The sequence below is a fragment of the Phoenix dactylifera genome, chromosome 3 (genome assembly GCF_009389715.1).
Source record: "Phoenix dactylifera cultivar Barhee BC4 chromosome 3, palm_55x_up_171113_PBpolish2nd_filt_p, whole genome shotgun sequence".
Taxonomy (NCBI): Eukaryota; Viridiplantae; Streptophyta; class Magnoliopsida; order Arecales; family Arecaceae; genus Phoenix; species Phoenix dactylifera.
Window position 1 is genome coordinate 12746607 of NC_052394.1, and position 60948 is coordinate 12807554.

At 38.8% G+C, this 60948-nt stretch overlaps 2 protein-coding genes across 2 annotated transcripts; one reads left to right on the top strand and one right to left on the bottom strand.

Moving 5' to 3' along the window:
• Positions 1-3152: 3152 nt before the first annotated feature.
• LOC120110106 (serine carboxypeptidase-like 31) lies at positions 3153-4628 on the top strand. The gene is made up of 5 exons (XM_039124043.1): positions 3153-3161; positions 3250-3540; positions 4097-4227; positions 4319-4414; positions 4511-4628. The coding sequence occupies exons 1-5, from the start codon at positions 3153-3155 to the stop codon at positions 4626-4628; spliced, it is 645 nt and encodes a 214-aa protein (XP_038979971.1).
• A 3041-nt stretch (positions 4629-7669) lies between these two features.
• LOC103697015 (isoleucine--tRNA ligase, cytoplasmic-like) lies at positions 7670-48111 on the bottom strand. Its single transcript, XM_039124645.1, is given in 27 exon segments — positions 7670-8206; positions 8341-8432; positions 8531-8642; positions 9109-9174; positions 9285-9407; positions 11313-11380; positions 11456-11519; positions 12896-13037; positions 13120-13208; positions 14378-14441; positions 14530-14633; positions 14742-14879; positions 15544-15669; positions 15761-15973; positions 16116-16199; positions 16362-16521; positions 22609-22742; positions 24308-24397; positions 24716-24874; positions 27208-27286; positions 29481-29578; positions 33866-33979; positions 37541-37720; positions 39323-39541; positions 47061-47204; positions 47285-47350; positions 47431-48111. Coding segments are annotated over 27 exon segments (3564 nt in total). The 5' UTR covers positions 47965-48111; the 3' UTR covers positions 7670-8104.
• Between the last annotated feature and the right edge of the window lie 12837 nt (positions 48112-60948).

Sequence of the window (60948 nt, forward strand, 5' to 3'; positions counted from 1 at the left end):
GCTCTTTGCAATGCATGAAGGTACAAAACATTTGTGGTTGCTCCATAACATAGATCTAATAATTTTAATTCTTGGCCAGCAATCCAATAAAAATATTTTAGGACCACCACTTGCTGTTTGCATCCCATAAGTAGCAGAAGATAAGTGTGTTTTTGTCATCCTTAATTTGAATGACCAACATATCATATAATTCCTAGTTTCCTTCGTTGTTATAAAAAAAGTGGTAAGCCAACTTAATTCTTCAATGATTCTAAGAACTTCACATAGGACTTCATTTAAAACATCAATATATAAACTAGATTTGATTACTTTAAATTATGTAATTAACTAATCCAAACCGCTTTTTAACAAAATTACTAACACCATGTAATCTTATACCACCAAAATAAGCATCTACATTCATAAAAATGGATAAAAAGAATGTAAGGATATAAAATATACCAGAATATGTACTTTACCTGCATAACAGTCATTCACATTAACATAACCAAGAGCAGTAACAATTCAATACACATAAACTGTCTTTGGTTAACCAAAATAAATGCGCTAATAATTGTTAACTAATTTTGCAGAGGCCAACTTACTGTTCCTTGAGTCTCCAGTAGGTGTAGGCTTTTCCTACTCAAACACAACCAGCGACTATGAGATTCTTGGAGATTCCTTTACAGGTGAACTATGTGAACTATGCTTATTGAAATACCTACTTACGCTCTTCTTATACCACAAGCATCTAAGAATTAATACCACTATTCATGTTTGCCTGAGTTTTTTAGTTTGATTTACATATTACTTACATTTTTGTCATGCTTCTTTTATGGAATTTGAAGTATAGCACATTTAGCACCCTTTTTCACAACAAAATATCATCAAATAAAAAAAGTTACCCACTGAAAGGAAGAGTTATATAATTATAATCTGATGTTGGAGATTGTCATAGGTTGAAGGCGAGAGACAAGCATTGCAGCGAGACAACATGTTCATGCAAATTAGTTTGTGGTTCTATTTAATTTTTGTAGCACTAATGAACTTTTAAAGAAAATGAATGACCTTAACTTGTTTTACCTTTTACTTAGTAATTTCTTTGATTTTATAGTCATAAATTTTTAATTTTCTGACTTATATCCATATTTATATTCATACTTTTAGTATCGGATTTATATCAGTATCTATATAGAAAAATATTGATATAAATTTTTGCATCCGACTAACATTCATATTCGTATATGTATTCATCAAATAAAACAAATATGGATATGGATATGCCGGTATCCAATCCGTATCCGATCTGGTTTAGCCTTAGGTCTTAAGTGGAATAGAAAATTTTTCACCTCTAAAAATATAGCAGCCCATTCTTTTGCAGTGATCACCCTCTAGTAGCCATTGTTGTCTAGTACCGAAGATGCTTGGTCCTTGAAAATAACAGTCACCTCCCACCAAACCTTCCCATATACAAAGGATATGGCATCAGAAGAGCCCAACCTTCAATACTTCAAACAAGGTTACTTCTTTGCATCAACATACCTGTGCAGCGCACGCACATCTCACTGGTTTTTCTAAAAATATTCCACTCTATTTCGAGATTTAAGAAATGATTAAAACATGAGAAATATAGAGAGTAAAATATACTCTTTAATTAAAACATAATATGGGTGTGTAATTTGTCTGATCTATTCATTATAAATATATTCTTAAATAAAACATACATATTATTTTAATAATTTTAACAAATTATCATGAAAGCATTATGGAAATACGCTAACATAGTTAATTTCTTTAATGTTTACAAATTTACTAGGCATATGCAGCAATACAGGTGATCTATGATAAATTTTAATTTTTTGTTCTTTGTTAAACTGCAGAAAAATATAGCATGTTTCAAATTTCTTGGGAGTTTCCTTTCTGTGCCAAGATTTGTTGATTTAAACAAAGTTTTGTTTATTTTCTTCGTATCCAATTTTAAAAATGTGCAGTTGTAATTTGAATTCTTACCCATGACATCTTCATTTGCTCTATTATATAGACTTCATCATCCATGTGATGGATGAGGTAGAAGTCTCTATAACTAGGTAACTTTTGCATGCCTTAGAGTCACAAGTTTGGTATAACAACAATTTGGTTTGGGGAAAGATTCAGAATTTGGATGTTAATGTTGTAACTTAGCAATATCTGGAAGGAATTGGGATACTTAAAGGTTAGAAAAACAAAGTAGAAGAAGACAAGGTACATGTAATATGAACATTAAATGTTTTGCTCGTGCAAGAAAAAAAAAAGGGAGAACTAAGAGTACCAAACAGTTGCAAACAAAATCAGCACTAACAGCAACGAGTAATATCATTAAGTTGTAATCAGTAAGCTTTTAGTGAAAAATATGTACAGAAATCATGAGTAATTCGAGAACATGTCAATAATTACGAGAATATTATTAGTAGTATATGTTGGGTGAGCGTGTGCATGTGTACTCACTAGCTAGAGATGCACTTAATTTGTCAATATGACTTCACCTAGTTATAATCATTTTTAGCTTTTTGGAGTTCTTACCTTGCTTCGTTGTTATTTCTATGGAACCATTGTTGATTAGCAAATGATACATACACTTTTCTGCACAACTGGTTCGAAAAGTTCCCATCCTACAGAAACCGAACCTTTTACATGGCAGGAGAGAGCTATGCAGGTATGCTTCAGCTCTGGACTCTTTTGGTGTTTAATTTGTTGCTTCATAAGTCTAATATTCTCTGGTACTGCACTGCCAGGAAAGTATGTTCCGGAGTTGGCTGAGCTCATCTATGACATGAACAAGAATCCTTCATTGTTTATAGACCTCAAGGGTTTCTTGGTATTCCTCCCTCTTGTGTTTTATTATCTATAATCTCCAGTCTGATTTCAGCCCATAACAGCAATTAAAATTCCTTTATTTCTTCTATGGATGTTGATTAGTGGACAACACCGGTTTACTGCTTAAATAAGTTAATCATATGTTCAACAAGCATCTGTCATTAGTCCTGCAAGACTGAGCAGTGACATGTCTTGCTTACCAAATTTTTATGAAGCATACATAGCTTGACTGATAAGAGTCAATGGCGCATGTTTCTCATAGTCAAGGATACCGAAACTAACAAGGCTGTAAGGTTTTCTTGATTGTCTCCTTGTATGTTATGTCTGCGGTAATTTTCACACACAAGTAGTCTGATGGATGGATGTCTCATGATCTCATTAACTCGAGTTCACTATTCTTGTTCCTGTTTTTTGTAGTTGGGTAATCCTGAAACCTCTGATAGTCATGACTGGCAAGGTTTGGTGGATTATGCTTGGAGCCATGCCATCGTCTCGGATGCAACACATGACATCACCAGAGATAACTGCAAATTTGACAGTGATGACCCATGGAACAACACTAAATGTCGGGATGCTGTCGATGAGGTCCTTAAACAATATGGTGAAATTGATATCTACAGTCTATACACTCCAACCTGCATCCAGAACTCATCAGGTTCCAACAATGGTGGAAGAAGACTACTCATGTTCAAGTCCACCTCCAAGATGGTAAGAGACTTGTTGATTGCAGTTTTAGTTGCCACCACCAATTACCTATAAATATTGCAACAGACCACTCCGTTTTCCACAAGGATCTGACATTTTTCTGAGAGTTCACAAAAAAGACTAATGCCTGAGCAATATTGATAATTATTTTGAAGGGAAAATTTCCAAATAAGAATGATTATTTGAAATTACCTACCAAAACAAGATTATTTTTAGTCATATAAAATATATAATTCTTCTTCATTATGAAGTGCGGACACATTATGGTGATCAAATAAACAGTATCAATTTCAATAATAAATACCAAGTTATCATAATGATTTTATGGAAATATATGCAAAGTGCTTGATCATTTCAATGTTTATCGAGATTTTTAAATTTTTATGAGCTATGATACTAGGTATCCTATACAATTTTAATTCAAGAATTTCCCATATAAAATGTGAGAGAAGCAAAATTGTTTTAAATATCTCAGGAGTTTACTGCATAATAATAACCCAAAAATCGGATTTTTTTACTGCGCCTACAATGATTGACTATGATTAACATGATTGATTAGATACCGGGGATCATGGGTAGCTACGATCCATGCCTTGATGGTTACACAACATCTTTCTACAACAGACCAGATGTTCAGAAGGCCCTCCATGCTAGTGATGGCCACAACATCAGGAACTGGAGCATCTGCAAGTAACTCTCTCTCTCTCTCTCTTTCTATGTGTGAGTGTGTTTTTCTTATTTTTGGTGATTGTGCTTATAGAAATGTTTAAACTGAGCACAGCAAACAAATTTTTAACGAGTGGAAGGACTCGATGCCCTCTGTTCTCCCCATATACAAGAAGCTGATTGCAGGAGGGCTCAGGATATGGGTCTATAGGTATGATCTCGAAGCTGACATCCCATGATCCATCAGCTTACTATGTTAATATTTCCATGATCATGACATCCATGAAATCCTTGTTTGCTTGTCCAGTGGTGACACAGATGGAAGAGTCCCAGTGCTGTCAACAAGATACTGTTTGGACACCCTAGGATTGCCTACAGTTGGTCCCTGGAGGCCATGGTACCATAAGAAACAGGTGCTGCAGTGAATCATACATCACTTGATTTATGATGCACTGACATATTCATGCATACGAGTGCCGACAGGTGCACGCATGCATGAAACCACATACTTCGATTCTACGTAAACCGATGTGCTAACAAAAATCTGGTACATTTCGTCCCCAGGTGGCTGGATGGCTACAAGAGTACGAGGGGCTAACTTTTGCAACATTTAGAGGAGCTGGCCATGATGTGCCAACGTTCAAACCAAGCAGTTCCTTGGCTTTCTTCACTGCCTTTCTTGCTGGCAAAGCTCCGTCGTCTACCCGTTGAGTAAAACATTTCTCTGAAGGTCTAAAATCAATGGCTTCGTTGCAAGCTACTCAGCTCAAGAATGTAGTTTGATGGTGAATAAACTGGACACAATTTAAAAACAAAAAATAATGTAGAATTGTTGATCTAATCCAAAGTCATTATCTTAGTGAACAACTTGTTTGAACTAATTGTGATTGCGTCAAGAAATAATGTAGCATTTCTTGACTTCGTGCATTTTTATTTTCAGGCCCCAGTCAAAATGAGTTCTCATTTAGTCACACCTCTGATCTTAGATCATATGTTACAATTGATTATAATCTCAAGCCATGAACATTCTTGCATGCATCCACTTTATCTTCATTTACTTCTCCATTTTATCCTATAATATTGTATCATATTGTAATGAAAATATGAACAGTTCGTCATTTCTCAAGAGGTAATATTATTACCTCAATAACAGGGTAAGGGTATCTCTTTCGAGAGCTATTATTGCATATGCAGTTTTCAATTATAGTCAACTAAACAAAGCCCATTTCTATGGCTGCAATTCTAATTATAATTTAATTTTAGGCAATTGAATCACTGGCAATGAAATGGTGCCTTACTATAAACCCAAATTACAGGTACAGTAACCAATCCACAATAACTTTACACTTGACACAATTGGCACCTCTTAATGTTTAATAGACCAAGATTTAATGAAATAGAAAAATCTTGATAAAAAAAAAACTATTTTCAGATTTTCTAGAACAAAATTGAGTTCAATTATTCCAAATCTAATATTTCTAGTTACCATGCATGTATCATAACTGATTCTTAACAAATGCCCCAGGTCATTCATTAACAAGACCCTATCTTCAGAAATGGAAACTTATATTGAGAACGAAGTCTTGCAACATAGGCATAATGTTCTCGACAGACTCAAGCAAGCAAATTTATGTCTATCATAAAAGACACAGAGCAACAACTATAAAAAATTATTTGTATCAAAGCACCCCCTCAAATCCAACTTGCATCTTGATAGATGGAGAAATTGCTGATTGTTGATTTTCTTTTTCCCAATAAATTATGAACCAGATCAACAGTTCTCTTCCAAAGAATATTGTCTCCATTAGTTAGCTGCGACAGACTCTGATTGTAGTTTTGATTTTTCTAAGAAACCTTAATAAGAAATCGAAGGACGTATCTGAAAAGTAATGACTATAGAAAGACTAGGCATCCTTACCATCCCACCCACCACCACTCCAGAAGCGAAGCTCCTTTGCCGAAGTAGTCAAAAAGCCATCACGAAGACACTGCCACCTCCCTGGGCATGTCGCATTGAAATCTGAGAAACTGCTCAGGTATGGCCGCGGACTACTTGCTGCAACCCCAGCCATACTGACCACCATCTCATCCTACAACCTCTCGGGTCCTCCAAAACCTCACCTCCATCTATTCAAAGCAAGGGTTTGGCTTCGCTGTGGAGGAGGAGACCACTACAAGGCCTCATGCAGGATGTGGCCATGAATTGTATATTTATTGACATGAAAAGATAAACTAGGTGAACAAAGTGAAACACATCCTTGTTGGCTACAATAACAAGGAATATGAATAGATAAGTCATACAATCAAGATCCACCGTACTGGTACCGGTCGGCGGCCCGAACCGGTCCATACCGATTCCGTACCGGTTCTTCAACAATAAACTACCGGTACCGGATTCCACGCTGATCCGGTACCGGTCCCAGACCGGACCGGCCCATACCGGCCAGTACGGACCGGTACGACAGACCATGCATACAATACTAAAGTTTGGTAGTAATCTGATTTTAGTCCTGGTGAGGAGGCGTTCAATATTCAAAAGAAAATCAGTTGGACATCTCCGATGAGAAAAGAACCATCACCATTATATCCACCAACAGGGTAGAACTCCCCACAGGCCACACTTCTTCAAGAGGGAAAATAACCTTGAAGGGGAGAAATTGGCTATAACATCACTTACAAATCCCAATACTTTTCAACAAGGTAATATTTTCAAATAAAAACACATTAATTATGTAACTATAAAGATATGGGGAGAAGATTGTGACAAAGAAGTACCCAAAAAAGGAACAAGTTATTTAATCAATTGCAGGCAATCAAAAAAGCCGCAAGGGTCTACAAACCAATTTACAAGGTGAAATGCAATGTTGTGCCAGAAATACAAGGCAAGAGATAATGCTATGTAGCATTTAGGTCATCTAAATGGAGACTAGTTCAGATCTTTTTAAGCAATCACATGAACTATTGATCAGTCTGCTAATATAGAAATCCGCACTTAACCAAAAATCCCAAGTGCGTAAACCAATCTTAGATAACAGCATAGCCATAAGTGGGATCATCCCCACTACATATTTTTCATGATATGCAAATGTGCAAATAGCATATCCGATATACATTTGCTTGCATGCAACATAAAAACTAGACAACTAGAGACATCCATTAATCTCAGATTTTCTAGGATGGTCCGTTACAACACATGTTCAATGAATGGACATGCTGTGTTCATCATTCGTGCTAACAATATTCATTGGAACAGCAAGAACATACCAAATTTTTCTGCTAATACTAATAAGCTTGCCTCGTCATCCAACACTCATTGATTTTTTGAGAAAAGACAGTTCATTGATTAGTTGGTTTTCCCAAACAGACCTGTCAACGTAATCAATCCGAGCAAATATGGCATTTGACAAATCAACCTCACGTGTATTCATATGCTTGCAACAAAGAAAATGTTACATAAATTGCACTATAAAAAAACTTTGCAGGTCATTTGAGAATTGGAAATAGCAGTGCATCAGAAACCTTGGGATGAACATGTATTCACTAATATAGTCCTCATCCATACATCCAACTAAACCATTATTGAGTACAGGATCATAGAGAATTCAAAACTGATGATAATTGGCGCCTCACAAATCAAACACATGCATATAAGAACGGTGACAGAAAATGCTATACAAATTGCACTATAAAAAATTGTTGCAGAATTGCAGGAGACTTGAGCATTGGTTGCAGCAGTGCATGACACAGGCAAAACCCTCTATCATGCCTTGAAAGTAGTTGTAGAGATTATAGAGAAAATCATAACAATACGGCCTCTCCTGCGGAGTCAAAATAATTGTGCAGAATGTATAGACTAAATGAGCTCAACCTTTGAAATAAATTACTGTTTTCTTGAAATAAATTACTGTTTTCTGCTCAAGAAGTAATCCCCAACGCTCAAAAAGATATGTTTTCCCAATTCCAAATCAACTGCTGGCTGATCCTTCACACAATCTATCTTGATCTGCATGGGCCAAGTAAATAACCACCCATTTGTGACAGTTAAATTTTATGCAAACAAAACGGGGTAAACAAATCCCAACTTCATATCTGTATATGACAAAAAAAAGCAATATGATGGATAAGGGAGATGCTAACCTTTCCATTCCCGACTTGAAACTCCAACTTCAAATTGAAAAGATCCCTTGATGATAGATATATCTGTAAAGCATCAGCATGCTTTTTGTTTCCTGAGAAGGAGAGGAGAAATATATAAGAAGAGTAACAATCTTAAAGCTTTGCGTCAAGAGTGTTTGAATACAGGAATAGTAGAACTCCAATAAAGGACCTGAAAATAATGCAAGAATAGCATCAGAATCAAACACCAGAGTAGGCTTTGCAAAGCTGATGACAAACGATGCCCCAGATACCCCACGAAATTCTTCCTGGCAAAATATGACCTGCAAGTAACCATAACTTCACTGGTGATAGGTTCATTTTGAATGTAATAATAATCCTCATCCAAATTTAAGAAAACACAACAGGTACTGGAGCCAAGAAGATAATAGCGAAGTCAAGTTTTAAGCAGTTTAATTATAATATCAAAGGGCTTTGCAGGTAATAGTTGCAAATTTACAGTAAGTTAGGTTTGGCGGCCCATATTTCAAAATTCACAAGCAGTTTAATATTACACGAGCATTCTTTGGATTTCACAAGCTGGCATTAAGATTTCTGCACCGCTATTTTTGTTTGAACAAAAAGCAAACTTAAAAAGTCCCAGTATCACTCACTCATCAAAGGAAAAAAAAGCTATGAAAATTAAGGATACTAAGAAGTTGGTGAATGTTGATTCAAGATACATTAGCATAATTTTGATCATCAGAAAAGCTCTTAGCCATCAAAAAAGCTTCTGTTTCTAACACTCACAGCATCTGATGGAGTCCAAGAATGATGAAGTAAAGGAGAACCCAATGCTTCCCTAATGTATTGCTCCTGCACAAAGAGGAACAGAAAGTGAGAAACTTTTCTGGTTCACTACTAAACAATTACCAAGTTGCAACAAAGAACCTGCAGGATGTTACTCAAAATTACCAAGGTCATACCTGTGAGTTTACAACATTCTCCAGAATATTTTTGTCATTGTCTAGAGGTTTGTAGTAAACCTCCACAATATCAGTCAGTTCCAGTCCAGCTTTCTTTCGTAACTTCTGGACTCTGTTAACAACCTGGGATAAGGAAATTTACAGGCTAGTCAAGAATCAGAAATTTATTCTATCATGCACAGCATATAGTAATCATAATGGCATGAAGATCCTTTAGATGTCCAACCTCAAACAATATAAAAGTATACATTGATAACAGGACAATAAAATGAACAAATGCTAAAGTTTCTGCCAAAACATATTAATAGAAATGGAAGTTACTACAATAAACAAGTACGTAGTCATCTTGGGCATTCTTCTGAAAGCAGAATTTTGATGCAGAGCATAGCTAAACATCTCCACTGATGACTTCAATGGGTGTTTTGTTGAAACACCTTTATTCTAATTTGCAACCCAAAGGTGAAGAAGAAAAGGCTAGGTCATCCTAGCAATCAAGATAATGAACAAAGTATCCCACGGACTTGCCAAGGGAATATCATCATATGACAAGTAATCATTTAAAAATATAGTGCCTTTACATTCTCATTTTATGTCGTTAGCAAGTTAGAGGCACCATGTTGTTTGATTAGTTGAATATACCGTATGGTTGAAGGTTGGAATAAGACCTATTTTAGGATTAGGACAGTGTAAATGACATTTTAGCCTTGTCACCTCACTCGCCTGAGTACTTCCTTTTCACAATCCGTAAGTATGAGGGATCAATTTTTTGAGCTAATTATGATAAATAACTGCACCAACTAATAGTGTTAATGATACATAATATTGACAAATTAGACAATATACATTAATATTTCAATAATAAACTACCCAACAGGTTCCAAACAAGTGGCTGGAAAGCTGTAATGTGGACTTTAACAATGTAAAAATTAAAATCCAAACAGATTTCTAAACAGGAAGAGAGAGAGAGAGGGGGGGGGGCATTAACAGTTCGTTCAGACTCCACACAGATTCACAAATCCTTATGATGTCAATAAACAAATTAAAAACTCATAATCACAGACAATTAAAATGTATAAAAAATTAAAGTGATAGAGTAGCAAGGTGAGGACATGGGAGGACCTGTAATGGAAGATGAGAAGGCAGGAGATGAAAAGTGGCCTCTGATTAGTGAAAAAAACCCCAAAACAGAACTTTAAAGGTGGATGTGGAGCTAAGTTCATTCAGCTAGGAGACGGCCAAGCTGAAGCCTTTTTTAAAGCATATACCAAAGAAAAAAAAACAGCAGGTTCGCTTGCCTCAATAGAAAGCTAGTTCAGATTATGAAACAAGCCAAGCTTGAACATGTGTTATCAAGCTCGGCTAGAACACAGCTCAAGCTCGATTAACTCCAAACATATAATGACCCTAACAAAAGCAGCTTACTACCCAGCTTGGTTTGGCTTGTTTGCATCCCCAACTAGGTTCATGATCAATCTTTTAGAAGACTAGGATTGTTTAAACCAAAAATCCATAAACTCAAAGGAATTATTTTCCAATCATTCGACCAACATCTCAAGTCAGTTTGCCCTGTTCCAAGATTACAAATTTAAGCTTTGATGTTGATCTCACTATCATGAAAGATTTCATAAGTGAAACATTCATATATAAAAGACCTTTATGTACCTAAGTATGTAGATATAAGAAATTCAGATCCTTTTGGCTATTTACCATATTTTTGTGTTCTGAAAATCAGTACTCTCTCTCTCACTCACTACTAAGAATGATCCAACCAGCAATTAGACATAAGGCTTATGCCAGTGTAAGATTATAGCTTTCCCAAATTTTACATTTAATGTAGATTAGACTGGTTTTTTTATTTGCACCATGCAGACAAATTCATTTCAAATCTATCAATAAGTTGCCCATGACACTGTTGTGGACCAAAAACTGTGCTCTTCTGGAAGAACGAAATAATGAGATAATAATTTACAGGACTTATTAGACTATTTTCAAATAAAACTAACTGCACCCAAAATTGCCATATTTTACCTCGCGAGCAACCCCTGCCTCAAACAATGACTCGTCAGCTTGTAAATCCAATACAACCAAAACATCACCTAAACAGAACAGAATAAATTACTTAGCACCTTAAGTTACAGTAGGTTGTTAAAAGAAGAGGAATCATCTCGTACCATCGCCAGAAGCATCTATTTCTTTCTCCTTTACATTGGCAGGACACTTGAATTCCCTCACTATCTGAAAGTGTAATAAAATTTTCCATTAGCTTTTCATGAAGTTTCCACATTACAAATGAGACAAAATGTAATTAAGCATCTTGGAGATCCATGAATTTTCTGATCGCTGCACTATTTATTCCAACAAGGAGCACAATGTCGATGTTTTTTATGTTCCAGTGAAAATATACGATGGCCTCACTATCTAGGCAAAAGGAAACCAAACAATGACAAATGGAAACCATCAACAATAAGACATAATAAATATGTTGTGGTAAACTCAAATTTAAGCAATATCTCCATTAACCAATAATTCCATAACAATACATGCTTGGCAAACATAAATAACAGGTGTTAATATTAAAAATGAGCAGATTGAATTTCTTAGAGTGTTGGTTCATTATTACATTTATTTCCAAATCCAAGATAGAGATGAGAAATGAATAAAGTATAAACTTCTTAATACATGAAAAGATTATCAAAAAAAAGGGTCATTACCCAGAATCTGGGCAATTCAGGGTTCTAGGAGAGGCAGACTGGGGACAGATTCAACCTTTGGCTTTTTCTTCTTTTTTTTTTCTTTTTTTTTTTTTGGGGGGGGGGGGGGGGGGGGGGGGGGGGTACAAAGTAGCTGCCCCAGGACACAAATGCCTACCACTGCACATTGCACTTGTCAGAACAGGCCTTTTACCAATGCCCCAAGAAATGGCCCCTTATACGAAAAGACTATCGATCTCAAAAAAAATAAAAAACACTTTATAGTGCAGTAAGCATCGCAAACACAATTATTGATATCATAGTAGTAAAATAGGATTTCAACATTAACAAGTTTTTAGTTATATAATAATGTCAAACAACATCTTTTAAATACATAGAAGCTATAAAACTTTTACAAGGGAAAAAGCATAACACAGAGAAAGAAGCAGCATATAAAAAAGCCATTTATTGGACATGCTAAATATAAATGGTATTTGGGCAAAAAAAAAATGGTCCAATGATGACCATGAAGAATCGTAAAGTAGTATTAATTGAAATGTGTGAGGCTTGTCTACTGCTCAAAAACAATTGCAAGAAAAGATCCAAATCTTTAAGGCAAACTTTAATCGGATATAAGTGGTTTACAAAATCTTTTGAGCTTCACATTTGGGACTTGTAACTACAAAATCAACTTCCTGCAGTATCATAATGTTCCTCCAACAACATATACCATACGACCATTAACACTTACCAAATCATGTAGCTACTGGATGAAAAATACTTATAACCCAGTTCTCAAAAGACAAAAAAAGAAGGTTATCTCTCAAAAATCTCAAAGAATGTTTTCCATACAGATACAATGTCTAAATGAATGGAAATTGAAAAGTAATGTATTATGATTGCAAGTATATGAGGAAGGACCTTGATATCAGTCAACTTCAAACAGTGCCCAGAGAAGGTAACTTCTCCAGATCTTTCAAATGCTAAGATGTCGGCCTGTGACATTGCCTTAACCTCCTTGGCAACAGTTCCCATGGCTTTTCCAAGTCGTTTACCAAGTACACTAAGAGAAAACATAGAAGAAATTAAAATAATATAATAAATAATGGAAAGAGCATGGAATTACTAGAGAATCCATAACATACCTGTAATCAGGCTCCGCACGTAAAGAAGCATATTTCAAAGGATCATTGCATGGGACCACTGATTTTATATTGAGTTCTTCCATCACATACTACAAAAGAAACCAGATTTCCGATAAAATAAGAGTTCAATCTAAAAAAAAATAACATGAAAACATCATAAAGATTCAAGAATGCAGAAGTTACATAGGATATAGAAAATTTACAAAATAAGCAAATAGAGCTGCACAGAGTTGTACATACAACTACATATCTGCATATACTACCAAATATATCACCTTATCTCAGGAGCAAAGAAGCTACTTATTTAAAAATAAGTGAAAGATAAGTCTTTTCTTGTTTATTAAACTAACTAAACGGTTTTTTGATGGTCAAGAAGGAACCGTAATAGTTGTTACTCATAATAGGGGGTACATCTTACAATGCCTGATAATGAAGAAATTGCATATTCTAAGAAATTGCATATTCTAAGAAATTGCATAATAGGGGGTACATCTTACAATGATAATGAAGACACTGGAGGATAGGAATTTCCAACATGAAAACCAACTTCCAATATAAACAACCTGTTTTCACTTTTTGCTTTATTAAATTCCTATATTTCTACTAGTAATAAGCAGTATAGCACAGAGTCACAATAACAAAATTACTACATCAATGAAAGTTAGGAAATGCAAAGGTACATAAGCACTAGATGAATGGAACAATGAATAGGGTGTTCAGGTGGATTTAAAAATATAAAGAAGATTGAAATGAGCAAATCAGAGCATGACTGTGATGGGTTTGGTGTTTCCTACACCAACATAACAGAAGAGAGGACCAAAGAGGACTTGGAAGGACAAGGAGATAAGAGATCACAAGAGAAACAATTTTAGAGGATGTTACTAGAGTTAAAAACAATCTACTTAGTTTCTTAGAGCAAGGGTATATGACACATGCTATATATTTTTATTATTACTGCCTACTTTCTCAATGAAATTCATTTTAACAATTGATATGTATTAAGGGAATTGGGGGCAAATGGCCAGCAGGTGCAGTGCATACAAATGTGAAGCTTCATCAAAGCCAAAAATGTTGGTTAATATGAAATCTAGACCTTTGAAAGAAAACAGACTATTATGCATGACTGTTAAAGAGAAAATTTACATACACCATCTCTAGAGAATAATAACAGCCTTATGTCCAAAAGTCAAAACAAAAGAGCAATTTAAAAGAAAACACTATTTAATTTATAAAAAAATGGGTTACTATTTCTACAAACCGCTCTTAGTTTCCCTGCGATGTCTTCAAGAAAGTCACTGTCAGGATGAACAACCACCATCTCTCTGAATTTGAGTAAATATATAAAGGTTAGTCTTAAAACAAACAAGAGATGGTTGGTATTAGAGTAAATATGAGCACAAGCAATCGTACTTGAGTGGTGTTTTAAGAGGCTTGTTATGACGCTCCCGAATGTTACGGGCAAGATCGATGACAGTCATCATCCTTGTAACACTTTGTTCAATGCGTTCCTCTCTCTGACAATGTCGCAGTATAATTGTTCAAATGCATAATAAGATAAAGGGCAAAAAATCGACAGTGATAGATGAATAATCGACAGGAAGACTATGGAAGAGCATTATCACCTTCCCTCTTGTTGAAGGGAAACTACAGTAATGAATGCTTTCCTCGGATCCGACAGAAACCTTGCGCAAATTTTGATAAAGAACCTCAGTGAAGAATGGTGTAAATGGAGCCATTGCTTTACAAGTAGTTAAAAGCACCTGTTGCACACAATCATAAGCTAAGATCACTAAAGCTGGTTGCCTTGTAAATTGTAATATAACATGTTACACGAGAAGTGATCTTAAGGGTAAAGATGGAATGTCTTTGTGGCATACATAACAAGCATATAAAACAACAGAATCTACTAGAAAGAATAAACAAGAATGAAATGAACCAAGTTGGGTATTGGCATAGCACTTCCCATTGCTATTTGGTATGAGACGTCATAAATCTAATTCATTACTAAGAAGCATTACATAACAGTGAGATTCATAAAGTTGAGGCTCGAGATCATATAATTGGATTGGATTGGACACAGCAACTGACAAGAGAACATGTCAAAAGATCATATGCCTACAGATTGGCAACATTATTTTGGAAAATCACATTATACCATGAATGCTGTTGGCAAAAAATCATCCTACCCACGTGTCAATGCAGTAAATCTTACAATTTAACAGATAATCTATTATAACACAGACTTAGGCAAATTTTTAAATTTGCAAACTCTAAAAAAAAACAAAACAAAACACCTAATAAGGTGCAGAATTCAAAAGGAACAACTAGCAGTACATTATACCATACATAAGTTTCTAAATGATTGCAAGCCATGAGTATGCACGTCCAAACAATACAGAGAAGAAAAAGGGAGAATTTTCTTACATGATGAAGAGTGGAAAGTGAAATCCTGCCATCCTCCTCTCCAGTACGCCCTTTTAGCCTCTTACGGTTAAAACGCACATATATATTTGTAAGATTATCGATAAATTTTAGAAGATATGGTACAACCTGCACAATGCACAAAATCAAAAGCATTAGCTAAAAAATAAAAGAGACTATGTGTTACAGTCAATAATTTAACTAAGGCATGCATACAAACCGTGTACAACCGATATGCATCCATCTCTTGGCGGACAAAGTGAACAAGACTTTCAGTAGCAGAGTTGATCCACTGGTCAAGCACATTTGAAGATTTTTGAAGAGTATTATAATCAATAGGAATAAATGGTTCAAAACCCTCAACTTCCAGTCTTTTTGCATTTTGAACAAGAAATCTATATGCATTATACCACGGAAGGAAGACATCTTTCACCTGCTTGAACCAAAGAATGGAGAAAAACAGAGCAAATATCTGAAAGTTTTAATAACAGATGAAGAAAAACATAGTAACTTAAAGGCATGACAGTTTCATGAAAAGAATTGTAATGAAATGAAGAATATATGGCAACACTTACAACACCATATACGCCATCTTTTTTGAACCTCAAAGGTTCTGCACGCACAACTGGTGAATTTATGAGGTATAATCGCAGAGCATCCTGTATGAAACAAATGTAAAACTACAAGAAATATAATTGCAGAAAAAAGATATTACCCCTAAGTTTTTCTACATCTAAAACAAGCAACATGCAAGATGAAACAAAAGAAATATAACTACAAACAAATCTTTTGGAAGTACTATGTTGCTGACATAGGCGTACCGCTCCATAATCACCTATGACTTCCATAGGCGAGGGATAATTCTTCAACCTTTTGCTCATTTTCTTCCCGTCCTCAGCAAGGACAAGACCATTGCATATTAGATTCCTAAATGCAGGTTTTCCAAACAATGCAGTAGACAATACCATGAGAGTATAGAACCTGCAAGATCATGCATAAATAAGTATCAAGAGGTAACACATCGTGCGTCAATGCTTGAAGGACACCATTAATCTTGCACGGACTAAAATTTATCAACCCAGACCTTCTAGAAATAACTGAAAACATCAATTTCAAAATATTGCATGTATGATTGGATAATAATGGCCATGATATTGTGTATGTATAATGAACAACAATAACAATAATAATAGGAGAAGACCAATGAGCAAGAGATCAAGCATGGAAACTTCAACCTTGCATGCCCACTGTACCAGTTAGTGGAGATGATCAGCAACCAAGTCCATGTACACTACAATCTCAGGTATGTACATTCATATAATCATTGTGGCAAATGGAAATCATACAGGGGGAAGAAGATGGATCACTTGCAAGGGATTTGGATCTCGTAGTGATGATTTCAAGTGTAGTTAACCTCCATTAAAACATTGTTTCTCTTTATTCTTCTCAAAATAGAGCACATAATTATTTAAATAGAGGCGATTGACTCACTAAAATATGCAAACTAGACATTTGATACTCTACAGAATCCCATCCAACCATATCTTAAGGAAATGGGATCAGATCACGCCATATATTCTTATGGAATAACCAGGCCAAAAAACATGATTATTGAAAAATAAATTACATCAAAAAGGGAAAGGATAGATAATGTGACATCCCCATGCCCTTAAACAACATTCTCCCTCAAGCATTGTCAAAAACATCCATTGCCGACATACATTACTAGCTTCATCCAGATTGCTCCGATTAATACCAAAGTTCCAAGCATTGGTGTCCAAAGCTAAACTTTCCATCATAGTTAAACGATAGCCCTTTCTCCTTTGGTGCACATTGGCAAAAGTCAAATTCTCTACTGGAAGGGCACAATCTTTACACATATTCCTCTTGAAGACAATCCAAGAAAAATGCTAGTTGGAGAGTTATTGCTTGAAGGACCTTCATTCCAACCTTGATTTCATCTTGGAGACTTCCCACAAAAAAATTCAGGTACCCAATTGGCAACTCTCCCTCAAATTGTGTTTGGCATTCCGAAAGAATTCCAAATTGGTGCAGCTTTGAGTGCTCCTCGAACTTGCATAATCAAGATGGCCAAATTAGTCATAAAAAGCGCAGTGAACTGTGGCAAAAATAGTCCTGTCACAATTCTCTACAGGATGGCATCCCCAAGGAATGCAAGCCCAAGATACCATGTGATCCTTTGGAACATTGTTGACTTCCTTGAATTGTTCTGCTTAGAAAACCCATCTTAAAAGATCCTGACTATCAAATTTAGGAAATCTGAGTCCAAGGTATACTGAACCGGCCCATACCGGCCGGTTCAGCTCGTACCAAACCGGTCCGGTCTCTGACCGGTCCAGTTCAGCCTTAAAAAATGATTCTGAGCCCTATTGGGCCAAAACCAAGTGGTACCAAGACAAAACCGGCCCGAATCGACTGGTACTAGATGCGTACCCGACGAAACCGGACAGTTCCATCCGGTTCACCGGTTCGCACCGGTTCGCCACAGCGTGCGTTGTGTTATGACCAGTTTGATCGGTTCGCACCGGTTCGCCACAGCGCGCATTGTGTTATGACCAGTCCCAAACCGGTCCAAACCAGTTCCAAACCGGTCCAGTAGGCGACCGGTATGCCTACCGATATCAGTTCAGCATACCATGCCTGAGTCTCACCATACAAGTTTCAAGAACCATTAAACCATCTCTTATTCCACGCTGGCCCTAGAAACTTGATAGATCTATAGATGGTGATTAGCTTGCAACATTTTGGGATTGATGAAGGCTCACCATGCACCGAGCATCTAAAAAATCTAGTTTGAACCCTGGTCCACCAAGAAACCAAGGTTGATAAAAGGACTCCGTAAGAGTCTTAAAACCCTATCAAACTGAAAATAAAGCAAACTAAACTAAAACTAAAAATGGAAACTTTAAAATTTATTCTCTTCCATCAGGTGCTATGCTTTCAGTAACAAAGCTTGATCTTCTAACTTTGCTACATCAGAGATCCGACGATGTCTCTATGCGGAAGGATGTGGAATTTTCACAGGCATCCATCCCAGGCACCTACAGGCCAAGCACAAAACTAGGGGGATGAGCAAAAAGGGAGGCATGGTGTGAACCACAATCAGTTGTGGAGATAGAGAGAGATAGAGAGAGAGGGAGGGGGGGAGGGAGGGAGGGAGGGAGGGATTGTTATGGTCAGAATTCAGTGGGGAAGGGAATCGAAGCGTTACATTCAGGTCAATATGCTATTATCACTGCCTCCAACATGAGTATCAAGATGCATAGGACAATCAAGAAACTGATGGCATGCACATACATAATCATAGTGCTGTACAGTAACGTACCTGATGGCATTAACAGAGTAACATGAATTGCTTACGAGTTCTGAAGAAGTATATAACATTAACTCTATATATGCATCCATGTTATGCATTTTGGAATTTATGAAGTCATATAAACCTGATTCTCCGTATATTGGACAACAGTAATTGATAAAAACAACTAACATTTAAAATCATGATTTATGATGGCATGATGTTTAAGCATTTTCGAAATATTTCCAATCTTTCATTCATTTTGTTCAAGAATTATCAGTAATATTATAAATTCTTTAAAAATTACATTGGTTTCTTTTTAAAAAAGCATGTTCCTTGGTTTTGGCTAGTTATAATTGAAGCTAAACAACAGTTTTCAGTTTTAAGCCTAGTTAAAGCATTATAAGGAAGCAAATTTTTGTTATTTGGAGTTGCTAAAGTTACTGTAAACTTTGTTGCTAACAGGCTCCAAAGTTCTTGCCGATAGGGGTAGCACAATCCATACCTGACCTGTCAACCCAACCTGCAACTGATAAGATAAATAGGTTTGGGTTTGGTTTAAACAGGTTTGTGTCCTGAATAGGTAAACCCGTTTTACTTGTTTTTTTAAAAAGGTCAAGTTCACATTAAGGGTTCTGACACGTCTAACCCAGCTAGACTCGTTTAATATCTAAGTTGATTCAACCCTAGCCCATTAGTTCAACATCTGGCCCATTCAGTGTTCAAGACAAGATGGTCTAAGGCAGCCCATCCCTCACAATTTTGCCTCCCATGGTCCCACATCTCTAGTCTCATTTTTCTCACATCCCTCTCCCAAAACCCTCCCATCTCAACTCGCCTCTCAAACCCTTGCCTCACCACCCATCCCTCACAAAACTGCAAACCCAAAACCTCTCCAACCCCTCCAAAGCCCCTTAAATTCCACCCAAATGCTTGCCTCTCAAATCCCATCCTCCCAAACCCTCACCTTCTAGACCCGCCCAATCTCTCCAAACACTCACCTCCCAATCCCCTCCCCTGAGTATACTCATTGGATCTCCTACTTCCTCATCGCTCCCTTCCTCTCCTACTTCGCCGGATCTCCAAGACCCCGCCTATGAGAAGATTTGCAAGAGGGCCACCCACAATGACCTCATTGCCTTTGCTAATGGCTTTTTTACATATTTCATTTCAAGGTCCATAGCACCGAAACTGGAACCCATGCCGGTAGGCCAGTGGTATGGTACAGTACTGTGACATGCCGTTCTAACATGTACCGACTAAGAGAAACCAAAGGGGGAGAGAGGAAAAGAGAGAAAAAGATAGAGGGAGGGATGGAGAGAGAAAGGAAGGGAGGGAGAGGGAGGGATGGAGAGAGAAAGGGAGGGAGAGGGAGGCTCTAGCGCTGCGTAATAGGATGCCTGCCCCTATTTTCTTAGAAAAGAGGAAAAGAGTGAGAGGGAGGGAGGGAGGGGGAGAGGGAGAGGGAGGGAGCTTTCGAGCCCCCTCTCCTCCAGCAATGAGAGGGAGGGGCTTTGTTCCCATTATATTCCTTTTCAAAAAATTTTAAGCAAAGTTAGCAGCTGTTGCTAACTTCACCTCTTATTTTTTGAAATTTTTCATGTGATTCACCCCTATTACCCACCACCAGAGGAGAGGGGGCTTGAAAGCCCTCTCCCTCTCACTCTCTCAGCCTCTCTCTCTCCTCCTAAGTCTCCCTCCCTCTCCCTCCCTTCCTCCTCTCCCTCCCTCTCTTTTCCACCCAAATGCTTGCCTCTCAAATCCCATCCTCCCAAACCCTCACCTTCTAGACCCACCCAATCTCTCCAAACCCTCACCTCCCAACCCCCTCCTCTGAGTATCCTCACTGGATCTCCTACTTCCTCATCGCTCCCTTCCTCTCCTACTTCGTCGGATCTCCAAGACCCCACCTATGAGAAGATTTGCAAGAGGGCCACCCACAATGACCTCATTGCCTTTGCTAATGGCTTCTTTACATGGTTCATTTCAAGATCCATAGTACCGAAACTAGAACCTGGTAGGCCAACGATATGGTACAATACTGTGACGTGTCGTTCCGACATGTACCGACCAAGAGAAACCAAAGGGGGGAGACAGGAAAAGAGAGAGAGAGATAGGGGGAGGGATGGAGAGGCAAAGGAAGGGAGGGAGAGGGAGGGGGGAGAGAGAGGCTGAGAGAGGGAGGCTCTTGCGCTACGTAATAGGATGTCTGCCCCTGTTTCGTTTGGAGAGAGGAAAAGAGAGAGAGGGAGGGAGAGGGAGGGAGAGAGGGAGGGAGAGGGAGAGGGCTTTTGAGCCCCCTCTCCTCCAGTAATTTGTAATAGGGGCTTCGTCCCCATTATATTCCTTCTCAAAAAAATTTAAGCGAAGTTAGCAGCTGTTGCTACTGACTTCACTTTTTATTTTTCGAAATTTTTCAAATGATCCACCCGTGTTACCCACCACTAGAGGAGAGGGAGCTTGAAAGCCCCCTCCCTCTCACTCTCTCAGCCTCTCTCTCTCCCTCGGTCTCTCCCTTCCTCCTCTCCCTCCCTTCCTCCCTCTCTCTTTTTTACTCTCTCTCCTTCCTCTCCATCTCCCTTGGTGGTCTCAAAATGTTGAGTGGAACCGTGTCAGTCCACCTCCGGTCCGGTACACCACGACCCGAGCTGGGCGATTCGGGGTGGCACGGTGAACCTTGGTTCATTCACTTTGGTTTCCCACCACCCTCCCCACTGGCTGCACCACGTGGCCCTACCGAGTCTGGCACCTAGAGCAAGGATTAGATCTTTCCCAAGATGGAATCAACTCAAGGTATGCTACCACTCAAATCCCATAAATTCTAGAATTAGGGTTTGGGAGGATGAAATTTAGAGTTAGAGAGATGAAGGGGGAGGTGAGAAACTAGATCGGGGAACAGATTAGGACAGTCGAACCCCACCCAATCTATTTTTTTAAAAGGTCATGAATGTTGGGATGGATTACTTTCCTAATAAATATATCAGGTTCAGATTGTAATGCTAAACGGCTCAAGTAAGGGTTTATATTTTTTTCATCCCGACCTGTATCTAAACCAACCTGTATCTGAATCCACTTGTATCTGAGCCGACCTATATCTGGCCTAATTGCGACCTTTACTACTTGATATACATGGATTGAATATTGATACTTGGGCTTTGTTCAACATATAACAAATTGCAACACAAGGAAATTTTGAACCATAGTTTGCCAATAAGGCTCCAGACCAACCAACTTGCCACATCACAGTATGAAGGCTAGATAGTTGGCCATAATCAACAATCTGGCAAATATATATGCAGCAAATTAGAAAGTGTTAATAATTAATTTATTTATTTGACAATTTTTTATAATTTCACTACAAGAAAAATTGCTAGCGAAAATAGCGCTTATATGTGATCATGTATAAAAGCCACAACACTAGGAATCATCTTAGTAACAATTTCTGATACAACTCAAAACTAAAGAAAAAGGCCATATGGAGGGGAACCATCAAAAACATAGATAAGGCATGCTATAATGAACTAAGGAACAAGCCAAATTTTCAAATTCATTAATTTAGGACTAAGAAACCAGAATCTTAGAAACATGTTAGAATAATAAATACAACCTACGGAAACTGCTGCAGTAATAGATGAAATAGAAGACTTGCAACAACATAGATGACAAGGGGAACCATGACAGACACATTTAAAATCACTATCCCAATTGGAGATAGATTTTTTATGTCAAACTTGAAAGGAAAAGAAACCAACCATCCACGAGTCTGGTCGAGGCCCTCGGCCACAAAATGTCCTGGAAAATTATTTTCAAAGAGTTCAGCATTCTCAAATGGGTAATGAATATAAGCATACGGCATGGACCCACTCTCAAACCAGCAATCAAATACCTGAAAAGGCATAAGCAACCATCTCTTGCATCAATTTACACCCAATAAAAAAGAATAAGAGAGATAAATCAAATGCAAAAATGAAATAATACACATAACCATAACCAAGTATTTATTAGTCCTTGTCCCCTATATAGACGTCTGCTTTATGACTTCTCTTTGCAATCATTTTATCAAGGGCTAATCTAGTGTTACTGGAAGCTTTTTCAAATCCTTTTTCATAATTTCTGATGTAGGTAATTAAAATTTAATGTGCTAGACTTACTTGTATATGCAAACCACTAAAAGGATGATTTTCAAATTATGCAGAACAAACAAACTTTAGGTGCTGCAATTTATTAATGAGTTGAGAAATCAAGTATAGAGAAAACAATGATCTCAGCTGAGATATCCATCCGGGATTGAGGGATTACTACAGAGCATGATAAATAAAACAAAGAAGGCTACCAAATTATACAGCAGAGGCACGTGAAGCTACATTCAATGTGTTCAAGATCCATTTCTTTCACCAAGAATGTTGCCATAAGATGAGCATCAAAGCTACAATTACACTTCAATCCATGAAGGGAGGCTAAGGAAGAGCTACAAATTATAATAACAGTATTTTAAGAGTATCACAAAAATCCATGTTATGGACTTCTTCAAATGAGAACCTACCAAAAGAAAACCTGGGTGGCTACACATGACGTTACCAATTCTCATGAAAATTTTAGAAGATCCACTTAATGCAAATTGTGCAAAATTAAATAAGTAGCCTATCCTCAGTTTTCATAAAGAAATTATCACAACAGATGGCATCAAAAGTGAAATATACAATGAATTCTGGAAGTAATGCAGAAGAAAATATAGCAAATGATACTTTAATCCAACAAAAAAGAAAGGAAAAGGAGGGGGAAAATTAACTACAATATAAGTTGAATCATAGTGTATAAGTATACATTACAGAAACCACTCTCACAAGAGCAGCGATACGTGAAACAAATCAAGAGTCAACATGCTATACAGTGTCTGAATGAAGCGGATCAAGTTTCCTCCTCCTTTTTGTCTTCATAAAAAATAGAAAATAAAAAAAACCATGCAGTGAGACCATGGTTCTGGACTAAGCCCTACCGGCAAAATGTCTAAATCAGAAGTTTCAGTGGAAAGAGAAGCTTTCATGTTCAAAAGGGTTGATTGTCTATATATTACATAGCATGAATATGTTACCCTGGGCAACACCTCAAAGAAAACCATTTTCAAGAATGGCACATTGATCAAGAATTTCCAACATTTACACTTGCAGATAAAAATGATTGTGTGTTAATATTAAAGAAAAAATTTTCCATTGTATCTCCAATAACCACCTTCATTCACTACCACTGATTAACAGAGAACTTAGAACAAAAAAGGATCCGTAAGGAACTTCCTAGTTTTAAAAGATTATCTCATGGTGATTTCTCAAAGTAAGTGGTATACTGAGACATGCTCTCCTGATCCGAGTCTGGAAGCTTGCCTTTAGAATTCACACGAACTGGTAATAGAGATAGTAAGATGCTACCAGATATTCGGAGGTTCGAGAAACTTACATCCTCGACACGGCGAAGCACACCATACTTTGGACCACGACTATCAGGAATTGTAATATGGTCAATAAAGTGACGATGAAGATCTGTAACCTGAACCATAACCAATAAAGATTGGTATGATATAGATATCCATGTACGAAAAATCATGTATACAACCTGAAAAGCGAAATACTAAAAGGGAGAAAGATGGAACACAGAATATAATTTAACATCAAAAACATAATTCAATTTTCAATTTTTTTTATGACAGAACAAGCAAAAGATACAAAGAAAAATTATGTCGAGCTTCCAGATATATCAAACTTATGTAAATCAAGCAGGCACATTTACCTTAACATGCCGCTTCCATGCGAGAAACTTGAAGGGGGAAACAATGAAACACAAAAATAAACATAGGTAAGAACAAACCTTAACACCAGACTTCTCTTCAAGTTCACCAATGGAACCAATAACAACTTTCTCTTTACCATCCTCACTTATCCATACAGGAAGAGGAGTACCCCAGAATCTACTTCTACTAACAGCCCAATCTCTAGCATTTTCCAGCCAATTATGAAAGCGTTTTTCCTGCAGTCAAGTTGTCAGGTAAGGAAACAAAAATACATAGAAATTGCAATTTGTTTTGTGCATGCAAAAAGCAAACAGAGGCATGATGCTCGTAGCATAGCAAATGCAAAAGATATCTGACTTCAAATCTGCTTCAAACCACTTAGGCTATCAAGCAAATGAAAACATGATCACGACTATAATAAACATCTGTTATCACATTCTTTTGCTTTTCTAGTGATTATCCCAACTATTGACCATCAATGTGAACCATGTTCCATCATGGAAGATGACCGATGAGCCATTGCATTATTCAGGCACAAGCCAAACTGAAGTACCAACCTACTTCAGGAAAGAAGGGTAAGCAGCACCAACACCTTCCCTCACACTAAATAAGGCACCTATGATGTCCACATTTCATTAATTTACAGGAGTGATTAGAGTAAATTTGGATGGTTTCAAAAAATTGAGGTACTTCTCCAACAATGTAAGAATTTCTCCAAGAATGTGTAGCAATGGCACCATTCTCTTACTATTTCCCTTCTTGCATCGTGCTAGTACACGAACATACAGGGAGCAAAGACAAGTGTTAACAACAGATTATGGGAGAGGCTAGTGCAACAAAAATTTACTCGGACCAAGATTTGCCGAACCGTCCCAAACCAAACAGTTCTGGCGTACAGAACTAAACCAATCCCTAACTAGTACAGTTCGTCTCATCAAAACGATGACACGTTCGAGGGTTTTTGCCTTTTCGGTCTCATTTGCTCTCGTTTCTCCATCTCTAGCATCCCCTCACACTTGTCTCACCCTCACCGAGTGACACCGATGCATGTCGCACTCCAACCCCCCATCTCTCCTTCCCTTTCTCTCCCCCATCCTCTCTCCCCCTCCCTCCCTCTCATTCTCCCTCCTCCTCCCTCTCCCCTGATGTTGTCAGGCAAGGGCTCCTCGACACCACCATCTTTTTCTTGAGCACGGTCCGCGCGTCCGCTACCATGACCACAACGTCTCGAGCCTTCTCCTCAGAGGCTAGAGACCACATCTTCGCCCTCCCGACCTAAGGGTTTCTTCTCACCAGTGTCCCAATCCCTCCATCTCCTTCCCCCTCTTCCTCCCTCTCTCTCTCCTCCTCCCTCTCCCCCTCCTACCTATTTCGATACACTTTGGCATGATGCGGTATGGACCCATACCGTACTGTACCAATAGCCAATCGATATAGATCATGGTATCGGTCCGGCGAACCTTGAGATGGGCAATCTGCATTCAAAAGTAATGCAGATCTAGTATGATACTTTGGTGCCAACAGAACTAATTATCTAGCAACATGATAGGAAAGGCCAAGGATTAAGATGCCAATTGTGCCTAGTGGCAATGAAGCAACATGTACCATGTTTGTGACTTCTCAACATGTCGCATAGCTATATCCCAAGTTTTGTCCTAAGTATGTAAAGTACTAGCATGGCATGAGGCCTACCTTGCCAATGCCAGGTTATAATAGCGGAGCAATACATCACTTCAACTCGGGCAGGGCATATACAATAGATGGTAGTCACAAACTCACAATGTTCAGTAAAGAGAAAAGATTAATATGGCTTCACACTGAATGAATGTCAAAAAGAAGTATTGAAGAAATCCATAGGGTGAAAAGATCTAAAAATTAGACAAGATGATACAAAACATATAAAACTCTACTGCAGTCATATGCAGGAGAATGTAGTAAGAGCTAGGGAAGAAAGATGTTCAAGGGAGGGGGGGATACCAGGATCATCAAAGCCTTCAATAATAGGATTAACTAGGGTAAGCGAAGAGGAGATCCTCTGTGATGTTATTTGATTGAAAATCAATATTTGACGTCAAAAAAAATGCTGTAAACATTACAGAATTAACTTCATGGAATGCATCCAATTGATATATAGCAAGGAGGTTCCTTACATATATGATGACCATTGTGTTCACGACGTCCATGTGGTGAATCAAAGGTAAATCAATGGCCCCAACTACCAGCTAAAACCATAACATTTTGGGCGAAAATGCACCAGTGTTGGTTAGAAGCAATTGGAAGCCAGCCTAATTCCAGAGTATTGTTGGATTCTTGAACAGCTCCAAGAACAAATCAAAGAACCAGGAGAGCTGAATTTAATGCGCATATGCCTCCTACTGTCACTTTAAGTTGTATTGCTACATCTTTAACTTTGGCAAGGAGAAATTAATCTTGACTTTTCCAAGTTTCAAGTCATTTTCTGAACTTTTTGAATTGCCCATGATTCCTTAAAATAATACAACTGGTAATGCAACTTTGACGTGCAAACTCCTGACATATTCAGGAAATAAAAGAGTGCAAAAATTAAAACCTTGACATATTCAGGAACCCAGTATGTCTGTTTGTTACTCTCTAGCAGCTGCTCTTTGATCTTTTCAACAGCAACAAACCTATAAAATACATTCTTAACAAACTCAGCATCTAGTACAGCAAAAAGAGATCAACATCTATTAGACGGATTCTGATAAAAGAACCAGAGGCAATAGGAAGTTCCTTCATGACCTGACATTGGTCTTTTAGAAAATTTTAGTCAATGAGAATTGTAAAAGCCCATCAGTTCCAAACCATTCATACTACAGAATTATTTAGAAGAAATAACCAAACATTTCCACATTATGTACCTGTTAAAGTTCGCTAACTGCTCAATTTTCAGATTGCACAGTTGTCAAAAGCTTCAAAAGGGCATATATCCAAAGAACAGGCATAGAGAAGGAAAATGAAAAATGAGTGTAACAAATGAAAAATGACTAACCTTACGAATTATTACCTGCAATTTTATTAAAAGGTTTGACAGTATATGCCCTTATGTAAGTCATGAGTATTTAAAAAAAAATGTAGTAAATGAAAATGACTAACATTATAAACTATTGCCTAGCTCAGCTATACTATTTTTTTGCAATGTCTTCCTTAAGAAAGATGATAAATGTCGATTTGAGGGGGAAAAACCATCATACTATAACATGCACAATATCTTTCTTGATGCAGGAAAAAATGGTAATGAAATTTGAAGTCCTTAGTGTTATGTTCTTAACTAAAAGTATTATTTATTTTAAAAATCCTTTAAGCTAAATGCCATTATATGGATACAAATACTAAATTGAACTTTATGATTAATGAAAGGCCACATTTATTGGGCCAAAAAATGCAAACATGTGAAATAGAGTAGATCAAGCACCAGGCTAGACTAAGCTTGGGCCGCGCTCTGCAGTAGAATTTAGACCCGATGTCTATCCCCAGGTCCGGCCCAGCCCGAACATCAGGTTTAAATTTTTGCCCAAGTCCGATATAATATTGTAGAGCCAATCCCAGGCCCACCACCAGCCCGGTCTTCTATTTATATCATGAGATTAATCATTTTTTTTAAATATATAATATATTATTATTTGATTATAATATATAATTAATTAATATAATTAACATATAAAATGCGTGTATATATATATATATTCTCAGGCCGAGCTACGTCATTTTTTAAAGTTTCCTAGACTCGGCCCAATTTTTTGATCGGGCATACTTTTTGCCCAAGCCCATGCCACAAGCCTATTTTTAGTGCCCAAGCCCACTAAATTTCGGCCTGGGCGGGCCACCAGACCCGTGATCAGCTCTAATGTGAAGCGGTGCTATATGTGTTGGTTTGCATTAAAACATATCAAACATATCAGGCCACACAAATTCCATACACATGACAAGAACCAGCAAAATGTGGTACAGGCCAAGCTTTTCTTTTCTTGGGGAGGGTTTGGAGAGCAGAAGAAAAGCATATGCTAATCACAACTTTATTTTCTCAAAGATTCAAGCTAGCACATAAAGATAACAACATTTGTTTCAATTTCTTTGCAATATCTTTTTTTGATAAAATCTTTGCAATATCTTTTGAGAAAACCAAAATTGTGTCATTTTTTATAGTTTAAATGCTTGAAATTATGATAAAGAATACCTTGAACTCACTAATTTTGGCCAGCTGATAATCATGGACAGTGTTGTTTAATAACATATGGGAAGGAATGGATTTCACCCAAGTACTACCAAAAAGCAATATATTTCTGAACAAAAAGGCTAATCTAGTCACATTCCTTACAATTGATTTTGGATTTTCCACACAATAAGGGTCAGTCTTCAACCTAGCTGAAAAGATTTAATTTTGAATTTAAACCTGATTTTAAAATTAATATCAGAAAATAATTACTAAAAAAAATGCACGTTGTTACATAATTGTAAACTGGTAGCTTACCAAAAATGGCTAGTAATAACAAAAATTTGGGTGCAAAATAAGTTTAGTACATATCTGCCCCCAAAATTAGGACAAATTGAAAATGAACTGACTAAAAGTTATGTACTTGGATGATACTATTATAGTTATCCGTAGCAGACAATGACACTGAAATTTTCCGAACAAAGCAACAATGAAAAGGTAAGGTTAATAACTTAATATAAATCATTTTGATTGCATTTAAACACAATGAACAACTGAGATACGGAGCCTTGTTGATTGGAGTAAGACCAACATAAAATATAAAACTACAGTGACCAAGCCGAGCCTAGAGGAAATGAAAGAAAACACATAGCTCCAGAACCTTCACTTACCAACTTGGAACAGCCCTGTAAAGGAGAGGAGTGTCCGATCTCCAGCAGAAAGGATATGCATGTGTGATACTCCCTATACTCACAAGTCTTCCTTTCCCTGTTGAAATTTCACCAAATGTGTCTTTCAGAATGTAAAAGATACAATATTTCCTCTTTCAAGAAAACCATTTCTGACATTATACAATATTTTGATTCAGGGAAGAATTTTTATGTAATAGACCTAGTATAGCAATACATGCCGAGAATTAGCAGACAAAAATTTACAAAATACAAATGACTTATTGGTGATAAAGAGGATTGCTACTGTGCTTTCATCCTAAAAGTATAGTTGAATTAAAAATATTTAGTATTCCATAAGAACAAGAAATCAAATAAAGTATACGATTTTAATCTGCGAAAAAAACTAATTTTCAGAAACTCATTATCTATATGGTTAAACTTAATATTCTGTTACTTAAATAGTTTTGATCATTTTACTTGGCATTCTATCCTGAAAAAGGTTTGAAATACCCGAAACAGGGAAGTACCAGTCACGCCTTGGTATGGTATATATGGCGGTATGCCCTTGTATCTACTCCTGGCTTATCAATGGGTATACAGTACAGTACAGTATAATTGGTTATTAAACCCTTGAGCTAGAACTAAATTTAATCCAAACTATAAATCAATAATAAAAAAAAGATAAAAAAATAATATTTATTGAATTCATTTGTAGAAATATATTGCACTAGAAGTCAAATATACTTCATTCCAATTGGTTTTGATTATTTGTTTAGTCTCGATAATCATAGCATGCAGACAATATGTTTCTCTTCCACATGGCATTACAGCAATTAGTATAAAAGATCAATAGTTAATGGCAGAACAAAGAAATATATGGCACAAGAAAGGGAAAGAGACATCAGCAAAGTTGCTCAAAAGCATTTTAGTGCACTAAATTTTAGTCAATCATATTTAAAATTTTATAGACAGTTTAGAATGAATATTAGGCACCAGATAATTGTTCCATACATAGATAAGTTTCTCAAGAAATACACAGGCAAAACAGATCTGACTCGACTTACCAAATCAGGGAAAAGTCCAAGTTACATATAATGAAACATCCAAAAAAAAGGGCATGAGCACCAACTTCTTTATAGCAGTGCTGTTAAGATCGGGATGGAGTTATAAACGCAGAGAGGACTAGATCGAAAAGAATTGTCGATCGGATCATAGATCGTAGATTTTTTCTGATTTCTTTTAGAATGTTTAAAATATAAAAGATATGTGAAATTGAAGTATGAGTAACTATAAAGTAAATGAATGGAGAATAGAAAGCCATACATACAAAAACTTTATTTTTCACCAATACATGTACATATATAGCATGTCTATATGAAATAAATGTTTTGTTCAGTTTTTCAAGAAATTTATACATTTGCACTCAATCTCATTATCCTTTTAGGTAGATTCTTTTAGGAAACACATGGACTAATCATTAACATATTGCAGCAAAAAGACAAATATTAGCAACTTGTTTTAACTCTATGAACTCCAATAATAGACTTGCTAATTTTACTTCTCAACAGCGACTGGTGATAAGTAATTTAAAAGCCACATAGTCACATAAATTCTGAAAAATGAACCTGCCCATAATTTAATATGTAAATATATAATTAGCACAATCAAGCTGGATCTATGATCCGAAGGATTGTATTGTCATTGTATGGATCTAAATCTTCTGGTCATACACTAATCCCCATCCAAGGATGGGACCCAGATCATTTAGAGTTGTTTTAATCAGGATTGTAAGATCTGGATGATGAATTGTAAGACTTTAACAAGAATGCTTTATGGTACATTTAAATCTTGAAAATGAAATAGCAAAATCATTATACCTCTAAAGGTTAATAGCAAAATCATTATACCTCTAAAGGTTAACTTTACCGGATTTGGGATGGACATTCCAAGAATACATTCGACTAACTTTTAATTACCAAGGCTGAAACTTTCGTGCTAATTTTCCCCTCATGAACTATGAGGACCATTTGCTCCTCCTTTTTCATAAATCCAGATTTACTAGCAACCCAAGTTATTTTCTTGCATCTAACCTTGTTCGTTGATGAACCTCCAATGAGCGATCACAAGGTGCAGCCAAGATCTCCTCTCCCCAAAAAAATGGAGGGATTGATTAAGAACTAGAGGACTCTGCTATACTAAGACGCACCCTTTGGCCAACTAGATTAAGGCAAATAAGAGAAGCCTTTCTTTCCCCATTTTAAGAGATGAAGATTTTAGAAAGCCAAAACCCAAGCATCAATTTCCTCCGAGACTTGAAAGGGTAAACACTACCAAGAACCCTGAGGTTGTTTTCTTCGAGATGAATGGACAAACAAATTAGAAGTCAAATCACAACTTTGCCCTTCAAAAGATTGATGAGGAAATGGAGGGAATGAGGTACAAAGGAAACTAAAAATTTACTTTTTTGGTGAAAAAAGAGAGAATCAAAATTCTAATGTGAGAGATTTCAAGGACCAAATCTCAGTTACCAAAATCAGGAGAAGATATGCGGGAAGCAAATATTTTAGAAAGATTTTGAATAAGAAGCGCTTAGGAAAATGGGTGCAGGTTCAAAATTCGGAGATTTATGCCCATGGGTAAAGTATTCCATCTAATAATGATGAAATAAGTCAATTCATCGATGAACTAGCCCTAAATAATACTAGGTTAAGATGGGTACTGAAAAACACAAACAAGAGTCATAATTGTTGAGATTTTATAAAGATTAGAGCAAGATCCGCAATATTGATACCTTATCGGTTTGGTACGGTACACCTATGTACCGAAATAACACTCTAACCATTTTTCTCAATCTTTAGCTCAGTATGCCTTGATACAGGTTGGTACACCTCGGTACGGGCCGATATGCACTTCGGTACGCCTCAGTATAGATCGGTACACCTCGATATGAGATAGTACGCCTCGGTACGGGACTTATACCAACTGAAATTTAAGTTTCATACCGGCTTCCTCCCAATACAGTACAGGTTGGTACGACAGACCATGGATTGGAGGTTGTTAAATAATTCTAAAAGATTTCAAAAAATATACACTAAATAACTCCTACAAAAGATACAACCACCAAAAATGCACATTAGTATTTGAAAATTTATATAGACCGAGAAACTCAAATCGATTTTTCCGAGTTATAGTTTTCGTTACTGCCTACAAGTTTCTCATTCATTTCATGTTCCGCGCAAATAGAAACCTTTAGGAATGCCGATCTTATTCTTCCTATGTATGAATCCTTCCTTTCATGCAAACACTTTTGAAATGGACAGCTACGTCCTGAGTTCAATTTTAGATTCAAGTTTTTAAAGGGTGTAAGGTTGATCATTACAATTTTTGGTGGAGTAGTAATTATTCATGTTCGAAAATGTATGTTTTGAACAATCCACTTATTATGATGTTTGCTAGAGCAAAGAACTACAAAAAGACCATTTCTATTCTTATCCATAAAAGGGATTACACTCATGTATTAATCAGGGGAAGCACCCTTTAAGATAGGATTCTGCTGCAACTTTTTGTCCGCAAAGAGGTATTCCTTGCATGTTCTTGGGTATCCATGGTTCACATTATGCATGATAGATCTTCTTGGTCAAAAACCACAGCAAGATTTGTTTTTTGTAGTCTAATAGTAAGAGATTCATTGTATGTGAAACTCTTGCACTTGGATCTCATTCAAGAAAGGATGAAAAGCAAAGTATTGATAGCTTTTCTGCAGTCTCTTTTATTTGAACATCACATCCATACTTTCATAAGCACAAAAAAGACATGACAAATAAAATTAAAAAAGGTGATGAAAATCTGTTACTATTGCAACACGTCCATTATAGAAGATAATTTACTTTTCTGTTGCATGTGTTTCATTACTCCAAGTATAATTAAAGCATGTCATCGTTTTTGGTTGTTAGTTTTAGAATTTATCAAATTAGAGCAAAGTGACTTCTTTTGCAACAGATATGAAACAATACAAAATTAAAAACTAACCGAAAATTCAGAACAATAGCAAAAATATGTAAAAAGTTTATCAACCGCAATTCATAAACCCTGAGATATTTTTTACTACTCCAGAAGAGTTTCTGAGAAGCATTTATGGTGCTACCACGCACTGTACTACACTACTACTAGTTGAGGCAAACTTAATTCAAACCATCCAAAATTTAACATATCTGTAAGTTAGATAAAGAAGCATATGTATCAAGTAATGCTATAGCTCATACTGCATATAATCTTACTTTGTAAATTTTGCAGTTCAACAAAAAAAAAGGGAGACATGCATATGTAAACAAACAGAAATGAAATTTTTAATAAGATAGTATATGGATGTCAGCTGCAGTTCTTGCCTTAACCACATTTATGATATCCTTATCAGCATCCTTGACATAGTGCCCATGGAAGTCAGAAACCTTCTCAGTAAAGCAACCATCGGCATCAACTGCCACAATACGATCTTCATCCTAATATGTGGATGACCAGACAATGGAACATTAATGAAAATCACAAGCTGATCGTCAGAATTTTAAATACAAAGCAATATCAGTTCTCTTTTGGCTGCAAGGATATAGTTCAGTTCTCTTTTGGCTGCAAGGATATAGTTGAAGAGGAAAAACAAACACTAAGACAAAGACATGCCCATCAATATATCTCTCATAAGTAATAAAAACTCATTGTAAAAAATGGAGATAACATCAAAACATGTTTTTCACAACCTTTCTTGTAGGATGATGGCCAGCACATTGTAGAAAGTTTACAAGTTTACCTTCTTCATTTACAACATAAAACTAGTACAGAAACAAACTGTCAACAATATGCAAAAGACAGTTATGTATTCAGAGCAAACTAACAACTCTCAAGATACCATAACTATAACCAACCAGCCTTAACCCAACTATTTGTTGGCTTAAATATATATGATTAAGGAACTCTCCAGATCATAAGGTGAAATATTGGACATAAAGAATATTTATAGATGATTAGAATGCTAGTATTCAATCTAGAACCACAAGGTTTGTGTGCTCTCTGGAAAGCACATACTGATGAGCAGCAAATGCTACTTCAGAAATATGAAGTACAGCTTTGGAAATTAAAGTTTACATACCTATCATAATAAAATGAGAAATATGTTGACTTCAGCCAAAACTTATGCCGAGGACAGACTCCGAAATGATCTTCTATTTTCATTATCTTAGATCTATCTTCGACCTTATTGATAAAATAAAGTGTTGATACTTAAGTCAGACCTTTAACAGATGTTAGTTTTAGAAGTTACATTGCAAATGATATAGCGCAGAATGATACCAGAAAATATGAAAGATCAGAATGGTGTTCAGTCAACAAGAAAATAAAGAGCCAGTACCCAGGTGCAGATGTTTTATAGCAAGCCCTGAAAGGAAGGTCATCACGACCTCCTTCCCTTTGTTCAACACCCTATTAGGGGAGGCAACCAGTCACAAATGCAGCAACCTCTTGGATATTGGGCTGCTATGCCTTTTGCTGCGGAGATGCCTTCTTTGGAACTTGTCCCTTTCTGACCTTTCCACAACCATGATGTGCTGTTTTGTCTGAATGGTCCAGAAGGTGTGGTATAAGTGCTTATACCAAGGCAAGCTGGACTCTCCATCATCTTTTATAAGGCTGGCTAAGATCCTTGCCAAGTAGCATTTGAGTTCCCCGAGGATGGGACTAAAACAAAACAATGTAACATGGATCAATTACCTAGGATGTGTTGGTGCTTGTTGCCTCTTACAGTCTTACCATATCCTTAGCTTTTTCAGATGAAAATCTGTAGATTATCATGCACTCTTAGTCGGATGGTGCCTTGAATCCCCAAGATCAATGTGGTGGGTTAAGACATTATACAGGAAGTTGATGGCTTGAGCCTTGTTGTTGGTTGCTCTCCCCTGTCTCTAGTGCTGCATGGGTTGAAAAGGTACCATGAAAATCAAGGCCGAGCAACTGTAGGTATAACTCAAGCCCGCCGTACCGACCGTATCGACATACCGGTGGGTGCTGGTATCGGTCCGATCGATGTACCGGTGGGTGCTGGTACCAGTTCGGACCGGTAGCACTGGTTCGGTTTGGTTCATACATCCAAAAGTCCCAAAAAAAATTGAAACCAGTACGGGCCATTATGGTTGGCCGGTTCAAGCCGGTATAGATCGATACCGACCGGTATAGGCCGGTACAGTTAGCCGGTTCGGACCGGTATCGACCGGTATGGGCCGATAAGATCAGCTGGTACGGGCCGGTACAGTCTAGTATAAATTTTTAACACCGAACCGGACCGGTCAGAGCCGGTACCCGATTCAGTACAGGCTGAACCGGCCGGCCGGTACGGGCCGGTTTAGCATTCCTTGGGTACAAGAAAACTTTTGCACTGTAGTTAGGTAGATCAAGACTTACAATGCATCTCCCACCACACCAAATACCATTATTGCTAACTTCAGTAATCTCTTGTGGCAACCTTCAACGGTTAAGTCAGCCAAGCTTATGGGGAGGCCATTCAACTTGTTGATTGACTCTCCAAACATGGTTAGCCCATGGAGACAAGGCAGACAAGCTGGGCAATTTTCCTATTCAACTTCTTAAGGTTGCTGCTATTGTTCAGGTGCCACACCACTTCCCCATGATCAATGTAACTACCATGTAATTGTTTACCTTCCATGCAGGAAAGAAAAGAAGAAAGGGGGGAAAAGCAAGGAACCAGGTGATGTGTTATCCACTGTTAAAAAGGATTATAAATCTTAGCAAGGGCAAAGCTTAGGTTTAAACATTGGTACTGAAACTTGTACTGTTTTTTCATTGGAACCGTACGGTACCGGTACTAATGGTATGTAATGAAACTGACATCACCAAAAATATTGAAAATAAATCGATACCAATGACAATCAAAATACACCAGAATGGATCAGTACATGCATTAAAAGTTGATGGTTTCAACGTTTTGGCACCCATACAGGTGCCAATTTCGTGTTGGAACAGTATTGGTAGTAATGGTACTATACCAACCTACCACATTTCTAATCCATGGGCAAAGCAAAGAAGACAAAATCCAGTCACAGAAGCTGAAAAATGCTTGTTGGGCCTAAAAATAGCAAAGGAATATCATATTGCAGGTAGAATCCAAGCTTCTAGCCAAGACCTTTGAGGAGGCCTCCATGAGTATCATTCAAGACCAGAAGATGTTGATGTGGAAAAGAATAAGACACAGTTCAAGTACCCTACACAAAAGCATACAGAAGGTGTGAAGAATAATTGTATCTCAACCCCTAAGGCTTCTTTCCTTTCAAAGCTCACATTCTACAGGTAATTTATCCAAGGCATATTTTGCATGCTTACTCTCAAGTCAGATGTGCATGGCTGGCTATCCAATCCATACTTCCCACAGCAACCAACATTCAACAGCATTCTGGAAACTTCAAAAGCATATATCATATAATCAAAACCAAGTGATGGTTAAAAAATAGGCAATTTTCAATGACAGGATTGATGGCTTGTTTTAATCGAGGTTTGAGTCTCCAAACCACTTGACTTTGGAACATATATGTTTGAAGATACATGGATTCCAAAGAACATTCTGGACAGATGAGTAACTATGCATTTTTACACCTGAGGCATGTTAGTCATGTCTTAAAGATATTTAAGTAAATCCTTGTATGTAAAAAATATATACACAACGTATGCACACACAGACACACAGATACATTTATATATGTACATACCAAAGTGCAGACATAAACATCATGTACAGGCATATTTTACATGCACAAATATATAATCTTTTATGTGTATATCTGTTTGTCTGCATTCGTATAGACATGCATATATACACGTGTGTGTGTGTGTGTGTGTGTAGCCAAAGAGAGAGGGAGAGTGATGCCCATAATGATACCCTACTACAAGGCATAAAATGTCGGGTGAATTTTCTTGTTCACTAGCATGCATGCTTCGACAAATAGTAAATGATGTCATGAATTCCTAAATACAAGGCATGTATCATAAATGTCTAAGGATCTAACCTTTTGAATTATACCCGAAGCAACGCAAACACGATAATCATCTTCACCAAATGCAGGAGCACAATGGACAACACCAGTTCCACTATCATCAGTGACATAATTGTCTGCAACCACCTGGAATGCTGTTTCTGAAAACTCTAAGAAATAATCAAACAGTGGCTTATATCTGCATTAAAATTTCTTTGTAAGTCAATATACTACTTTATTGACGATAAACATGAAACAAGATTATAAAAAACATTAAAAGGATGATAGCATCATAAATTTATTTAGGAAATTCATACATTATCTTATTAAGTTGAAAGGCATGAACTTTAATGATTTATTATCATACAACTAGAACAAGGGCTCTGAAAACAAATGCAAAGTTGTTTCAGGTGCAAAAAGAGATATTTGCATATTATAGTTTATTCAAGTAACATTTTGCTAGTTGATCATGCTTAAATATTATATAAACCTATCAAACATGCTGGCCGATGCACTCCACCTTTGGTTCTCTTGAAGCATCTAACTCTTGAGACGATTTAACTCACCAACACTCATTGATGCTTAACAGTATCATACAATGTCAACATAATCCATGTAGATGCTACAATTTCTTGTGAGCAGCACCAGATATACATTGCTCCAAGTTGTCAAATCTTTGAGTCCCGCAGCAACTGTTCCAATTATTGAACAGTATACACACGTCTATATGCAAATAGTTATAATATATAAGAAGTTCAGAAATGCAAAAGTATCAAATTTCTGAAGATTTTTTGGTGCCAAATATTTGGAAGATTGACACTGACACTCGCGCAACATCTCTTGATAAGATTTAATAACTGAAAGGGGCAGATATCTTGTGCACTAAATAAAAAGCTTGTCTGTGAATAGATACTAAAGAAACAAAGATCAGGATTCTGTGAGTGAAATTTTGTAAATGATTCATGAGTTTGAAAAGGTCCTACTATTTTTTATAGAAAAGAAAATCAATCTTGCCACGTTCTCCGATATAGCACTTGTCAAATCCAAATTGTGCTCTCTACGACAAAGTAGAATTGCTTCAAATATAAATAAAAAATAAAATTTGTGAAAGGATGTAGTGAGAAGATGGCGCCTTCCATCTTGTTCATTAACAAGGAGCTTGCAGAGCCACACAATAGGGTAGCTAAGTTATAGGATGCACAGCAGATATTATGAAATTTACAAGAATTTGGCCTTCAAAGATTTGTGATGAGTAGTCGTGGTTATATTTAGGAGAACGTAATATCCTTAGAGAAAGAGACAAGAAAATCTCAGGAGGGCTGAATGTCTCTTTCCCAACATACATATATAACTCACTATGAGTGCTACAAGGTTCATTGCGGCATCAAATCAAAGGCCAAACCATCAAAGGTTGTGTAGCTTCTTCTGAGAGCAAGTTATTCTAACACTAAATTAAAATTTCTGTTCATTCCCTAGATAGCATAAACAAGATTCGTTTGTTAACAACTTTGGCATTGGAAGATGCCACTAGCTAGGTCATTTCCAAGTTGTGACAGATCAACATGAATGGGTAACTATTATAAGTAAAAGGGTGATGAGGTTACTTGTCCTATCAGAGCTTTACATTTACATGGGTTTTTCTCTTCCACATTTGGAATTATTTTTTATTCAGTTGTAGTCTAATTTTCATATCAAGCATATTGATCTTCAACAAATAAAAGAATGAATGAACAAAAAGATACTGATATGCGAGATATTATGATTACTCACATAGAATCCTTGATACAAGAACACAAACAGATATGTACCTTAAGCCACCAGGGAAGAGCCTGCAATTTTCCCAAGCAATTCATATGACCCAGTATCTGGTTCACTCTTAACTTTAGCATCCTTGGTTCCTTTACTCTTAGAGTTTGAGAGGGTTAAATCTTGCATGGATGCAACTAGTCCGTCTGCTTTTGATTTCCTTTTGGGCAACTCTGATAATCGAGACTCCGCAACAATATAGACTGTCCCGGAAAACTTGTCACGAACCTGATGATTTTAAGGCGATGTGAAACCCCAAGAAAGAAAGGGTGTGGGGAAAGCACATGGGAGATAATATAAAAAGTATCATAGTGGACTCAACAATATGACATTTTAAGGCTAGTAAAAGAAAGCTCAGTTGCATATGCTATATGTCATGCATAAAGAACAACCTTCAGAAAGCAACTTAAAAATGAAGGAAAAAAATAAGAATACAGCCATATATCATATATTGCTGATGAGCATCAATAAGGAATATTCAAATGAGCTCATTATGGTATTGCAAAAAATAGCAACAATTCATACTCCATCAGTGCATGTCATGGGTGAGTAGGACATATACCTCATCTACATCCATCTACGTATTTGATTTGGTCTTGGACAAGGACAAAAGATCAATTTAGAGTATATGATATGGTTTTTAAGCATAGGTCATGAGTTGATCAAATTACATAAGTAATAAAGACAGATTATTTGTATGTTGTTTCGTAGGTTTGCTCTGCCTAAGATCTGGAATCTGGATTTGAAAATATTATTGATGTTAAGAAGTCAAAGTATCCTTTTGCAGAGGATTCCGCTTTTTGTTCCTTTCTTCTTATGGTTCCACTAACCGCTTCCCCATTCATCCCAAAATTTTCCTTTCTCAACAACCTGATGTTTGTTATCCATTCAAAAAAGATAATCTCATATACTGGATTTTCATACAAAAGTCACATGAAATGATAGGATGGTGTGTCAAATCTCTAGTTTATGCCAAAGAAACATGATATGTCGCATCACATTATGCAAACATAGGTTTGTGACCAATAATGACTACTAAATAAAGACGCAGGTGCTAGAAACTTACATAATGGTCATCAGAAAGTATAATTGAAATGGCTAGTCCAGGGAATCATATGCAGCAAACTCAAAATCTCACTATAGTAAAATTGACCTCCTCTCAAAATGATTACAGTTAACTTCTCAACCTTTACATCTAACAATGAAGGTCTCAAAAGACCCACAAGACTGAAAGATCTGCAAGATTCAGATATCCGATATACAAATGAAATCTGCATTCACAGCTTAAATCTGTTGACAGATTAATCACATCCTCCCTCCAAATGTTGAGGTACAAATTTTATTCCGAACAGTCGGGTACAACCTCCTCTCTGTCCTTACACTATCTTAATAGATAGGGTACATCATATTAGATCAAGAGTTCCTGTCCGAAACGTATAAACAATAGACAGGAAATTAATGTATTTAAATTACTAAATCAAACAAAAGCAAACCATAAAATCTTTGTCAACATGAGGGGAATCCAGTTGATGGCTTACAAAAAGCAGTGCACTAGTTATGACAAACTCAGGAGGCATAAAACACTTTTGCAAAAGGTAAAGTCTATTCTAGCAAACTAACAAGAGAATCCACCCCACAAGGTAATGGCCATATGTGGAGAGATTGTGGTATGATAGGGCAGACAAGATAAAAGCTTTTTGGGACAAAAAGTGGATTATCGGTAGAATTTCATTTTGCAAACCTAATGTGATACAATGGTTATGAAGGCAGATATTACTAATCGATGAATACCAGATCACCAAAACTAAAAAAATAGATTTTCTCAATCTCTAGCTTAAAGAATATATGGTAGACCTAACATCTAAAAAGAAAAAGCATGCTGTAGTTATGAACTAAATTTCCAATGAAAATTTCTTCTCTTCCACCTTCATTGCATCCTGCACTCTGATTTCCAAATAAATTAGGAAATGGGATTTGACATCCACCTCTCTCACTTATGGATTTGTTAGGCCTCTGAGTTTCTTCACAGAAACTACAATTTTATTTAGAATGAGATCTAAATCTATTAACCAGATCCCACCAGTCTGGTCTACACTAATCTGGCATCACGACATTATAAGTCATGGTGCTGAATCACTAGCATAAGTGATTTCTTTTTTGCTTCAGGACAAATGTTATCATAGAAAGAGGCACCAACAGCACAAAAAAAGCATGATAACCAAAACACAAAAGTGGGATTAATTATCAAGCAACTTAATGAAATATTTGTGGTTTTCAAAAAATAAATCTCCATGTAACAGTTACATTATAAAGCGTTGAAGCAGATGAGATCATGTACATTATAAAGCACTCAATCAGATTCTTTGAGATGATGTTTTGTTTCACATGAGCGGCATAGAAGTCAATGCTCAGAGAAAAATGAAGTTCAAAAAGTAGAGAAAATAGAGATGTCTAATATGTTTTAGAAAGGGTGAAGAGAGTTTTACTAGTATCACAGGCAATGTCAGTCCTTTGATGGAGCATACAAATCAAGCTCCTATGGACTATATTTACAAGTCAATGATGGACGCCCGTCAGATGATTATCTCTAATTTCAGGCACAATAAACGGAATTATAGTCCTATCCCTAAGATAGTTGATGATCGATGGAATGATCATGTGAGCCATCCATTGCATATTGCTGCATATTTTCTTTATCATGCCATGTATTATGCTGAGCATGGGAAGGCTGAGAAAAATGTGGCAATATAGAATATGGGTTAAAAGAATGTTTGGAGAAGATGGTACCAGATAAATAGTTACAAGATGAGATAACAGATCAAATTCTACGCATATGCATTGGGAGTGTTAAGGGAAGAAATAGACATTCACCAAAGGATATCAAAATACAAAGTAAGTGAACTAAAACAGTTTCAGTTTTATACAACTATTATCTTTAAATCTGAATTATGATATTTTGACTTTACAAATTTAAATTGTAGCCAAATGGTATGATATGTATGGTGCTGGAAAGGAGACAACTAATTTAAGGTAATTTGCACTGAAATTCTTGGTGTGAAATGTAGTGCCTCCAAATGCAAGCATTATTGGAGTATTGAGCATGTAGGAAAAGATTATCGGCCTATCACCCTAACTAGTTGATTAGTTATTGCTATATCAATAAAACTATTGCTATGTATAATTGTTTAGTTTTTGAATATTAAAATATCAGTGTGTTAATAAATAGAAGTTCTGGATATTCTATTTTCAAGTAGTATCTATGTTGCAGATTTTTTTTGAATCTAGATATATACAAGAAAAGAAAAACCTTGAGCCCAAAAAAAAAAAGTTGAGCAATCTTGTTTTGTTAACAATCAAAAGCTTCAAGATCAATTCGGAGAAAGAAAAAATAATCAATCAGGACTTTTGACCCTATTTGTTAAGATGAGCTGGATTGGCATAACAAGTGGTTGTTTCAAAACCTAATTTGGAGAAAGAATGTGTTTGTCGTAGGGGTGTGCAAAAAACTGGTTGAACCGCGAACCCAACCCAAACTGGTCTTTTCGGTTCGGTTTCAATCGGATTTTCCCACATTCAGTCTAGTTTTGGTTCAAAATTGTTTGGAACTAAAAAAACAAAATCGATTTGGTTTCAGTTCAAGTTTTCAAAAAAAAGGGCTTAAACCAAAAAGACCTATATATATATATATATATATATATTACACAACTAGAAATGGGTGAGCCAGCCTAGTGTACCAATCGCACCCTAATACCCAAAGCCAACCCTACCTGGCCCAGTAGCATAACTCGCTTGGTTTGCCCTCTCTCATAAGGATTTTGTTCTAAAAGGAGGAAGTTTCGTGTAAATAGTCGATGCAGGACTAAATAGAACCAGCACTCTTCGGCCCTATTGGATCCTATCATTCTAATCAAATATCAACAACCATCGATCATCAAAAAAAAAAAACCTAAGCCGGCCCTTTCAACCCTAGTCACCCCCTTCTGCCCTTCGTGGCTTCACGCTCGTGCTCACGCCTGTCCCTCAGTTGTCCATCCCCTTTGGTTTAAAGAGAGGAGCAAGAATGATGGAGGTCTAGGGTGATGAGTTCGATGTGATCGTCTTTAGTGCCAGGATCACGGGGAGTTACATGGCCACAGCTTATGAGGTGGCGAAGTGCGGCCATAAGGTGCTCCTCCTCGAGCACTTCGACTTCCTACACCACCTTGGCTTGTCCCATGGTGAGTCTCGAACGATCCGAGCCACATACCCCAAAGACTACTATGTCTCAATGGTCCTTGAATCGTATCATCTCTGGGAAGAAGCACAGCCAAAGATCATCGGATCCGATCTCTTACAGCCAAATTTCAGCAAGATCTCAACCAATCTAATCATGTCGGGGGTGAATCAAGGCTCTAGTAGCTATGTTCCATATAGATTAGTTCTATGGCATGCTCGCCTCACTCGAGCTCTAGCAGAAGGAGACCAAGATCTTGCTTCTCAGGCTCGATAATGCCGGGAAGACCACACTGCTTCATATGCTCGACGATTAGGTTTGATTTGGGCCTTTAGTTCTTCGATTATTCAATTTGTTTGTCTGATGGATTGATTTATTTTTCTCATGTATTATTTTAAGATTTCTTCACCTTTCTGATGATGGGTTTCCTTTGTAAAATTGGGTTGGATATTGTTCTCCAGTGCGTTCTAATTGCCGGACCAGTGGATCGAGGTGGCGATCGATGTCGGCGGTGTGTTCAAGCCAATGAAGGCGGTCACCATGGTCCAAGCATTGGCCAAAAGCAAGACTATGGTAATTCGTTTCCTTGGAGAATATTTGTTCCACAGTCAATAAATTTTGTTTTCTGGTTATAGATTAGAGTTTTAACAGTATTCAACCCAATAATTGGGTCGGTTTGAACTGGTTTTCCCATGACATTGGTTCGGTTTCGGTTTTGCTTTTACGAAACCAATTTAGGTCAGTTCGGTTCCAAAAACATCCTTAAACCAACCCAACTGAACTGTGCACGCCCCTAGTTTCTAGTGATGATGCATAGGATGGGCTCACATGGGCACCAATTGATGTATTTTTGGATGCTTAAAGCAGTGTTGTTAAAGGCGCTTGCATTGGCGCGTTTATTGGTTGCGCCTATCTAGGCAACAAACCACTTCAGATGCCCAATTCACTTTCCAACTGTTTCCTCAATGCACGTTCTTTTCTGTTAGCTCTTTTCTTTGTTTTGTTCTTTATATACCCCCTACAACCACCAATTCAATCAGCAAAGAGTAGCACTAACTCATGCAGTTGTGGATAAATCACTAGAGCAACCCAAGCTTGTTTCTTCTCCCTCCTCTTCCCATTCTTTATTGTCCTACTGCTCCTAGTGCCATTTGTATGTTTGTTGCTATTCTTCTTTTTCTTTGTCCTCCTCCTCCTCCTCCCCTCCTCCTCTTGTTACCGCTGCACCTCCATCTTCCATATGTTCTCTTTCATCATCATCATCTTCTTCCTCCTATTCTTCTCCTTGCGTTATTGCTCCTAGTACCCTTTCTATCTGTTTGCTCCTCTCCTCCTGTGCCGCTTGCTGCTGCTCCACCCAGTCTTCCATTTGTCCTCTTTCATCATCTTCTTCTTTCTCCCCCTATTCTTCTTCTTGTTCTGCTGCTCCCAATGTCCTTTCTATCTGTTTGTTCCTATTCTTTCTCTCCTCCTCCTCCTCCTCCTCCTTTCGTTGCCACTACTCCTTCCATTCTTCCATCCATCAATCCATCCTCTTTCGTCATCTTCTTTCTTCTTCTTCCTCTCATTCTTCCTCTTGTGCTGCTGCTCTGACTGCCCTTTCTATCTGTTTGTTCATATTCTTCTTCCTCTTCCTCTTTGTTTCTTGTTTTACTTATCCCAACATGGGTTGTTCCTTTGTTCCTACTTGTTTTACTTCTCTTGCATGACTGCCCATCCAAATCATTGTTTGTTGTTTTATTATGCCAGCAGGGGCATTCAATATTACCTGTTGGCAACTGCTACTTAATCTTCTTTTCCTGCATAGTAGATGTCTAATTGACTAAATGAATACAATTTTACTCCATGACTATAATTTTTAGGGCTTTTTTTGCCAGCAGGCCCAGCAGGCCCAGCAGGCAGCAACCTGTGGCCATTTTTTGGGCCTAGCAGGCCCTGCATTCAGCAAGCTGTTGCTTAGTGCCATTGCTGTTGTAGGCAGCAAACTTTTTGGGCCAGCAAGCCCTGCATGCAGCAACCTGCTGGTTGCTGTTGCAGGCAACAAGCTTATTTTCTACAGACATTTTGCAACTCTTGATTTTGATTATATACATGTTTTTGACCTTTCGATTTATTTTGCTTCGGTTTGTAGTATCCTAGTTTGTGGCATGTGTTTTACCAATAACATGACTATGTCTTTTTGGAATGATGACAATGATCTATATTCATTTTATGTTGGTTTATTTGGATTCAATACTATCCTACATTTTATCTTACATGGTTGATTGCTAGTTGCTAGTGGTTGTAATATTGTGTACCTATATCAAGCTGTATTAATATAATTTTCAATGTCAAACAAGTTCATGATTTAATTCATGTTTTCTTAGCTTTTTTAAGATTTGATGATATTTGGACTGTTTTGAATGTGAATGGAAACATGGCATGCATTTTTTTAATAACTTTGTAGGCTTTTTCTTCCAGACGGCCACCTAGCACCTACCTAGGCCATATAAAAGGTTTGTCGACTAGCCCCTCCTAGGCTTTTTAACAACCTTGTCTTCGAATACACTTTAAAATACAAGGCACTCTAGAAGGTCAAGTGCATCTACAATTGCTATTAGGAGTGAAAGAGGAAAAGCTGCATCTTCCTCATCTTGGCGACCAGCTCCAATAATCGAAGGGGGGAATTTGCTATAGAAAGTGAAACACGAGAACAAGCATATTAAAAAAAAAAGAAGAGGATTCTGAGGGATGATCCTTGGGTTGGTTGCAAGGAACCAACTTCCATAAATTGGATGAAGGAAGAAGAGATGAAAATCCACATGGAGGATTGATGATGACCATCATTTTCTATAGATAATTTGGACCTGTTGGTTTTGATTATATACCTATGCTTTAGACCCTTTGGTTGTATTTGATGTTGGTTAAGTGGCATCCTATTTTGTGGCATGTGTTTCCCCAACTACTATGACCTAGGTCCTTTTGCAGTCATGATTATGATCTATGTTCATTTTGTGTTGGCTTATCAGTATTTGGTACTATCTTCCATTTTGTCTTGCATGCTTGATTGCTATTTGCTTGTAGTTATAGCCTTATGCATCATTCTTAATATCATTGCTAAATCATTTTATCTATTTGTTTGTTTTGTTAGCTTTTCTGAGATTTGATGATATATGGACTGTTTTGAATGTGAATTTATTTAGAGCGTATTCACAAACATAGACATAGCATGCATTTTTTTACAGCCTTGTAGGCCTTCTCTCCCCAGTCAGCTGCCTAATCCCCTAGAAACCTGCCTAGGCCATACACGGGGCCCATCGAATAGTCCCCCCTAGGTTTTTTTCACAACCTAGATAAACGTTAAGCACTTTTTGCTTTGTGAACTTGGCATGGTCGCAGGTACTTTAGAATCAATTCATCACTTAAACTTGGTTTCATAGGAAACGCCTTGATTAGTCAAATATATGCACCAGGAATGGGCATGCGCAATAAGCGATCTTTTCAAATCCATATCAGTGTTTTTTGGATCAAGCATCCAGAAATAAAGTAACCAACCTTCACATAAACAAAATTGGCATTGACACAGAGAGCAAGATTGCTGGGAAGCGTCCATGGAGTCGTCGTCCATGCAACTAGAGCCGCATTGTCTGGATCACCAACTATAGGAAATGACACCATGATAGCAGGGTCCGGCACATCCTACAAACCAAAGAAGTTTAGACGACAGGAAAAATATGGAAACAATGAGAACAAACAAAACAAAAAGGGACTTGGTTCACCTTGTAGTTCAAACCAGCTTCAAAATTCGAAAGCGGAGTCTTGCAGCCACTGCTGTAGGGCATAACCTGCATGACAATGAGATGGACGATAACAACCAAGTCGACAATCATTCCACAAAAGCATTAAAAGGTCTTCTTTTTCTTACTTTGAACCCTCGGTAGACGAGATCCTTATCATGAAGCTGTTTAAAGACCCACCAGACGCTCTCCATGAACCACGGATCCATGGTCTTGTAATCATTCTTGAAGTCGATCCACCGCCCGGTCCTTGTGATGATCTCCTCCCACTCTTTGACGTACCTGGTGACGATGCTGCGGCACTCCTCGTTATATTTATCGATGCCCATGGCGAGGACGTCGTCGCGGGAGCGGATGCCGAGCTTGGTGTCGATCTCGAACTCGACGGGGAGGCCGTGGCAGTCCCAGCCGAAGCGGCGGGTTACGTGGTGGCCGGCCATGGACTGATAGCGGGTGACGACGTCCTTGATGGTGCCAGCGAGAATGTGGCCGTAGTGGGGGAGGCCGGTGGCGAAGGGGGGGCCATCGTAGAAGATGTACTCGGGCATGGACTCGGTGCGCTTTAGCTGGGTCTCGAAGGCGGCGACTTCCTTCCACCATTGGAGAATGCGCTCCTCCTGGCGAGGGAAGGAGAACTCCTTCCCCTCGCAGACGTCGTCCATGGTGGAGGGCAAGAGGATTTGGGGATGGATTGGATGGCTGGGGGTCCGGAGGAGGCCGGCGCGAGGAGCGAGAGCAACGAGGGGAGCAGGGTTTTATTTCCACCTAGGGTTTTTGTCTTTGATTCGCTTCTTTTAGAGTATCAGTTGGGCCAGTAGTTGTGCACTCATTCTTCTAGGGAGCTATAGAGGTAGAGGTGTGAGCATTAGAGGCCACGATGCCAGACTAGTAAGTTGAACCAGACTGGCGGCGGCAGGGGCAGCAGATCTTTAACACGTTTGTTGTATGAGTCAAGCTTAGTGCTGCATAGAAGGGTGTTTCCTTTGCAAGATAGGTAATAGGCATGGACAATATCCTCCTCGAGAGGGACTCGTCCACAATGATCAAATGGGTTTGGAGTTGGGGTGCGCTGCTGAGGAAAGGTTACTCCACGACATCCGTAGCCTATTGAGAGAGTAGCTTCCACTAGGCCACGAGTCGTGAGTAAATTCATGCAGAAGCCAAGAACCGCATATTTACAAGATAACAAATTGTGCCGCTAATTGCGTTGCTTTTTTTATTGCTTTGGAGGGTTTATCTGAACAGACTATGCGCCTGTGCTGGACCCTCTGCATAGCCTTTTGTTTTCTGACCTTACAGGTCGTATTCACATCCGTAGGGTGTGAGCTGCCTTGTACTAAAAAAAAAAAAAATCAGTTGGGCTAGTAGTTGGGCCAGGATCATATGTCAAAGACTTGAAGCTTGAGGGCGCCGTCCAAGGGGCGCAGGTTTGATCGGTGTTATTTTATTTTAGAAATTAAGGTAAGAAGATGAGAAGCTTAGCGTCCAACGGCCTGCCTCAGGGCGGAGGCCGTTGGTTGATACTTGTTGGCCAAGGAAACAAAAATAGGCATCAGTGGACAGGGTTTGGTTGGTCCTTTTCCTTGGGCGCCAAGTTGGTTTGGTTTAATCTCATTTTGTTGGGTTTAGACTTTTGACCATCCAATTCCATGTGTCTGCGTAAAGATGGTGCTGGAAAGAAAAATTCCCAATGAGTTATTATTCTATCATCGAATGTTTGTTGGGTCCCCGTGCACATTTGAGCGACGAAGTATTCACTAATCATTATGTATATTAATTTGATCAAAGATGGTTGGTTACTAGTTGTGCAATGTCCCATTTTCATAAACATGACAACAGATTTCTATTAACAAGAATCCTGATCGTGAAACTTGTCTAGGATTTTTTTTATTGTTGTTGTTGTTGCTGCATCATTCGTGTCTTTTGAAAAGGAGTTGCTAAATCAAGTTCTCCTTTAGATGAAGCATGACTGCTTTACCAACAGTTAAGACTCAATCTAGAGATGTTTCAGTTTATATTATCGGGTCTGGTTTCAGCATTTATAAACTTTACCAACTTTATCATTAGCACATATGATAGGGTAATTAATAACCATGTATTACAGGATAAGGTTGATTAAGCTTTTAAGTTATGCTAGGTTTGAGGTAGGATGCTTACTATAACAACGAGTAGGCTTTTAGGCTAAATATACTTAAATAAAGAAGTTTGCGCCCCTGGTTGATAAAAACTAGTCCAACTAATCTAAGCTCAACTGATGCCAATTAAAAAAAAAAAAAAAAAAAGAAAAAAAGTTGTTTATATAACAAACAATTAAAATAAAGCATGCCCAAGCTACCTTATTTTATGGTGCAGCTAGCTATCCTATATGACAGATTGGCATAAGACATTATTTTTCATTAATTCTCATTTTCTTTTAAAGATATTACAAATAAGGTTGTTTTTCATACTTTAAGAAAATTGTGTTTAAGTTGCTATGTACATGTGACCTACAATAATACTACATGTTGTTCAATGTGCTATTTATGGTCTAACATATTAGTGATTCCAAGCCTTCAACACATACATATAATATCTTTCCTACATGATTAGTTGCTCAATTTTTAAGTGAAAGGAGTTTCATTTTTTTTAGTTGCATATTGAAGTCTAAGATAAAATAAACTGTGAGTAGAAATTATAATTTTCTTACATGTACCAATTTATTCTTTGATTCATTTATTGATTAACTACTAGCATACAATTATCAATCTTTATCTTCATGAAATAATTCTGTTATTAGAAAAACATATCATCTAGGGCTTAGGAGGACGAATAATAAACTTTATATAGCGAACAACTTCAATGAGTAATTCACTACAAGGCACAATGATTAAAAAAAAAGTAAAATATAAAATAAATAATAGTTTCTATGAGACATATTTATTTGTAGAATAGCTTTTCACTACTAAATTAGAAGTTTTCTATTTATATTCCATTATTTGTAACATGTTACTTTAAAGTCAACCATAATAAATCATTTGATATCTTCAATTAACAACCCCAAAAATTTATCCACCTATTATTTATACTGTTATTTTTGAGGATAAAGGGTATTTTCTAAAATCAAGTGTTATAATAAGCAAACACTATAACCTAGGATATCTGAGAAAAAGGAAAATAAAGATATATTTGTCTAATCATCTAATGAAAATTAGTATATCTATAAATATTTATAGGCAAAAAATCCCTTTGAGATTGTAACCAAGGACCTACTATAAACATGGATAATAAGAAGGAGAATTGGTAAGGAAAAGACTTTTTTATTTTAATATTTGAAAAAAATATCATTTTTTGTAACAATAATTCATCTTGGATTTATTAGAAAATTATGTCATCCACATCAAATAAAATATACATTCATCTGAGTTGATGCACATGTATTGCTAATGGATGTACACATTATAACCAAAGCATGCTTGAAAAAATATGTATATATATAGTTACATGGTTAGAGATATCATAGTTCAATAAAATTCAAAATGATAATTTTTTGAAAAGGTATAAATGCATTTTTTGACACAAACACAATAATACATTAACATTCTCTTTAACATTCCTTAATAATAGTCAAAATATTCAAAAATATGCCGATTCATAATCCATCTAACTATACACATGTGTTGTAGCATTTTTCTTCTCATAATTTAATATTACATGTTTGGACTCTCTATTCTTGATCCTCCCTTCGCTAAGGGTGGCAATGGGGCCAGATCGAGTGGAATACATATCGGATTGGATATAGATCGGGTCAAAAATTCGTTAATCCAAACCTGACATGTTTATTAAATAAGTCAAAAATTCAGATCTAAACCCGACCTGTTTATTAAATAGTTAATCCAACTTGATCCACATAACCTGTTTATTAAACAGGTCAAGTCTGGTTAAATGGGTTAAACAGGTTAAGTGGGTCATTAAAATATTAAATAGATTTAAACTTAAGCAAGTCGTGTCAAATAGGATATCAACATGTTGAGAAAGTTTTAAATGAATTAAACAAGTCTTAAACAAGTTAAATAGGTTGATTCATTACCTTACCTAATTATTAAGCAGAACAAAACAAGCTAAATGGTTCATAAGTCTAATTGAACTTGACCTATTTAGCAAATAAATTTAGATAGATTGATCTGTTTATAACTCAAACTCATTTATATCAAATTCGAACCCACTTAAAGTAACTAATTTGCAGGTCAGGTCATAAATTGCCACCCCTACTCCTCACCAACACCCTCTTCAAGTACACCACCTCATTCTAAAATCTTAAAAACAAGTCTAGCGAACCTCCACTCTATTACTCTTTACAAACCTCTCCTGACTATGGTTGATGATGCGATAGCCTTTGTGGAACTTGAGATAATTGAAGATTATTTGCTATTCCCATGTTAACCAGTTCAAAACCCTTATTAGTAACCTATTCTCCTCGTCAAATACCTAGGTTTCTTTGTCAATGGTTGTCGTTTGTTGATGTTTATGACAACTATCCTCTTTATCTTCTTAATTGTTTACATTTATTCTTCTTGATAATCCACAAGTAATGTCTTTTTCTTCTTGCCAGAAATAGGAAACTCTCCTGTGACACTCTTGATTTCCAAATCTTCTTCTTTCATGACCACATTGTCTACAACTATTGCTAGTAAAAAAAGTTCAAGGAGAAATTAAAGGGGCCACATCTTATTGTTTCTAAGTAGATGGAAGCAAAGTGAATATTGGAACTAGCGTTAAGGTTTTAAGAAAATAGAGGTGTAACAAAAGACTTACTGAACCCCACTACCGCTCTGAGCAAAGAGCACTTGGAGGGGATGGGTAGTAAGGTTGCGGGGTGAGCGGGTGAGTGGGTGAGCGGGTGAGTGGGTGCTTTGAGATCTGTGTTTGGGGGGGGTGATCTTTCGAGCATTCTGACAAACAGTTGCTGGCGGGGTGTTATGGCCGAAGCTGGAGGGGGGCCGCCAGTGTCGGGGAAGGTGGGTGAATAAAGTAAACCAACAAATAGGAATGCGGCCAAACGTCCTTCGTGGGCAGAGGTGGTGGGTGGTGTACCGAAGCCTCCGGCGTGGACCTGCCATCGGACCCCCTCCCTTGAACTGGAAGAATTGCAGAATAGGTTCCCGGAGGTCGTCGAAGTGCCGGAAGAAAAACTGGAGGATGTGCGGTCAGAGTGGAGGAGTACCACTGTCCTCGTGAGGAGCCTGGGGAGGAGCTTACCGGCCGACTGGGTGGTGAAGGAAATACGGCGAGTCGGGAAGCTGGAGTATGACGTCGAATGCTTCACCCTGTCGGACGGTGTCATCGCCATCAGGTTTGCTAATGAGAATGACCGGGAGGCTGTGATGCGGATCGGTCCGTGGATGGTGGCTGGACAGGTGCTCGCCATGGACCGGTGGCGTCCCAATTTTATTCCGGGGATCGGGTGTTTTGGGCGGGTGGTTGTATAGCTTCGCCTTCCCAGACTGCCAATGGATTACTGGAAGAAGGAGTCGATATTTAGGGTTGCGGCGAGGGCCGGTACCCCCTGGCTCTGGATGGCTTCACAGAGCAGAGATGGAGGTTCAGCTTCGCAAGGGTGAAGGTGGAATTGGATGTCTCTGCCCCGCTTGTGCCCGGAACGTGGGTGTGTGGGAGGTCGGCGGATGGAGAGGTGAAGTTCTGGCAGGGCTTTGTTTATGAAAACCTACCAGTCTCGTGCTCCAGATGTGGGTGGATCGGCCACACGGTGGTGGTGTGTGAGTTTCTGCCTCCGGCAGAGGGAAGGTCGAATCCGATGGAGGTGAATTGTGGCTCTGAGGATGCCCGTGATGGGATAGCTGCAACGGAGGTCCCGAAGCAAGCGGAGAGTGGAGGGGAACGGCTCTGGGAGGAAGGGGCCTTTGGTCCATGGCTTGTGACAAATAGGATCGGGCCAACCTCGTCGGCGTTTCGGAAGAAGGAGAAACCGGGACCTGAGGCAAGGAAGACGACGGGGCGTGCGGCGTCCGGTCCCAGTCTGAGCCGGACGAGGGATGGGCCGGCTTCTCCAATCAATCTTGAAGGGTGGCAAAAGCCAACCAAGGTGGCCCGCCGGAGGACGCCGGAGAAAGATGTATCAGAGGCGGGTGCGGGCCGGTCGAAGGGCGGACCGAGTCAACTCGGAGTGGGTACCGGTTCAGGTGCAGAGGCGTCACAGGACCCGGGCCGGGAGAGTCCTTGTTTGGGCCGGTTTGAAGGGCGGCCCAGCTCCAGTGGGGGCTTTCGACCGGGGGGCCCGGGCCAGAGCCTGCTGAAGCGCTTCCGGAGCCCGCCCAAGAGTGCTGTGGAAGGTGGCCCGACTGTGGGCGACTCGGTGACTTCGGGTGGGGGGAAGACGGCCGCCCAGGTGAAAGGTCGGCGGCCGGCGGCGGGTTTCCGTAGAGGAGTTGGAGCTCACCTCCGCCCCTCGCGCCAGCACGTGGTCGACCTCCTCAAGTGGACCAGTTTTCGGTGGGCAGTGACCAACGGCCGGATCCAGTCGTGAACTCAAGCGATCGGTTGACTCGATTGCTGTCCTTGGCGGCGGATCTGCCGAAGCTTGGAAGGACGGCAGTGCAGGAGTTACCGCCGAGGGTGGTGTTGACGGGTCAGGCCGGCGATGACAGTGGCGCTGGGTGTGGCTCGGATGGGCGTGCGACCTGGATGATGAATAGTCCGTGCCAAATGGCACGGGTTTGCTGCGAATCAAAGTCATCAAAGGGGAAAGGGAAATTAGTGGTTACTGAAACAAGGATTCAGGACTCTGATGGTGGAGGGGAGGAGATTTCTGAATCTACAAGGAAGTGTGGAGAGAATGGCTCTAATGGCTCTGGCACAGTGGACAGTGTGTGCCATATGGCACAGTGGAGGGCAGCATCTTCAAATCTTGTTTCAACTAATGGCTTCGGCAAAGGGGGTGCGAAGTGATTTACTAGGAGATGCAGGGTGTATGGATGAGGTGGCAGGGGTAGCAACGGCTCTGGGGTTGAGAGCTGTGCGGGACCATTGGGTGATTTATGAAGATCTTATTGTGGAATTGCCGGGGTGCGGGGAAACCCTCCTTTGCCCCGGCTTTTCGTAGGTTGGTGCAACAGCACAACCCGGATATTTGTATGTTATTTGAGACCCGGCTTTGTGGTAGTAGCTTGCAGAAGGTGAGAAGGGTTATTCCGAGATCGTGGGGGTTCTATGCGATGGAATCTCGAGGATTGTCGGGAGGTATAATTGTCACATGGGGTTTGGGTCGCTGTACATTGGAGTGTTTTAATGTTTGCACTCAAGAGGTGATCATGGTGATTTCAGAGGGCAATAGGAGTCCTTGGGTTCTCACAGCAGTTTATGCTAGCACTGATTATAGGGTCAGGAGGACCCTATGGGAGGAGGCTTCTCAGTTGATTAGTCATGGTCACCCCATGCTGGTGGCAGGAGATTTCAATTGTATTGTTGATGCTCGGAAAAAGATGGGGGGAACCCCTTCACCCTCAATAGAAAGATCAGGAAGTTTCAGGACTTTCTCACAGCCAATGGATTGATTGATTTGGGCTTCTCAGGGCCCAGGTACACATGATGCAATAATCAGCAGGGGCGGGCTCGAGTCTGGGAGAGACTGGACAGAGTCTGTGCTACAGCTGGGTGGGTCCAGTGCTTTCCAGATCATCATGTCAGACACCTACCGAGGATTGCCTCGGATCATCATCCACTGCTGGTGAGTTCTGAGACACACATTCCCGTTCGTTCCCCTTTCAGATTTGAGAAGTTCTGGCTTAGCTATCCTCGCTCTTGGGAGATGGTGAGGGAGGCATGGAGCTCTCTGGTTAGGGGTGATGCTATGTATCGGGTATCCCGAAGGTTGGAGTTGACTAGGCGGAGGTTGAAAAGGTGGAACAGGAGGAAGTGAGGAACATTTTCAGGAGGACAGAAGAGGAGGAGGAGGCCATCTCTAGTTTACAAACTCTGGAGGCACAGAGGGGAGGATTATCGGAGGAGCAGATGAGGCAGCTCAGATCTCACTTGGCATTTCATGATTCCCTTCTTAGACATCAGAAAACATTATGGAGACAGAAGTCCAGGGTTCAGTGAATTTTGGAGGGGGACCGGAATACCAAGTTCTTTCATCAGTCGACGGTGATCAGGAGGAACCAGAACAGGATCAGAGTCATCAGGGGTGAGGATGGCCAGCTATCAGATGACCCGGGTTTGATCCGGAGGATTGTGGAGTGTTTCTTCAGAGCGAGGTGGACGGAGCAGCGTGGAGAGGGGGGCCGAGTGGAGCTGCCGACGTCGGGGGCAAGGGTTTCGGAGGAGGAGGCTGCAGTGTTGATCAGGCCGGTCTCGGTGGAGGAGATTCGGAAGGCGGTATGGTCCCTTGAGGGGGACAAGGCGCCAGGACCAGATGGTTTTCCACCATTTTTCTTTCGGAGGTATTGGATGATAGTGGGACGGGACGTGATGGCAGCCATACAGCAGTTTTTTTTACGGCAGTGATGTCATCGGATTGGCAGCGGACCTTCATTACCTTGATACCGAAACGGCAGGATGCCTTTGAGCTGGGTCACTTCCGATCGATTAGCCTGTGCACCACTTTGTACAAGGCTACGGCGAAGATCCTAGCCATTAGGTTGCGGGACGTTCTTCCGAGGCTGATTAGTCCGGAGCAGGGCGCTTTCATAGGTGGTCGGAGCATCTCCAACAATATTATGATAGCCCAGGAGTTCATGTTTGATTTGGGGAGGGCCCCGATGAGGAGAAGCTTGATGGGAATCAAGCTTGATATGGAGCGGGCCTATGATAGAATGCGGTGGGAGTATGTACGCCAGTCTCTGCTGGGGTTTGGTTTTCCTGGGGCATGGATTCAGTGGATCATGGGTTGTGTCAGGGCTCCTTCTTTTGCCATCCTGGTGAATGACTCGCCTTCTCGCTACTTTATGTCTACGGGAGGGCTACGACAGGGGTGTCCATTATCCCCTTATCTGTTTATTATATGTGCGGATGCATTATCTCGAGCTTTGCATCAGACTGTGCTCGCTCAGGAGCTGGAGGCTTACAGGCCGGTGTTGGATGCCCCGTCGATCTCGCTTCTGCTCTTTGCGGATGACTGTTTGCTGCTAGCCCGAGCGACTTGCCGGGATGCTTTGGTTCTTGGTAGAGTTCTGCGGGATTACTGTGCTATGTCTGGTCAACGAGTTAATTTCTCGAAATCTGCAGTGTGCTTCAGCCCGTCGACCAGACTGGAGGTGAGACATTCTATTAGGGTGATCCTAGGGGTAGGCGAGCAGGTTGGCACTATGAGATACTTGGGGGTTCCACTTTCTGGTCGGCGGTTACGCGAGAGTGATTGTTCCTATTTAGAGGCTAGCATCAAGCAGAGGATGGAGGGCTGGCAGATGCATTCTCTATCTATTATGGGGAGGATCACTCTGGTTCAGTCAGTTCTCTCCTCGATCCCTGTTTATTTACTTTCCCATTCTCTCATTCCAGTGTCGGTCTTGAGGAAGATTGAGCAGCTAGTTAGGAACTTCATCTGGGGTAGGCGAGGCGGTAGAGGTGGTATTCATATGTTGGCATGGGAGGTGGTGTGCCAGCCTACCAGATGCGGTGGACTGGGGGTGCAGTCCTTGCTGGTGCGGAGGGAGGCTTTAGTGGCCCACCATGTTGCTAGATATGTTATAGAGCCCGACAGTATGTGGTCCTCATTGATGAGAGCCAAGTATGGGGCTTTGGTGCCCGGAGCGAGAGCTGCCCGCCACCACTCTCCGATGTGGAGGGAGATGTGTGCCAGAGCAGGGGTGATCCTACCAGAGATTAGATGGGCTATTAGTGACGGCCGCTCTATTGATGTATTGGAGGACTGTTGGGTTACTGCAGTGCCGATCAGTCGTCTGCCGACTATGGTGGACTCCGTGCGCTTAGCAGGCCAGAGGGTCAGCGACCTGTTGGACCCAGAGGAGGGCAGGTGGAGGGAGGGGATGATTCGTGAGGCGTTTGGGGTACAGTTGGCTGAGATGGTTTTGGTGTTGGAATTGTGTCCCAAAGCCAATTTTTAATTGTTAGAAATTGGATTATGTATATATTTTATTAAAATGAATAAAAATTTATTCTGGCAATTTTTCTATTCATCACAAGTGTTACATCTTCAAATTGAACTCCTGTGTATTGTGATGAAGTCCTTAGGACTAATTTAGTGGATAAAGAGGTTTTATCATTTAGTCCTTAAACCAGTTCGCGACCAAATGATGAGCTGTCAATTGGACAATAGCTATGTCAAGTATAGGTCGTTGTGTGTCATTTAGTTGGTTGTCCTCTTAAACCAAGAAGTGTGGAGACACTGTATGGCATACAGGTGAGATGTAGGAGTACATCATCACTGAACAGTGACTCACCTGCGTAGCACTCCACTGTCGGGAGTTAGCTCGCAAAGCGTATGGGCATAAGTACCCCTTAGACCTGAGACTGTCACGGTGACTTGCAAGCAACTCACTGTACTTAGGCACTAGATGACCTGAATTTCTAATTCAGAGATCGGAAGGATGCTGGGTGCAGTCAAGTACTCGCGAAGTCTGTGTACGAGTCAAGATGGGATTGACCGCTCCAGATTATAGGAGTTGATGTCTCGCTGTATTTCAATTCAGTAAAACCTTGGCCAGGGTAAACCAAGTGATGGTCACTTGATTTGATTAATTGAAATACACTATGGATGACCGGACCCAGAGTTCGACAGTCCACTCTGAGGTCATCTTGAGCATCGATGGTCATAGGGATGAATTATGCAACAACCATACGTCTAGGTTCTTGAATGTTGCTTCGCATATTCGACCTATCCGGACGTCGGGTATCATTGCTAGATGGTCACCTCGATTAGTGCATGGAGTAGTCCATGTACTACCGGCTTAGTGTTCGAACCTATCGGAGTCACGCACATTAGTCAAGTTAAGTAGGAAGGTCTTGACTCAATTTAATTAAGAATTAAATTGTGGGTCATTTGGAATTTGGTTCTGTCTATGTTCAGCTAGCACTGAACATGAGGTACATGCTAAATTTTATGGATGAACAATTAATTAAGTCTGTATTTCGGGTCAATCAAGTTTCAATTAATGAAATTGAACTTGATTAGGACTCAATTGTTGAGATTGGATTTGATTGGGTCTAAATTAGTGTAATTGGGCTCGATCACAATTTAATTGGGATTTAATTTCGTATTTGTTCTGATCTATGTCGGACTTGGATCGAGCCGAAACTAGACCCAATTGAATCTCCCATGAGTCAGACTCATGTGGAATTTTTCCGGATCAAAAATTCATTCAAATGGGCTGCAAATTTGGTTTAGAACCAAATAGGCTAACTTATGATCAAATGGGCTAACCCATTTGTATCACAAGCTGACTTTTCCCATTTAGAGTGGCTACTGACCGTGAATGGTACTCATGGACCCGTGGACTGCTTCCCCTCATGGACCATTAGCTTTCTTTTTTGTGAGCCGCGACTCTCACCTGGGAGGCTGGGATGCATGAAACAAAGAAGCTCTGTTTCACGCGTCTGTGACCCTTTGGACCGGCGATTGCGCGGCCAACCGGCCTCCGGCCAGACGGCCGACTGGACCGGAATGTGCGGTTTTGAACCGCCAACATTTCAGTTCAGTTTGATTTTTGAAATCCGGCAATAATTGACATTAATCGCTGTTTTATTCCACGGTTGTTTTTGAAACAATCGTTATCAAATTCATTCATATTTGATAATGAATGAATTCAATAACGCTAGACCATTTACGCCTCTTAACTCCTCTCAGCATTGGCTTATTTGGAGGCCACCGTTTCCTCTCGAATGGGGTGAGAGAGAATTTTTCTTGGGAAGAAAACGTGAGACAGAGAGATAGGTTGATTCTGTGAAGAAGAAGAAGAGTGAGGAAGGAGTCCTCTCTCTCTGGTGGTTTGGAGTTCGGCCCAGGTCCGGTGTCCTCTCCTCCCTTCCATTCCCTCTGTGATCAGGATCAAGAGACGGGTGGTTCGGCCTAGGCGTGCTGTGAAGAAACGGGAGAAAAGAAACCGAAGAAAGAAAGAAAGAGAAGAAAGAAAGAAACAGAAAAGGGAAAGTCCTTTTTCTGGATTTTCTTTCTTCCAAGGGTCCTTTTGCAAAAGATTGTTTTGCACGGGTAAATACATCATCCAACCTTCTTGCGAAGCTTGACGTGCGTGCGAAGTAGAGGGCTTGCAAATCCAGGCCTAGCAAAGCTACCTTCAGGGATCTAGATCCAGATCCAGATCACCTCGACCAACTTCCGCTGCGAGCTTGAGGTAATTTTACATAAAAAATAAATTTAATATTTATAATTGTTATAAATAAAATAAAAAAAAATTAAAACTGATTTTTCATGCCTGGCGTTCAATTTTATTGGACAACTCGGAAAATTTTTTTTTCCTTCAACTGGTATCAGAGCCAGGTTGGCCGATGGAATTGGCCTATAATATCTAGAATTATGCATGATTTAATTTTTAAATTTAGATTAGATCTAGATTTATTCATAAAATATCAATCTTGTGCTGAATTATAAGGTTGTCCTGCTGTAAGGTTAACCCCTTATAGTGAAAAGGTTGTCTAAGCACAAAATTGAGATTAATTTGTATCATAAAATAAATAGTTTATTTTTGTGAAATTATGCATAATTGATGTTTATGAAATTTCAGTTTTAAATTTATTATGACCACAAAGTTTAAATATAAATTGTTTATATTTGGAATAAATTGACACCTTGAATCCATGATCATAATACATTTAATAAAGAATTAAATGTTGAATTTAAAATTTAAAATTTGAATTTCAAATAAAGATTTAAAATTCAAAAATTTGAAATTCGAATTAAAATTTAAATTTGAACATGAGATTTGGGGCATGGGTTAGCATAAACAGATTAGTTGACTAGGTTAGACCTAATCATGAAATCAAATTGAAATGGACTAACTTAAGAAACATGATTTAATCTAATCAATAGTTGAACTAGACTAAATTAAGGTTTATAAAATGATCAAACTCAATAGTTGTAGTTTATCATATCCAAACATTTCAACTGGATCTGATTATGGCTCAGTGGTCGAGCCCGAGTTCCCAAGGATAACCTAAATCAACTTGATCAACCAATTGGTGTCTTAGGTAAGTCGGCATTTGATCATGGTTTTTAATTGGGGCTACCTCTTACCTGGCCAACATAGTTGGTATCTAGGAAAGAGGTTAATGGCGTAACCCTCCCATGATCTCTCTTACCTGGCCAATTTGGTCAATCAAGTTTTGATTAAGGTACCTTGAGACTTGGCACTCACCCATGCCATTAAGGGAAATCAGTGTGACTGATTTAGGTGTCTAATAGACCAATAAGAGCTAGTCCTCTATATGATTTGGTGAAGTCAGTGGGAGGATTTAGTATTATCAGTCAGTGTCACATATCAATTAAAATCCTCTAAATTATTAGGTCCTAAAATGATAAAGTTATATAGATAACTAGAGCATAGCCTCCCATTAAGGTGAATGATAATGGGTCCAATATTACAGTTGAACATGCAGGACGCTTCCGTCTGGTGTTCCTCTGAATACTGGAATTATCTTTCATTATATGATAGCTTTTTGAGCTATCTAATTGTGATTAG

What these genes read in the sequence shown, in the direction of transcription:
- LOC120110106 (XM_039124043.1), top strand. An exon ending in TCAAGTCCACCTCCAAGATG is followed by an intron (nt 3,541 to 4,096) that starts GTAAGAGACTTG and finishes ATGATTGATTAG; the next exon opens with ATACCGGGGATCATGGGTAG. An exon ending in AGGAACTGGAGCATCTGCAA is followed by an intron (nt 4,228 to 4,318) that starts GTAACTCTCTCT and finishes AACTGAGCACAG; the next exon opens with CAAACAAATTTTTAACGAGT.